Source organism: Carcharhinus amblyrhynchos, chromosome 16 (genome assembly GCF_965287045.1).
Source record: "Carcharhinus amblyrhynchos chromosome 16, sCarAmb.v2.hapA, whole genome shotgun sequence".
NCBI lineage: Eukaryota > Metazoa > Chordata > Chondrichthyes > Carcharhiniformes > Carcharhinidae > Carcharhinus > Carcharhinus amblyrhynchos.
Genome location: NC_137339.1, coordinates 35,074,996 through 35,133,034, shown reverse-complemented (window position 1 = coordinate 35,133,034; position 58,039 = coordinate 35,074,996). Strand labels below are relative to the sequence as shown.

Below are 58,039 nucleotides of genomic sequence, written 5' to 3'. Positions count from 1 at the left end.
CTTTCATTAGGGTAGTTTTAGTGTTATGAGCATTTTGGAAAATGAATTGAAAGAATTTGAAACCATATTGATAGAATTGGTAACAAACCATTTATGGATTGGAAAGGAGGAAGATTATTGTACTGAAAGGAATTGTTCGGTTTTTTTGAGTGGAGGGTAATGATGGGAGATGGAATGATTGGAGGAACTGAGCCATAGATCCATTGATGAACCTACCAGGGAGTGAGCTATCTTAGATCTGGTGTTGTGTAACAAGGCAGGAAGAATTAGGGATCTTATTGTGAGGGATCCTCTTGGGGTGAGTGATCATTGTATGGTTGAGTTTTTGATGCAGATGGAGGATGAGAATGTAGGGTCCCGAACCTGTGTCCTCTGTTTGAACAGAGGGGAGTACGATAGGATGAGAGAGGAATTGGTAAATGTAGGTTGGGGGCGCAGATTGTTTGGTAGACGACTGAGGAACAGTGGAGGATTTTTAAGGAGATCTTTTTCGGTACTCAGCAAAAATATATTCCGATGGTAAAGAAGTAATGTAGGAGAAGGGATAGCCAGCCGTGGTTATTGAAGGAAATGAAGGAGAGTATTAAAAGCTGATGCATTCAGAGTGGCTAAAAGTAGTGGGCGATTAGAAGATTGGGAAAGGTTTAAAAATCAACAAAGAATGACTAAGAAGTTGATAAAGGAAGGAAGGATAGACTATGAAGTGAAACTAGCACTAAATATAAAAAAGGACAGTAAGACTTTTTACAAATATATAAAGAAGAGGAGGCTGGCTAGAATGAATGTTGGACCCTTAGAGGATGAGAGGGGGGATTTAGTGTTGGGAGATGAGGAAATGGCTGAGGCCTTAAATAAGTTTTTTGCCTCGGTCTTCATGGAGGAGGACACGAATAATTTGCCAGATATTAAAGATAGAAGGATGGTAGAGTTGAGGGCCTGAATGCGATTACTGTCACTAGAGAGGTAGTGCTTGATGGACTCATGGGACTGAAGGTGGACAAGTCCCCAGGATCGGATGGAATGCATCCCAGGGTTCTGAAGGAAATGGCAGAGGTGATAGTGGATGCCTTAGTAATTATTTACCAAAATTCGCTGGATTCCGGGGAAGTGCCGGAAGATTGGAAAACGGCTAATGTTACGCCGCTGTTTAAAAAAGGCAGGGAATTATAGGCCGGTTAGTTTAACATCTGTAGTTGGAAAAATGCTTGAATCCATCATCAAAGAAGAAATAACGAGGCACCTGGAAAGGAATGGTTTGATAGAGCAGACGCAGCATGGATTTGTTAAGGGGAAGTCGTGTTTGACAAATTTATTGGATTTCTATGAGGATGTGACTAGTGCGGTAGACAGAGGGGAACCGGTGGATGTGGTGTTTCTAGATTTTCAAAAGGCGTTTGATAAGGTGCCTCATAAAATGTTGCTACAGAAGGTTAGGGTGCACAGAGTTGGGGGTAAGATGTTAGCGTGGATAGAGGATTGGTTGTCTAATAGGAAGCACAGAGTTGGTATCAATGGCTGCTATTCTGATTGGCGGTTGGTGGCTAGTGGGATCCCTGTGAATAAATAATAATAGGTACATGACAATTTTGGTAATTTAAAAGATCAAGCAGAATATGCAAAATATAAAAAAAATTTCATCATCTTTACCATCCTTCAAAATCTTGGGAGTAATTGAAGAATTGGATGATGAGTGGTAGGCATGGTATTACTTCTGCTAACAAGAACCTGAGTTGTTGATGTACGGTGAGGTAAGTTATGTGGATCATTGCTGGACCAAGATCCTTGAGTTAAGTATCTTATCACACTCGAAATATCTTGACTCTGCAGGCTATAGCAGCTCAATTCCAGGCAGATATTTGTAGGTCAGATATACCAGTAAACCTCCCAGAGAAAACAACCATCTTCTCATGGGAAACTGGGGATGGACATGGCAGGTTTGACATCACCCATATCATGAAATTTTTTTAAAATTTTGCATATTCTGCTTGATCTTTTAAATTACCAAAATTGTCATGTACCTATTATTATTTATTCACAGGATGTTGGCAGTGTTGGCTAGTCCAGTGCTCACTGATCATTCCTAGTTTTCCTTGAGAAAGTGATAGTGAGCTATCTTCTTGAACTGCTGCAGTCCATGCAGCGTAAATGCACCTACAGTGCTGTTGGAGAGTTCAAGGATTTTGACCCAGCGACATTAAGGGAACAACAATATAGTTCCAACACAAGATGTTGTGTGACTTGAAGGGGAACTTGTCGGTGGTGGTGTTCCTATGCCTCTGTTGTCTTCCTAGACTGTAGAAGTTGCAGATTTGGTAGGTTCTGTTGAAAGAGCCTGCAGTGTATCTTTAAGGGTTATGGGGACCATGCAGGAAGATGGAGATGAGGCTGGGATGAGATCAATTACGCTCATATTGACTTGCCAAGCAGGTTTGAAGGGTTGAATTGCTGACCCCTGTTCCTAATTCTCATATGTTCTTGTCAATGCTACACATAGCTGCCACTGTGCACCAGTAGTGGAGGGACTGAATGTTTAAAGGGGTGGATTTTGATTTGATTTCTTATTGTCATATGTATTGGTATACAGTGAAAAGTTGTATTTCTTGTGTGCTATACAAAGCATACCATTCATAGCGTTCATAAGGAAGAAGGAAAGGAGCATATGCAGAATGTAGTGTCATAGCTAGGGTGTAGAGAAAGATCAACTTAAAATGACGTGGCTCCATTCAACAGGGAAGAAGTGATGACAAAAATCTCTCCCTCAATGTCAACAAAACAAAGGAGATTGTCATCAGAAGTGTACTGTTGAACATACCCTGTCTGTATCAACAGGGACAAAGTAGAAATAGCCAAAAGCTTCAAGCTTTTAGGTGTCCAGATCATCAAAAGCTGTCCTGGTCCCCTCATGCTGACACTATAGTTAAGAAAGCCCACCAATGCCTCTACTTTCTCAGAAGACTAAGGAAACATGGCATGTCAGCTATGACTCTCACTGATTTTTACAGATGCACAATAGAAAGCATTCTTTCTGGTTATATCACAGCTTGGTATGACTCTTGCTCTGCCCAAGACCACAAGAAACTGCAAAAGGTCATGAATGTAGCCCAATCCATCATGCAAACTAACCTCCCAACAATTGACTCTGTCTACACTTCCTGTTGCCTCGGCAAAGCAGCCAACATAATTAAGGACCTCACGCATCCCAGACATTCTCTCTTCCACCTTCTTCCGTTGGGAAAAAGGTACACAAGCCTGAGGTCACATATCAACTGACTCGAGAACAGCTTCTTCCCTGCTGCCATCAGACTTTTCAATGGACTTACCTTGCATTAAGTTGATCTTTCTCCACAACCTACCTATGATTGTAACATTACATTCTGCACTCTCGTTTCCTTCTCTGTGAATGGTGCGCTTTGCATAGCATGCAAGAAACAATACTTTTCACTGTATACTAATATATGTAACAACAATAAATCAAATCAAAAGAAGCTGTCCTTGAGTTTGTTGGTACGTGGTCTCAGACTATTATTTTTTCCTGACAGAAGAAGCTGAGAGTATGTCCGGGGTGCATGGGGTCCTTGAGAACACTGGCTGTTTTGCTGAGGCAGCAGGAAATCTAAACCCAACCGTAACCTCTCTGGTCTATTTGCTAAGAATGAATGAATTGCACTGAAGGAATTGATTTGATTTATTATTGTCATAAGTAGTAGTATACAGTGAAAAGTATTGTTTCTTGTGCACTTTAAGAACATAAGAACATAAGAACATAAGAAATAGGAGCAGGAGTAGGCCATCTGGCCCTTCGAGCCTGCCCCGCCATTCAATAAGATCATGGCTGATCTGTCGTGGCTCAGTTCCACTTTCCCGCCCTCTCCCCATAACCCTTAATCCCCTCTCTTATCAAAAACCCATCAACCCGCTTCTTAAAAATATTTAGCGAGGCAGCCTCCACCACTTCAACGGGCAGAGAATTCCAGAGATTCACCACCCTTTGAGTGAAGAAGTTCCTCCTCAACTCCGTTCTGAACTGCCCCCCCTTTATCTTGAGGCTGTGCCCCCTAGTCCTACTGTCTTTTTTGAGCGGGAAGAGTCTTTCCACCTCTATCCTATCCATCCCATTCATCATCTTATACGTCTCAATGAGATCTCCCCTCATTCTTCTAAACTCTAACGAGTACAAGCCTAGTTTATTCAGCCTCTCCTCATAGCTCAACCCCCTCAACTCCGGTATCAGCCTAGTAAACCTCCTCTGCACTCCCTCCAAGGCCAAAATATCCTTGCGCAGGTGCGGCGCCCAAAACTGCACACAGTACTCCAGCTGCGGCCTCACCAATGCCCTATACAGCTGCAGCAAGACCTCCCTACTTTTATATTCAATCCCCCTCGCTATGAAGGCCAGCATCCCATTCGCCTTCCTGACCACCTGCTGCACCTGCAGGCTGGGTTTTTGCGACTCATGCACAAGGACCCCGAGGTCCCTCTGCACCGTCGCCTGCTGCAGTTTTTCGCCACGTAAGTAATAGTTCTATGAGGATGTGTCTAGGGCGGTGGATAGAGGAGAGCCGGTAGATGTGGTCTTTCTGGATTTTCAGAAGGCGTTTGATAAGGTACCTCACAAGAGGTTACTGCAGAAGGTCAGAGGACATGGAGTTGGGGGTAGGGTGTTAGCGTGGATAGAGGATTGGTTGTCAAATAGGAGGCAGAGAGTGGGGGTCAATGGGTGCTATTCGGATTGGCGGTTGGTGACTAGTGGAGTGCCCCAGGGGTCGGTGCTGGGGCCTCAGCTATTTACCATTTATATAGATGATCTGGAGGAGGGAACCGAGTGTAGGGTGTCGAAATTTGCTGATGACACCAAGATTGGGGGAAAGGCAAATTGTGCGGAGGGTGTGGAGAGTCTGCAGAAGGATCTAGATAGGCTGGGCGAATGGGCCAGGAAATGGCAAATGGAATTTAATGTTGGCAAGTGTGAGGTGGTCCACTTTGGTAGGAAGAATGGTAGGAAGGACTATTACTTTACAGACAATGCATACCATTCATAGAGAAGGAAAGGAGAGGGTGCTATGAGGAGAGGCTGAATAGATTAGGCTTGTACTCGTTAAGAGTTTAGAAGAATGAGGGGAGATCTCATTGAGACGTATAAGATGATGAATGGGATGGATAGGATAGAGGTGGAGAGACTCTTCCCGCTCAGAAAGATAGTAGGACTAGGGGGCATAGCCTCAGGATAAAGGGGGGGCGGTTTAGAACGGAGTTGAGGAGGAACTTCTTCACTCAAAGGGTGGTGAATCTCTGGAATTCTCTGCCCATTGAAGTGGTGGAGGCTGCCTCGCTAAATATTTTTAAGATGCGAGTTGATGGGTTTTTGATGAGAGAGGGGATTAAGGGTTATGGGGAGAGGGCGGGAATGTGGAACTGAGCCAAGACAGATCAGCCATGATCTTATTGAATGGCGGGGCAGGCTCGAAGGGCTAGTTGGCCTACTCCTGCTCCTATTTCTTATGATCTTAGAACAGTCGTAGCTAGGGTGTAGAGGAAGATAAACTTAATATAAGGAAGTTCCATTCAAAAGTCTGACGGCAGCAGGGAAGAAACTGTGCTTGAGTTGAGTGGCATGCAATATCAGATTTTAGTGTTTTTTTCCCAGATGGAAGAAGGTGGAAGAGAAAACGCCCCTGGTGCCTGGGATCCTTGATTATGCTGGCTGCTTTGTTAGAGAACAGGAAGTGTAGACAGAGTCAACGGATGGGAGGCTGGTTTGTGTGATGAACTGGACTTCGTTCACAATCATTTGTCGCTTCTTGTCTTGGTCTGAGCAAGCTGTGATACAACCATAATTCCCGGCATTTTCCATAATTACTAAAACAAACTGTCCTTGCAAGGTGAGACAAAAATTAAGCTTTAAGCGAGGGGAAGCAGCTTTGGGTAGCTAGATACCGATGAATCTGGCAGATGGATATGGGAGTGGTTGCAATCCATTTCAATGGAAGGAGCTGAGTGTGATCTGTGAGTGAAGACTCAGTGACTGAGATCAGCGAAGCCGGAATTCCGTCCCCCGCTCCAGCGTGTGCAGGGGAAAGCGCAGCGCAGCGCCGCGCACGCCCATGGACGTCACTGCCCCCGCCCGCCGCGCGCAGCGCAGCGCTGTGCCCGCGGAGGGAGAGGGCGCGTGCGCGCACGTCCGTCGCTGCCCCCTCCCCCGGCCGCCGTGCGCGCTCCCCGCCGGCAGTTCCCGCGTTTAGTGACGTCACAGCCGGAGGAGGTCAGCAGCGACCGGTAGCGACACAAGATGGCGACCACCGGGAGTAAGAGTGAGTGAGAGAGGGAAAGAAGGGAGCGAGGGGCTTGGGGGTAGCGGCTCTCTCCTTCCTCCCCCTTCCCCAGCTTTAGGGAGTCTCCGCTGGAGTGGAGGGGGACCCGCCTGGCTCCCGAATGCGGTGCCTTGCTGGGAGTTGGTTGGGAGGAGGAGGAAGGGCCGGGCCTAGGGGAGGGGGTGCTGCTGCTGGATTGTGGTGCGGGCGAGTTGGGAAACAGCGGGCGGGGTAATCCTCGCTGTTTTTTTCAGATGGGAGAGGGGTCAGCCGTCAGTGCTTTCGTTTTCATTGAGGGAGCCGCCTCCCCCCCCCCACTCGGCGGCCTAGCGGATTAGTCATCGGGAGGAGGAGAGAAAGAGGAAGCGCCTTTTAATCGGAAATAAAACCTTTTGTTTTTATTAGATATCCAGTGCCATCCTGGTTGATCCGCTCCGCTGAGCAGTGTTGGTAGTGTTCCTGCCGCTCTGGTTTGCCTGCCCTGTGCCTTAGCTGGGTGAGGCTGCGCCGCTTTCTCTTTCTCTCTCGTTTCGTGGGGTTTTGTCTGCACATAACGCAGGCCAACCTCCTCCTACCTTGTGTGTTTGGGTAGCTGGGGGAGTTCCCTCCCTGAAACTTGCTTTTTATGACTTTAAAACATCTGTTTAGGTATTTCAAATTTAATTCTGACGAGTGTTGGCAATCGTCATTTCATCTAACGCAGAGACAACCCGATTTTCTTTTACTTTCAGCTATTGTGAAAGGACTAGGTGGTCGCTTGTTCCACATTTGTTAGAACTGTTTTGAAGAATCTTGAATGTCAAATTTCTATTTTATGTTTTGAATTTGAATCCACCATTTGAAATTTATCTTAAATATCAGCTTGATTTGGGACTGCTTGAAGGTCTTGGTTTTAAAGCTCAATCGTGTATTTGTAAAGTTTTATTCATTCACATATGACACGCACACACCCCCCACTGGCAAGTATTCTAGTGGACTTGTCAAATTTGCAATCTCCCTCCAGAATTTTATCCGAATTTTAATGTTGAATTTGTAATTGTCTTCTGGGTTTATCAATTCTGGAGGAGAGGGTATGAGAGCAGGACACAAAAACTTAAAGGGTTTTAACATTTTATCATAAATTAAGTTGGTTAATAATGGGAGAACGTTTTCGCTGGTAAAATGAAGCAGTGGATGAGATGCAAATATTTATCTTCATTTTCACAGAAGTGGTAATGGGATTGTAATAGTGGAAATGAGAAGGTATGAGAGAAGAAAATGAAACAATTAGATAAGGAATTGATGGTGCAATTCAGAGTTGGGTCCTAATGACATGCATCCAGGAATTTGGGGAAATAGAAACTTTAGCCTCAATATTTCATACATTTTGTGCAGTCACTAACATAACATGCTCAAGAAGCAAGGAAAGATGAAAGAATGTAACTAATTATTAACCAATTAACATCGGGGTGAGTGAATTTCTAGATATTAGGATCTGAGATATAATACAATGAATTGCTCATTTTAAAAAACTGTTCCGGTCTCCTTATTTAAGGAAGCAAGGATGTAAGTGGCAGTCAAAAGTTTACTAGGTTGATAATCTGGAGTGAATGGGCTGTCTTAGGAGGATAGGTTGGGCTTGAATTTAGAAGAGTGAGCAGCGACTTGATTGTAGTTTAGAATGGTGTAGGGTCTAGAAAAGGTGGACTTGGAAAGGCTGTTTCCTCTTCTGGACAAGTCCAGAATTAGGGAGCACTGTTTTAAAATTAGGATTCCTCTTTTTGGACTGAGATGAGATTTTCTGTTGAGGTTGTGTGACTTTGGAACTGTGTCAAAAGTTACTGCTATGCAAGGGAATGAACGTTACTGGGGAATATGAGAATGTGGAACTCAAACCACAAACAGATCAGCCATGGCTGGCATGGTAGCACAGTGGTTAGCACTGCTGCTTCACAGCTTCAGGGACCTGGGTTCAAATCCCTGCTCAGATGACTGTTTGTGCGGAGTTTGCACATTCTCCGTGTCTGTGTGGGTTTTCTCCAGGTGCTCCGGTTTCCTCCCACAGTCCAAAGATGTGCAGGCTAGTTTGGCCATGCTAAATTGCTCCTTGGTGTCCTGGGATGCATAGATTAGAGAGGGATTAGTGGGTAAATATGTGGGGTAGGGCCTGGGTGGGATTGTGGTTTGTGCTGGCTCGATGGGCTGAATGGCCTCTTTCTGCACTGTAGGATTCTATGATCTTATTGAATGGCAGAGCAGGTTTGAAGAATCAAATAGGCAACTTCTCCCCCTACTTGGTATGTTTTATATGTATGTCCTTAAATTGGAAGTGAATCATATTAAAGGGAAGCATAGATAGTAAGCTAATCAGGATAAAAGTATTGACAAATAAAATGTTTGGATGATTAGATTTAACAGGTGGTATCTTTTTGTGGTCAATATTAAGACCATAAGGAGTTACCATATTAACATTGACACAAGTAAGGAAGCTGGTTATCCAGAGAGGACATAGCTCTGGAAGAAAGAAGGTAGGGCAAAGAGATGCCAGTTGAAATTCAATGTTGGACCAAAGAACAGGAGTAGTAGTATTTGAGCATTAACTTAAAACTTTTGAAAGAGCGAGCAGACACTTGATTTCAACATTCGGATTTTTAAACTGGGAGAAAAAGTTTAAAATGGGGTTTAAAAAAAATTTGCAGTTTTAGATATTGCTATAGAGATTGTCTGCCCGTCTACGGCGGCTATATTTGCGGCCAGGTGTCCCTGGAGAGGGAGCGTGCGGTGTCCACGGGCACAGTTGACACCTTCTGTGCCAGCTGGGCACCTCGGGCTGGGGTGTATTATAGACCCCGACAAGTACATTTTGATTTAATGTTTTAAGTTTTCTTTCGACTTTTTTTTGTTCGGGCCATCACCCCCTTCCTTTTTGGGGGGCTGCTCCTTTTAATTTGTCCTTAAGTTAATTTGAATTTGTTTACTTGTTTGGCATGCAAAAGAGCATCAAAGTAAAATGTCAAGATAAACCTGTGGAAAAGATTACTTAGGCAGCAGTTAAAATATTGCATCCAGTTTAGAATGCTGTACTTCAGAAAGGATACCAAGACCATGGAGAGGGTAAAGAGACGTACTCAGATGAATATCAGAGATGAGTCACTTAGCAAAGCCTGCTTTAATGATGATAATGTATAGGGGATCTGTTAGTTGTGCTCAGAATTATCAACGACTTTCAACAGGTAGATTTGATCAAGCTGTTTCTACTGTGTCATGTACATCTTGTTACCAATCATACAGAAGAAAAGATTAGGAAAAAAATCTTTCTGCCTATAACTTGGGACAAAGAGTGTCTTATTGAAATCAGAGATGGGAGCAAATTCTGTAACCATTTTGAAGAGGAGTGGTTAAGTATTTGGGGGGCAAAAATGTAAAAGAATTAGGAGAAGAGAGAAAGGATCAGAGTAATGGATTTTTTTAAGCTGGTGTGGGTGTAGTAAACTGCATGGCCACTTCCTGTGCTTTAAAATTGTATAGCATACACTTCTATATCTTTGTAGTTGTCCCTCAGTTTCTTCCTTTCAAATGAGCCGTCCCACATTTTTCAAGTCTTAAACCTCGAAAGCAAGATTTGTTTTGTATCTATTCTGGGGTGCAGTAATTCTCGTGCTGTGGAATTCGGGAGATATGAAAAGAAAACAATGCAAATACTGAATAACGAAATGTGCTACAAAGCAGGGTCTGCTATTATCTGTTATGAGGGCTGATGTTTCTACTGTGAAATCTCTATCTAGTTTTCTTTGTGACTGCCAATTGGTCTGCCATACATTCTAGCAACTTCTGTTTTTATTATGTTAAATTGAAGGTGTGGTGTGGCCTAACCAGATTAGAATTTCCTGCTTAAACTTCACAGTGGATTGAATAATTCAGCACTATTTATTTTGTCGGTTGTTAGTTGCTGAGTCAGCCAAAAAACTCCAGATCTCTTTCAGCTTCACATTTTGAGGTTTTACTCCCAATCAAGCAATTGTGTTAACTATACTATATACACAATACCGTGCAGGTGTAATTTTTGTTCTGTCCCCTACCCTATTTGTATATTTTACATACTTCATTTGTAAGATCCTGGCTGTCTGTTTGGATTCACTTGCATGCTCTCCCAATTTTCATGTCTGCAAATTTGATTAGTTTGTTTTGAAACCAAGTTAATGTAAATTTAAAGACAGTAGGGACCCAAGTCAGGTGGGGAGAAAAAGTGAGTGGACCTGTTTCCTTCAGTAATTTTTAAAAAAGCCCTGGGCTGTTTTATCTTTTGCAAGCCCCACTTTGTTGAATGGGCCTCAAATTCAAAGAAAATAATGTTCCCACCTAATCCATGCTGACTTTCATGTTCCACTTGAACATCTTTCTTCATCTAACTCTTCACCATTTTCTTCTATTCCTTCCTCTTAATTAAATAGCCTTCCCTTCAATGTTGAAATATTCATCTCGATCACTCCATGTTGTAGTGAGCTTTATGTTCTCACCACATAAAGAAACTTCTGAATTCTTTTGATTTCTTGCAAGTATCTAACTTTGATGGCCCCTGCTTTTGCACTTCCCCACAAGTGAAAACTTTATCAAAACATTTTATAATTATGCAGACTCCTGATAGGTCACCTCTCCAACATCTAAGAGGAGGAACTCAGCTTGCTTAACTTCTGATGCATATAATGGGTTTACATCTTCTCCCGTACTTATGTATCATATGTGGCCAGAATTGTAAATTGTGATCTCACCAGAGTTCAAAGCAAGTTGAGCATAACTTAACTTTTTGTTTCTAGTCTAGAAATAAACACTAATACATAGTTTATCTTTTTAATGGCCTTATTAACTTGTCATTGCTTTGTGATTTATGGATTTGCACTCTGAAATCCTTTGTTGCTATACTTTGCTCATGTTCTTATTTTCCAAGTAATATGTAGTTTCCTTATTTTTATTGGCAGAATGTTTTATACTTTAAAATTCATTTAATCCATTTGTCAATTAATGTGCCAATTCTGCAAGTTTATTGTCATTTTGTAATGTTACCCTTCTCAGTACTGACTATTACTGCCACGCCCCACCCTCACATTTGGAACTTGTTTCTGATTTCAAAGTCAAAATCATTAAATTGTGAATGACCATGGTCCCAACATAAATCCTTCCTTGTAGGACTCCACCTCTTGCCACTCTGAATAGCTATCCTTCACCTAAATTCTGCAGCAGGCGACGGTGCAGAGGGACCCCGGGGTCCTTGTGCATGAGTCGCAAAAACCCAGCTTGCAGGTGCAGCAGGTGGTCAGGAAGGCGAATGGGATGCTGGCCTTCATAGCGAGGGGGATTGAATATAAAAGTAGGGAGGTCTTGCTGCAGCTGTATAGGGCATTGGTGAGGCCGCAGCTGGAGTACTGTGTGCAGTTTTGGGCGCCGCACCTGCGCAAAGATATTTTGGCCTTGGAGGGAGTGCAGAGGAGGTTTACTAGGCTGATACCGGAGTTGAGGGGGTTGAGCTATGAGGAGAGGCTGAATAAACTAGGCTTGTACTCGTTAGAGTTTAGAAGAATGAGGGGAGATCTCATTGAGACATATAAGATGATGAATGGGATGGATAGGATAGAGGTGGAGAGACTCTTCCCGCTCAAAAAAGACAGTAGGACTAGGGGGCACAGCCTCAAGATAAAAGGGGGGTGGTTTAGAACGGAGTTGAGGAGGAACTTCTTCACTCAAAGGGTGGTGAATCTCTGGAATTCTCTGCCCGTTGAAGTGGTGGAGGCTGCCTCGCTAAATATTTTTAAGACGCGGGTTGATGGGTTTTTGATAAGAGAGGGGATTAAGGGTTATGGGGAGAGGACGGGAAAGTGGAACTGAGCAGCGACAGATCAGCCATGATCTTATTGAATGGTGGGGCAGGCTCGAAGGGCTAGATGGCCTACTCCTGCTCCTATTTCTTATGTTCTTATGTTCTTATTCTTTCTTGATAGCTACCTATCAATTCTGCTAATGTTGCCTGATTCCACATGCTGGCTGACTTCATCTATTATTTGGCACCTTATAAGAAAGTCTCATGAAAGTCTAGATAAATTACATCTTTTGCATTACTACCTCAAAGACTAGTCCTTAATTTTTGGTTTCTAGATGTTTTATTTTCTTCCTGCTTAGGAATTCCATTATTTTTCCTAACGCCATTATTCAGCCAATTGGTCTGTAATTCCCTGGGCATGTTCTAAGTCCTTTCTTGAATATAGATATTAGCTATCTGCACCTTTCTGTAATGAATTATTGAATATGTGTACAAATGCCTCTGTCTCTTTATATTCTTTTAAAATGTGTGGATGAGATCAGGGTTTTATACTGTTTAATTTTATTTAATTATTTCTCTTTTAAATGCAACTATATTATTTAAATATCATATCATCTAATAGCATGCCCACCTAATGTGTTCCTGTTTAAAACTGAAGCAAAGTAATTAATGTTTCTACCATCTTGCTTTTGCTAACTGATTTCTGTTCTATCCATTTCTTAAGGATTCTCATCAAGATTTTCCTATTCTCATCAAGATTTTCCTTTTTAAATTTATGTACTAGTAAAATATTTTACTGTTTTATATACCTTTTATATTTTTTGGTTCCTTTGACTTCCAAACTTTTTTGCCCTCCTAATAACCCCTGCCATGCTCTCCACTGCATGTAGTTAATGCACACCTCCGTTTTCCCTTCAGTTTTTAATCGATTGTCTCAAGAGTTTAGTTTGTTTTTTGTTCTTTATTTAGTTGAATATATTTTTTCTTTGATTCTGTTGAACACTTCAAAAAAAATTCCCATTGCTGCTCTGTCATTATTGCTCAGATTGTTGCTCATTTTATTTCTAAGTTCGATTGTTCTCCCCCCAGCAATGCTTTAAATTGGGATTTTCAAGTCTGTTACGCCAGTCCTAGCTATATGTGTCCTTTTCAATAATTATCTTAAACTGCGTTATGTTATGGTCATTGTTACAAAGGTGTTCCCCTTTTACTTCTCTTATCCAACAGTGCATATTCGAGTAGCGAATTTTCCTTTTATCAGGCTTTTTAAATAATAAGTTAGAAAGGAGTCCTGTGTACATTATAGGAATTAAATTCCATTATTCTTTTTATCTATTTCAGGTTAAATAATTTTGAGATTGTTAAAATCTCCCACCGTTATTCTATATTTTATCACTCATTTCCTTAAGTTATTTGCATATTTCTTCCTCCATCTGTAGATTTGTCCTTATTAGTGTGATTAATCATTTTTTAAATCTGTATCTACATTGATTCTATTTCTGTTCTAATAGTTGTGCCATTTTTTTCAACTACCGAAAAAGGGTAAAAAAGGTCAGGAAGTCAAAAAGGAATGAAAAATTATAAAGGTATATAAAACAAAATAGTAAAATATTTTATTGGTACATAAATTTAAAAAGGAAAGTCTTGATGAGAGTAGGGCCATTAAGAGATGGATAGAACAGAAATCAGTTAGCAAAAGCAAGAGGGCAGAAATACTAATTAGTTTGCTTCAGTTTTAAACAGGAACACAGATTAGATGGGAATGCCATCAGAAGATGAGATTTAAATTATATAATTGCATTTAAAATAGAGAAATATTAAATAAATCCAACTAGTTCACTTGCCTGTTTTCTCCATCTTTTTCTAAGTATGTTATCCTCTGCAATGTTTAATTACCATTCTGTAGTCGTGTCTCAGTTATATTTACAACGTCTGGTTACTCACAATGTGTTATTGCCTTCAGTTCTTCTGCTGCAGGCACTGTAATGTGGAGATGCTGGTGTGGAACTGGGATAAGCAAATCTCAGTTAGTGAGACAGTTGCAAAATCTCACTAACTGTCCTGGCTGGAGACAATACACACCTCTGTAACCTGTGTTTGGTCCTCCCTCCACTCACATTGTCTGTGCCTTTAAGACTTCATTACCTGTAAAGACTTGCATTCCAACCATTATCTTGCAAATTGAGTTGTCTGTATATGATCTTTTGTGAACACAAGCCCTCACTCACCTGATGCTGGAGCCGGAGAGACACAAAGCTAGTGACAAATAAACCTGTTGGACTTTAACCTGGTGTAGTGAGACTTCTTACTGTGCAGGCACTGTACGCATTGACATACAGACAATTTAACCAATTTTTGATGGTTTCTCTCCCTCTATTTTTACATCTGTTTACACCTCTGTTCTATAACTCTTTACTCCCTGGTCACTTAGTTCTCCTTTACTTGATCCTGTGCTGTCCTGTACTCCGTTTATATTTAGGCTTGTTTTATTTCTTGTAGACTCCACCTCCCTCTTAGGCTAAAACCTATGCCACTTCCCTGTTTACTTTTTATTTCAGGACACTGATTTAATTCTCAAAAATCAAGTCTGATGGTCCAATGCAGTACTGTGGTAGTGCTGCACTGCCAGACTTTCAGATATGACATTGAGATCCTCTTTGTCCCCAGATGAACGCAAGAGATTCTGTGGTGTTATTTCGAAGCAGAGCAGGGGAGTTGAGATATTCTGGCCAATATTTATCTCTCAATTAAAGGCTGTTTGTTTTGTGATCTTGTAATTGTTATATTGCTATTTGTGGGAGATTGCTGAGTGCAAGTTGGCTGCTGCTGCATTTCTAACAGTGCTTGGTGACTACACCTCAAAATCGTTCATTCACTGTAAAGCACTTTGAAACATCCAGATTTTGGATAAATGTAAGTCTTTCTAGTTCAGCTGGAGCCCATCCCAACTATAGCCCATTCCAACTATACAGCTCCTTTCCGTCCCAGTGTTAGTGCCCTGTGAAAAGGAAACCCTTTAACTATGTTAATCTTCCTGACTTGCCTGTCTCTATGCTGTTTGGCATGTGGTTCATACAATTCAAAAATTGTTACCTACTTAATTTAGGTCCCAACTCTCACTCGAGCGTTCCCTGTTGCTACTCATGTAGTCCATGTTGGAATGATCATCTTCGACAACTGGATTTTTTCCCCCCTCATTTCAAATTTCTCCCCGGCGATCTTGAGATATCCCTTACTGTGGTGGCAACATACCCTTTGGCACATATGCATCTAACCCCCTAATTATAGAATCCCCTATCATTTCTATTTTGCTTCTTCTCCACCTCCCCTGTACCGGGAGGTTTTCTGAGCCACTGTGCCTTGGCCTGCATTGTGGCTGTCCTCTCTTTTGGCCTGCATTGTGGCTGTCCTCTCTTTTGGCCTGCATTGTGGCTGTCCTCTCTTTTGGCCTGCATTGTGGCTGTCCTCTCTTTTGGCCTGCATTGTGGCTGTCCTCTCTTTTGGCCTGCATTGTGGCTGTCCTCTCTTTTGGCCTGCATTGTGGCTGTCCTCTCTTTTGGCCTGCATTGTGGCTGTCCTCTCTTTTGGCCTGCATTGTGGCTGTCCTCTCTTTTGGCCTGCATTGTGGCTGTCCTCTCTTTTGGCCTGCATTGTGGCTGTCCTCTCTTTTGGCCTGCATTGTGGCTGTCCTCTCTTTTGGCCTGCATTGTGGCTGTCCTCTCTTTTGGCCTGCATTGTGGCTGTCCTCTCTTTTGGCCTGCATTGTGGCTGTCCTCTCTTTTGGCCTGCATTGTGGCTGTCCTCTCTTTTGGCCTGCATTGTGGCTGTCCTCTCTTTTGGCCTGCATTGTGGCTGTCCTCTCTTTTGGCCTGCATTGTGGCTGTCCTCTCTTTTGGCCTGCATTGTGGCTGTCCTCTCTTTTGGCCTGCATTGTGGCTGTCCTCTCTTTTGGCCTGCATTGTGGCTGTCCTCTCTTTTGGCCTGCATTGTGGCTGTCCTCTCTTTTGGCCTGCATTGTGGCTGTCCTCTCTTTTGGCCTGCATTGTGGCTGTCCTCTCTTTTGGCCTGCATTGTGGCTGTCCTCTCTTTTGGCCTGCATTGTGGCTGTCCTCTCTTTTGGCCTGCATTGTGGCTGTCCTCTCTGTAGCCTTTCTGCAAGTCCACAGAGATGACAGGCACTTGTTGGATTAGACTAATATCTGTGGGGCTTCTTTTTCAACCTCTCCCAAGTCGATACTGCCTGGCTGCCTGACGTATTCTGTATAAAACCATGATCTCTCAAGAATGATAAACTAGAGTGACCTTAGGCAGACACCTTTCTGACAGGTGTGGGACTGTCCTGCTGTCCTGATACGTGGGCTGAGGTTGCCTTGCCATTTCTAGCCTGCCTTGTATGTTTACTGGTGACCTTCTCAAAATTTAGGAGACTACTTTGTTTTTTTAAAAAAAATGAAAAATTAAACATGGGCTCCTGTACGCATTGGCTGAACTTTTACAGATTTTCCACCTTGTTTTCCCCTCTGCTGCTGCTCTGCCTCTGTTTAAAGTGTATTGTAAATATGTTCCCCTTTGTTTTGTGTTTGGTATAATATCTACAGTGTTCTGATTAAACTGGCAGGCTAGAAAAGAAGAAATAAAATGAAATGGCAAAGAGTTTATATACTTTAAGAAAAATACTTAAATTGTTAGATTTTAAAATTTGTAGGTTACCGAACTAGAAGATGCAGATCAGCCATGATCTGATGAAAGGTGAAGCAAACTTGAGGTTGAATGGCCTACTGTTGTTCCTGAATTTTGGTAAAGGGAGAAATGGTTTGTGTAGGGCTATGAGATGGATGATATCAGCTGAACTGCTTGATTGTTTTGTCTTAGTTTTGTAATAGGCTCCCTGTTAGTTGTTCTGCCTGGTGAGTTAAAATTAGCTCCTCGAGGTCCTGAACTAGAAGTTTTGGCAACAGTAAAGAAAGCATTAGAAATGTTTGCAAAGCGCATGCTGGATATGCATTACAGTATGTATTCCTGTTCCATGCTGCAGAGTAGCTAAATTTATATGGCCAGCTGACAGATGGGTCCAGCTTTTAATTCGAAAACTCAGTCAAGTTGTTACATATTCATGTTTTAGATCCCAACATAGCTCCATGTTCCTACACCGTAAATAGGTAGATTTTATGGTACAATATGCAATTTTGCTGTTGGCATTTAAAATAGTCATTATTTATAGTGTGTAATATTGAGCTGAGACTTTCTTACAATTGTTTGTTTTTCCTCACATTTGCGCTAACCACCCAGCTGCTGTCCTCCCAGGCCAAATGAGAGGGCGTGCTGCTCCCGCCCTGGAGAAACACCCTGCCTTTCCTGGGCAGCCTGGAGGATATTCTCTGTGGAGGCATCACTGAACTGTGGGGCCAAACGTTCCTTTCTTCTTCTGGATATCTTGGATTCAACGCAAACATGAGCTTCTCCCCTGCAGTGTCTATCCCACACAAGACACCCCCTCACCCTCACCCCCATAGTGTGAGACATGGCTCATTGGTGACGCATTGGCCTTTGAGTTAAAAGGCCTTGGTTTCAAACTCCCCTCTACAGACAATCAAGAAACTTCAGTGCAGGAGTGAGGGAGTGCTGCAGTATTGGGGTATGGTTTTTTGACTGGGGCTCTGCCTGCACCACTGAATGGGAAATGAAAGGTCACAGCTAATGTTCGTTTCTCAAACAACATCAAAAAAGGCACATCCTCTGTTCATTTGCCTCATTGCTGTTTGTGGATCATTTTGCTGCGCAAATATTGTTTACCACATTCTCTATGTGATTACCACATTACAACAGTGGCAACACTTCATTAGGTAGTAAGTACTTTGGGCCATTCAAATTGTTTTAAAATGATTCTACAAAGACAGTTAGTAGATTTCCCAGTGGTTGAGTGATGAGGAGACCTGGAGCAAGTTGTGCCCCCCCTCCAGCCCACTGGCAAATAGGGTGAATAGACACTCCAGAGCAAAGGCAAACTCAACATGAAAATTTAAAACCTGAAAAGGCGTTTTGAGATTTGTCCGGATGTCTGCAGAAAATGTGTGAAATTTTTTTTGGTGTTTAATGACGAAAGAATTCTACAATGTATAACGAAAGAAAAATGTTCTTGTAGCATTTTAATTTGGAATAATTGTTTTAACGACAGCAGGAAAGTGTACAACTGAATGATAAAGTCCTAACTAGGATTGATTTCCTGTATGACAAGACTCTTGCATTTCATTGATGCACACCTGTCACTGAATTCTTTTCCGTTGTGAAATGACGGTTGATAATGAGACCTAAACTAAATGTTAAAAAAACGGGCAGTCTATTTTAAAATAATAACATGATAACATGGTTTTATATTGTGGTGCAATTTTTTTACATTATTAGGTAGTGCAAAATATATCCTTACCGTGTCTACATACTATTTGCCAGCTACTGTAATCAACTTTATAATTTTCAACCTTGCTGTTTTAAGGGTTGATCAGCCCAAGATTTGAAATTCAATTTTATTTGCCCAAGTGCCTAAGATACACGAAAGGAAAGCTTGCTTTGTTAATCTGTATCAAATTGTATCATTTAAAAATATTGCTAACTAGGTAATGTGGTTAACATTCTTGATACGTTAATCATGTAACCATAATAAATGCACAAATGTTTAATAACTACAAAATGAATCATTGACAGTGATTTATTAAATGTTGAAACAAGCTAAAGTTGGATTTTTGAAAGTGGTGGCTGAGACTAAAATGTAAATAAATGTAAAGGTTAGTTCACATAACCTTTCGTTTCCGTTCAGATAAACTGCTGCTCAAAAATAAGCTCTGGATTCAAGGAGCATCATGGTCTCAACAGAAGAGTAGCTGAATCCCCCAGCCCCATCCCATTGCCTGTAACCATTTTTTTTCAGATGAATGGTGAATACCACTATAATGGAGCCTAATCCTGCTCTTATTTGACATGTCCATACATGCCCACTTTAGTACTAACCAATGGACAGTTGTCAGGAATGGAAGCTGCTGGATTTTCTACATCAGCCAACCCACCCTGAAAATACAGGTACAAGACTAGAGTGCACATCAAATATAGTAACACCTTGGCTAAAGTCAGCTATCCCACTATTAAAGCTTCAGCTATGTTTTACCTGCCAGGTCATTGCTGAGTTGGTTGATTGGTTTCTAATCTGCTAGTGCTGTTTTATAACTCTGCATCATTCTTGCCCTGAACCATGTAATTGGTGTAACTCAAAGTTGTTACATGAGCAAAATAACTTTATAACAAGATTCCTGAGCTTTCTCTGTGTTTCACTTGTGCTGAGAAGATCAAATCTGGTATTGCAGAATGGTGTAATTAACCCAGTAAGGAAAAAAATCGATGCCCATCATACTGGAGCTAGTGCTGCCATGAGAGGGAGTAACCGTAGCTCTTGAAATGATGTAACACTGACCTGAATTTATACAACACCTTTCACAGAATATGCCAAGAACTTTCACAGAACTATCAAACGAAAGTTTGGCAACAAATCACACCAGGAGATATCAAGGCAGGTGATCAATAGCTTGGCTAAAAATGTAGGCTTGTGGGGATTCCAGAGGAGGTAGGATTTTGGCAGCTGAAATCATATCCACCAATGGGTGGAGTGATTGAAATGGGATGTGTTTTAAAGGCCATGGGGAGCGCCGATGTTTAGGAGAGTTTACAGGCTGGAGGAAATTGGAGATGTGGAGGTGGTGGAGCCGGGAAAAGATTTAAAAACATGGATGAAGATCTTAAACAATTGTAGAAGAGAAAAAAGCTATTTGGCCTGTCATGGCCATGCTGGCTCTTTGAAGGGAGAAGTAAACAACGTTGAACAATATTTTATCAAACCTGTTCATTCTACATACAGTTGTTCGCATTGTTGCTTCACAGCACCAGGTTCAATTCCACCTCGAATAACTGCCTTTGTGGAGTTTGCACATCCTCTCCATGTTTGCGTGAGTATCCTCCAGGTGCTCTGGTTTCCTTCCATAGTGCTTCACATTTCTCTGCATTAAATCTCATCTGCCACGTGCCTGTCTAATCCACCAGCCTGTCTAAGGCTTCTTGAAGTCTAACTCTATCCTCCAAACAGTTCATAATACTTTCAAGCTTTGTGGCACCTGCAAAGTATGTAATTTCCTTGCACACCCAAGTACAGGGCATTAATATAGATCAAGGAAAAACAGTAGACCTAATACCCAACCCCTGAGAAACTCCACTGTAAAACTTCCTCCATTTCAAAAACAGCTGTTCATCCAATATTCTATTTCCTGTTGCTCAGCCAACTTTGTATCCATGCTGTCATTTTTCCTTTTAACTTATGGGCTTTAATTTTGCTGACAAAACTATTATGTGGTACCTTATCAAATGCCTTTTTGGAATCCAATCTTATCACATCAGCTGCATTACTCTCATCAAACCTCTGTTACTAAAAACTTAAATTAGTTAAACACAATTAGCCTTCTACTTAACTATTTCACACTTGTCCGAGTAACTGCTAATTTGGTACCGTATTATAATTTCTAAAAGCTTTCACACCACTGAGGTTGACATGACTGGCCTGCAGTTGCTGGTTTTATCCTTTGGTGATTGAACCAGGTTTTGTTTTTGCAATTTCCCAGTCCTCTGGCACCCCTCTATCGTTGGGCGGATTATGGCCATTATCTCTGCAATTATCACCGTTCCTTTCCTCATCAAGCTTGGATGCATCTGATCAACTTTAGTACAGCCAGACTTTCTAATACCGCCTGTTTGTTAATTTGAAATGAAAGGTGATCTCATTGAAACTTGTATAATTCTGCAGAGTTTGACAGTGTAGATGCTGAGGTTTTCCCTGAGTGAAAAGTCTAGAAGTAGGGAGCATAGCCTCAAAATAAGAGATTGTCATTTAAGATTATCAAGGAGGAGTTTCTTTACTCAAAATTGTGATTCTGTAAAATTCTTATCTCTGTGGATGTTCAGGTGTAAAGAATATTCAAGTCTGAGGTGCCCTCCCAGAATCGGGTGTGGAGAGCTGACAAGAAAATACAATTGTAGTCAAAGATGAGCTATGATCGTATTGAAAGGTCAGGCTACTCACTTCTGATATTCTAATGGTATGAGTTAGCAGTAGAGGTTTGGATGTCTTCTAAGTTTTTGGTAGGTAGGTGCGTGTTGGGTTAGTCATGTCTTGATGTAGCAAGGGCCCGGATATATATTTGAGAAGCAGGGGTGGAGTCAGGCATGTTATGGAAATTGAGGCGGATGTCCTCGTGATGGTGCAGTTATGTGGTTGGTAGTTCATCTTGGGATTAAATGTTACACCATTGTACTAGGAGAGAAGTAGTCAGTGGCTAAGGGATGGTGTTTGTTGTGATGGCTTCGGTTTCTCATTTAATTGGAAGGACTTTCTACACGCAGTTATGGATGTCAGACGAGTAGTGTGGCAATTTGGAGGTAGTGAAGGGGTTGAAAGAGATGCTGGTAAGGTAGAGTTGGATGTCATCAACCAATGTTTTGTTTTCGGATGATGTTGTTGGAGGACATCATCTCAAAAAATGGGAAGGGTCAAGGACCAGATGCTCGGGGGGCACCAGTAGGAAGTGTTGGAAGAGAAGCCATTGTAGGCAATTATGTTTATGATTTGATAGCTAAGAACAGTATCAGATTAATGAAGTCCTGATCAGTTGAATGATGGTGGTGTGGCTTTGGAGGGAATCATTTTCCTTTGGGATTGTCATGTGGAATGTCATTTGTGACTTCAATAAGGACTGTTGTGTCACAGGACAGAAACCTTATTGGTAAGATTAAAAAGTCAAGTTGAGGGAAGATGGGCATGGATTTACCAGGTGCAAACACAGTTAAGGATTTAGGAGTGGAAAGAGAGATTGGCGATGCAGGTTCATTTGCAAGGATTGAGGATCATGCGTTTTCTTTAAGGAGAGCGTATTTGAAAGAGAACCACAAACAATATCAGTTCACTCTCCTGGAGGGGAAGTTGTTAGTCAGTGGTTTTGAGGGAATAGAGTCAAGAGACCAGGAGGTAGGAATCATAGATAATAGGTGCTCAATGAGGAAACAAGTAGCGCATAGAGCATAAACTAAAGAGCAAAGTAATTTTGGGGCAGGGGAACCTTAAAGGAAGTTTTGTGCAGTGCGCTGGGGGAAAGGAGTTAATTTGGGAAAGCAGCTGATTGGATCGTCTTACTAAAGTGACTAAAGTTCATGAGTAGCTTGGAGTTGTAGACAGAGGAGATGGGGAGAGTGGATTTTAAGAAGATGCTTTGTAGTTGAGAAAGTAAATAGGAAGTTATCTTTGCATTCCAACATGATCCTGCAATAATAAGCACTTTGTGCAGGACCCAATAATGCTTTATGTGGTCCAGCCAGATTTGGCAATGAGTGGCTAAATCATATCTACCACATCCATCAAGCATGTTTTTTTTTCAGACAAGGGACTAGAGCTGAGGGCTGTATGGGCAGGTTGAGAGAGAATAATGAATTTTAAGTATAGAGGATTTTTTTGGATCAGCTCTTCAGGTATTTTAATAAAGTTTTCAAAAAGGCAAAAATATATTTTCAAAAAAGTAAGCTATTTGTAATGTGATTTTGACTTTGCCTTTGGCTGTTATACGAGGGATGTGGTCAAAAGCAAATCTCAAAAGTTACTGTAAGGCCATAATAGTAGCAGTAGTTGTTAACTTGCTGCAAAAAGGTATAATTGATGCCTTTGGCAAATGCGTATTTAAATAATTTTAATGCAAATGTTCAAACATTAAAGAATGCAGTGCCAAATATAATCCAATTGCATAATTCCTCTGATGTAATAAAGGAGGTTCTGATATTTTGGTATAGAAGTGGAAAATTAGTGTTCTTATTAGTGTCTTGATTGTGAAGATTCCCAAGTTACATGCAGACATTCATGAATTCCAGTGGAGTTGATGCGGGATTGAAGGAAAGAACAAACTTTAATTCGTTTCACCTTCTGGGTCGGAACAGAAAGCGATATGATAAATCACATGAAATTGTTTCTGAAGTTGTGGTGGCCATCTTGTTGCAGCAGCATATTACAAAGAACAATGAGATGGATGACCAGTTAATCTATTTTTAATGCTCTCGGTTGGATAAAAATGTTGACAAAAATACCGAACGCTCTATTTGAATACCATCAAAATCCATTGAATACAGTCAGTTAAGTAATTTGTTTAATATCTCATCCAAAAGTTAGCATTATCTAAATAAGTTTGTGTCAGCCTAGATCAATGCTTTTGAACAAGTCTGGATTTGTGTAGCACAACTGTAGACTAGCTTAAATTATTTGGGGGAGGGGGGAGAAGGGGTGCGTTTTGGCAGAATAATGATTAAAACAATTACTTTAACATAAAACTGGACAAACGATTGTTCATGCTTTTAATTATCTAATTTAAAGGGACAATCTGGATATTGTATTTACATCTATTAACCAACCTTTTGTTACAAGATTCTCTGTTCTTCAACATGAGATTGAGCTCACTTTCAATTCTCTAATCTTTCATTCTTGTTGCCAGTTTTGTTGTGGATGAATGAAGGATGTGATGCAGATGTAAGTTCAGTGAGTCTTGAGCAAATCAAGCACATTGGTGTAGGCTCAATGCGCTGAATGGCCTCCTGCACTATAGGGATTCTATGGCAATTTCATTTGCTAAAATAGTCTCTCACTCAGAGCCAAATATTAACAGCACACTCTAGGCATAGCTACTTACTGAATACTCATGCACAAATCATATCAATTCTGCTCTTTAGCTTTGGTGTCAGGTTCATCTAAATCACTGAGACACTCTAGGTTGACAACAAGAGTTTTCCAACCACTCCAATCTTTTACAGAAGTCTTGGAAACAGACCATGCATCCCAGCCTCCTTCATGAAAGTGTTGTAGCTATGGCTAGAACTCCTTTTCTGTAACATAATGAGGAAAGTGTGACAACTTACCTTGAAGCATCTGGCTTGTGAAACATCAGAACTTTGGAAGTCTGGGACCAAATTAAAAGTTTCTTGGACAAGTTTGGATTAATTAAAGTAAATCACGAATGGAATAAAAAGTGGGAGCCTGAAGTCAGTTGAGTGACAGGAAACAAAACTTTGTGGTAAATGGTTGTTTTTGATCTAGGGAATGGTGCACAGTGATGTTCCCCAGGGGCCAGAAGGAAGATCTATATTAATAACATAGTCTTGGGTGCACAGGGTACAATTTCAAATGTTGGAGATGAGACTTGGACGTGTTGTTTTTCTTACTCTTTTATGGGATGTTAGCATTGTTGGCAAGGCTAGCATTTGTTACTCATCCCTAATGGTCCTCTCAAATTGAGCATAATGGTTGCCTTTCAGGGCATAGATAAATTGATGGAATGGGCAAACTCTAAGCAGATTGAAGCTAATCCAAGGAAGTGTAAAGTGATTAATTCTGTTAGTGGACACGGAGAGGCAATATAAACTAAAATACACAATTCACAGGGAGTGCAGGAACAGAGACACAAATCATGGAAAGTGGCAAGGTTGAAAAACTGGTTAGAAAGGCACGTAAGTACCTGGGCTTTAATGAACATGTACAAAATATGAGGTTGGCCTTTACTGATGTAATGTTCAATTCTAACACCACATTTTAGGAAAGAAGTGAAGGCTTTAGAGACAATTCAGGAAAGATTTGCAAGAATGCTTCCAGGGATGAGGGACTTCAATTATGCTGATAGAAGCTGGTTCTTCTCCTTGGAGAAAAGAAAGTTAAGAGGAGATTTAATAGAAGTGATCACAGTGGTACAGCAATTAGCACCGCTGTCTCTCAACTCCAGGGACCCAGGTTCAGTTCCACCTTTGGGTGACTGTGTGGAGTTTGGCACATTCTTCCCATATCTGTATAGGTTTCCTTCAGGTGTGTCGGTTTCCTCCCACAGTCCAAAGATGTGCAGGTTAGGTGCATTGGCCATGCAAAATTGCCTCTTAGTGGCCTGAACTGTGTAGTTGATATAGGTTAGCCATGGTAAATGGGATAGGTTGGGGAAGAGGACCTGGGTAAAATACTCTTGTTAGAGAGTTGGTGAAGACTTTGGCTCGGATAGTCTCTTCTGCACTGTAGAGATTCTATGAAAGCTATAGTTCTAGACAGAGAAGCTGTCCCTTTTGGCAGAGGGGTCAAGAACCAGAGGGGACAGATTCAAAGTGATTAACAAAGAACCAAAGATGACATAAGAAAGCACTTTTATTATGCAGTGAGTAGTTCGAATCTGAAATGCGCTGCCTGGGAGTGTGATGAAGTCTGATTCAATTGTGATTTTCAAAAGGAAATTGGATCAGCCCTATTAGAGACACAATTAGTGTTACAGGGGAAGGGCAAAGGTTTGAGACTAGCTGAGTTGCTTTTACAGTGAGCTGGTTGGCCGCTGGACAGTTGGAACTGAAAATTGTATTTCAGTCTTTGTGTTTAGAAACTAGTATTCGTCAGCTATTTCAGATCCCCAAACCCCGAAGCGTTCCTCTGCTCCAAAGTAGGCTTTATATCAGGGAGTTGTCAAAGTCATGCAAATTAATCTGATCCCAGAAGTTCTCACAATGAGAGGGGGCCTAGTCAGGCCTTGCAAAGAGCATTGCGCTAACTTCAAGGTGAGGTTTAGAAGGGATTTAGGGGAAATGGTTTTCAACTAGCAGGTGCTGAGTGTCTGGAACTTACTACTTGGAAGAATGGTAGAGGCAGAAGCCCTCATAATCTTCATTTGAAATTGTCCTCCTGATGCTCCTGATAGCAACACTGGGTGTGAGTTACATGGTTGCATTCCTGACCAAAAAACACTACACAGGTTATAATTCCGTTACCATGATTCAGTAAATATGTCCATTCACATTTGAATGGGTGCGCTCAGATGTGTTGTCAGCATTGATGCAAACCATTTAGGTTGGAGTGTAAAACAGGGAATGGTCGACCAGTAATGCTAACATTGGTACTGGGGAAGTTGTTAGTCCATCATCAAGGATTTCATAACTCAACATTTGGAAGGCAGTTGTGTAATCAGACAAAGTGAGCATTGATTTACAGAGGGGAAATCATGCTTGACAAATCTATTGGAATTCTTTGAGGATGTAACTAGTAGAGTTGACCAAGGAGAACCAGTGGATGTGGTTTATTCAGACTTTCAGAAGGCTTTCGACAAGGTCTCATAACAGATTACTGTGTAAAGTTAAAGCACATGGGATTGCAGTTAATGTTTTGAGATCGGTAGAAAGCTGGTTAGCAGATAGGAAGCAAAGAGTTGGCATAAATGGGTCTTTTTCTAATTGGCAGTCCACAAGGATCTGTGCTAGGGCTCCAACTGTTCGCATTATATATTAATGATCTGGAAGAAGGAACTAAATGTACTATTTCCAAATTTGCGGATGATACAAAGTTGGATGGGAAGATGTGCTGTGAAGAGGATGCAGAGATGTTTCAGCATGATTTGGACGGGCTGAGTTTGTGGGCATATGCATAGCAGATGCAGTGTTATGTGGATAAATGTGAGGTTATCCACTTTGGTAGCAATAAAAGGAAGGCAAATTGTTTCTTGAATGGGTGTAAATTGAAAAAGGTGAATACTCAGTGAGACCTTGCTGTCCTTGTGCATCGGTCACTGAAAGTAAGCATGTAGGTATAGCAAGCAGTAAAGAAAGCAAATGGTATGTTGACTTTCATAGGGAAAGGATTTGAGTTTGGGATAGGGATGTTTTACCGCAGTTGTATAAATGTGTTGGTGAGGCCACACCTCAAAAGTATTGTGTGCAGTTTTGATATCCTTATCTGAGGAAGGATGCCCTTGCTATAGAGAGTACAGCAAAGGTTTACCAGGCTGATTACTGGGATGGCAGATCTGTCATGTGACAGAGACTAAGTCGTTTAGAATTATATTCACTGGGGTTTAGAAGAATGAGAGGGAATCGCATAGAAACTTGTAAAATTCTAACAGGGTTAGACAGGGTAAATTCAAAAAGAATGTTTCCAATGGTGGGGGAATCTAGAACTAGGGGTCATAGTTTGAGGATAAGGGGTGTAAACCTTTTAGAACTGAGGTGAGGAGGAATTTCTTCACCCAGAGGGTGGTGAATGTGTGGAATTCATTACCACAAAAAGTACTTGAGGCCCAAAACATTGTCTGATTTTAAGAAGAAATTAGATATAGCTCTTGGGGCTAAAGGGACATGGGGGAAAGGGGGTTTCAGGATATTGAATTCAATGATCAGCCATGTTCAAAATGAATGGCACAGCAGGCTCAAAAGGCCGAATGACCACCACCTGCATCTAGTTTCTATTTCCCATTTGTGTTAAAGGACATGTACCTGAAGTGCTGTAACCTACAAGGTTATGTACAGTACGAGGGCGGGCGAATGGAATTAGACTGGATGGCTCCTTTGCTAAGCCAGGTGGCCTCCTGTGATTCTCTCACTCAGTTTGCCAAAGCATGATTTCAGCACATCAATGGTTAGACCAGTAGACATGCCAATGATCTGTCTTTTCCAAATGCAAGAATGCAGATTCTGTTAAAGCAAGTCAAGTAAAAATGTAAAAGCAAAATACTGCAGAAGTTGGAATTCTGTGATAAAGACAGACTGAAAATACTCAGGCAGCATCTCTGGAGAGAGAGAAACCAGGTTAATGAAAAATATAATGGTCTGTTTTTGAACATGGAAATTATAAATAGGTAGAATTTATGTTCATTGTTACCTGTTTGTTTTTCTCAATGTTATCCAAAGCAACTTGTCTTTAGTACTGAAGAAGCTATTGACTCCTAAGATGAACAGTTGTACAATGTTCACATTACCATTCTGCCCTTAGTGAGACTCTACAACATAAAATGATGGACCTTATCAACCAGTTGCACTACTGTCTTTTAATATTACTTTCAGCCTTCGTGCATGTGTTGTACGATAATCTGTTGTTGACAGGCATGTCTCTCCCATGAACAGATAATCATGCTATGGCTTATACTCAAAACTTTACAATAGCGCCATCTAAGAGAGGCTTTATAATCAAAACTAGCCTGGCATATGTCTTACAATACCCTTTTCTGCATGGTGAGAATGTCATTCCAGTAATTTGCCATTTTTATTCACTGATCTCACTGCAAAAGATGATATGACTCAAAACTTAATGCTTGTTTTTCCTGCAAGTTCAGTTTTAAGGTTTGAAGGTGTTGACAATCTGTTTCCTAGTTCCCCTTTGACATTGTGTTTGAAAGTTTTGCACCATCATGCACAAAAACGCAAACCTCTGCAAAATTTGACTATTTGTGTTCTTCACCACAAGGTCTGGTCTGATGTTCTACCAACAGTTATATTTTGACAAATGGCCTATCTCCACAGTCTGCTGTCCTAGTAGTCATACTGCTCTCTGCCTCTGCTGAGTTTTCCTCCAGGTTTGCTGTTTTTGTCACCTGTGGCCTCCTGTATTATTTCTCCATTAGTGTGACTGCTGTGAAGTTTAAATGCTGAGTAACCTCAACTTTGGTTCTTTTAAACTTATCTGGCTTGGAGGACTGTAAAGACCTATTGACCTATCCCCTTTTTTAATGTTTTCTTTCTCTCCTGGTGCTTTTTCCATTTCGCATTGTATCTTCCCAGTGCCGTGTCTCTTATTTTCAGTTAATTCAACTTGTCTGTATTTAATTTACTTTCTTTGCTTTCTCTTGGCACTATCTTATTTGCCCTATTGAGTTTTCTCAGTTGCTGCCAAAGTTTGCATGCCATTCTCTACATTCTTCCATTCTCTACCTTCACATCTTGTCAGCCGAAGAATTACTCCTTTAAAAGTTTTGAAGGAGCAGAATTAAAGAAAGCAAAGTCGCGATTCAAAGACTCCTCCACTCTGCAGTGCGCTTACAAATATTAATAATTCTCTGTTCTGCAAACATTTGATCATTGCATTCATATTGCAGCAAGTAGTGTTACAGTTCAGATAAAATAGTTTTAAATTGCAGAATCTGAGTGAAGCATCACATTTGATTCCCAAATTTGATTTTGCTTTCTTTTTAGACAAAAGTTGACAAGCTGAAATGTAGCAGCGCTGCTTACTATCATATAATTTGCAGAAAACTTTTTTTAAGTTTAGCGCAATGTAAAAGAAAAACACGTTTTAATTTTCAGACAGTAAAGCATTTTGCAGTTGTGAGATCTCTTTTTTAACAATAGCCTGTATTTTGCAGTAAAAGTATGTGAGGTCTGAGGACTCACTAGTGTTATAGAGTAAATAGAACAGCAACATCTAGCATCTGCATAACTACTCATGGAAATTTGGAAGTTGTAATCCAGTTTGACCTGATCCTCTTCAAGTTGCGCTGTACTGGTACCTCCTCGAGGCTGGATATTAAAATACATGAAAGACATGAAATTGAGGATGTGAGATTCAATGGGTCAGAAAATGTTAGGCTTGTCCATTCTGGCGTATGTGAATTTTGATAGCAGATTAGGTCTTGATTATTATCAATCTCTCTCGCATTGAAAGCGATGTGGAATCTCATTTCTTCTAATTACCTTTTTAATTTTAATTACTGTAGGGAATATTGAAAAAAATGACATTTTCTTCCTATCTCTTGTATAATCCACCTTTCTTTCCCCTCTATTTTAAATTCTATAGTTTGACATTGAATTAAATATTCCAACTTGCATTTCCTGGTCTAGGCTCTGCATGTCTAAGTAAGAATTCTTAAATGTGGTTGAAGATTCACACGTGCTTGCTGTGTATACTCAGGTCTTATATCCCTTTTAGATAGTACTATGCTGAAATGGCTCCCTAATTGTTAGAAATTGCTTTGCAAAGCAGACTTGAAGTCTGTGAGCAACAGTAGGCATATTGAATGGGGAGTATTGTTTGTTCTCCACTGGTTGCAAAAATCTGTCTTTTTAAGCAGCATTGCAATGCACACCTTGCTGTTGTTGCCCAGGTGCAACCACGTTTGTATGAAAAATGTGTTTGATACCTACCTGCATTTTTTTTTATTCGTCACTGGCTGGCCAGCATTTATTGCCCGTTCCTAGTTGCCTGAGGGTAGTTGAGAGCCAACCACATTACTGTGACTCTGGAGTCAGAGGCCAGACCAGGTAAGGAGGGCAGATTTCCTTCTCTAACAGACACTAGTGAGCCAGTTGGGTGGTTCTGACAATCAACAATGGTTTTGTGGTCATCAGTGATTCTTGATTCCAGATTTTTTAAATTGAATTCAAATTCCACCATCTGCCATGGCAGGATTTGAACCTGGGTCCCCAGAACATTAGGTGAGTTTTCTGGATTAATAGTTTAGCAATAATGCCAGTAGCCATTCCCTCCCCTACCTGATCCTTGCACTTGCAAATTTTTCTTAGATTTTTAAAAATTTGCCGTTACTCTTAAAGGACAGCTTTGGAACACTATCGCAAGTGAGCAGGTATTAAAAGTGCAGAAACAATTTATAGAAATTGTTTCTGCCTTGTGTAAATACAAACTGGTAATTTGACACTTTTTTGCAAATGTTTTTATTCTAAAGTCACTAAATTTTAACATTCCCTACAGAGTTAATCAGCAAGTATTTCCACTGTTGAGATGCTATTGCATATGATAAAAGTATGTAATAGCATATGAAGGTTTGATCATTGATTTAGACAAACAACTTAGACTAATAAATTAAATTTAGAACATTGTGACAATGTATCTGATTAACTTGATCTCTGGCTATTGGAAGTGCAGATCAGTTTAAGTGCTACTATAACTGTTTTCTTCTTTGCAATTTGTACCCCATAAATCAAGATTTCAATGGATTTGATGGAATGTAGTCTCACATTTTATGTTTAGGGGAATTTGTGGTTAGGATGTCAGTGCTAATTAATTAATATATTAATTCTCCACAAGGCTCGAAGTAAATTGGTCTAAGTTTACTTTAGCTAATGGTGTCCTCATTCAGGTAACAAATTCCAAACCCAGTAATCCTTTTGCTTTTAAAGTTTATTTGTGTCACAAGTAGGCTTACATTAACACTGCAATGAAGCTACTATGAAAATCCCTTTATCGCCACACTCCGGCACCTTTTCAGATACACTTAGCATGGCCAATGCACCTAACCAGCCCGTCTTTCAGATTGTGGGAGGAAACCAGAACACCCGAAGGAAGCCCGCACAGACGGGGAGAATTGCAGAATCCACAAGCCAGGAATCAAAGCCAGGTTCCTGATGTTGTGAAGCAGCAGTGCTAACCGCTGTGCCGCCCACATGATATTGACATGATACCAGTATCATGTGGGTGGCGAACTGGTGGCAATAACTCAATGTTTTAAATAAAAAGACTGATTAAACATGACAAATGTAGTTCAAGTCTAAAAATCAATAAATCCTGGTGTTAAATAGTTTTTAGATATTATATTGATCCAATGTGTCTCTTGTCACGAGCTTTAGCATTGCTGTATTTTTTCTATAGTGTTCAGTCTCCTTTCCTTTCCCTTGCAGTGCATTGTCTGAATGTATGTGTTTATAATAAAGATGTCAACATTTCTACAACTAAGGTATATTCTATAAACTGAACATCCCTGCAAATAATTTGAACATAGGTCGTTTCTCTAGCTCCTCTAAAGACCCATTGAATTCATCCAGTGAATAACTTAGGTTCCAGTTTTGACCCTTGTTCTGTGCCAAAGTAATTAATCTCAACCAAGGTGAAGAAGTAGCACTCTGAAAGCTCTTGTTACCAAATAAACCTGATGAACTTTAATCTGGTGTTGTGAGACTACTTACTGTGCCTACCCTAGTCCAACGCTGGCAACTTCACAACAGTCTCAACCAACACAGCAGCTGAGTGAAGCTCCTTTGAACATCATTAAGTTAGAGAGCAGTGAATTGGTCAAGTTCCCATTCTTAATCACTATGCTGTTGGAAAAGTATCCAACCCAGGCTGTCCCCTCCATCCTATCCCCATAACTTTGTGCATTTACCATGGCTTATTCTCCTAACTGATACATTTTTGGACACTAAAGTGCAATTTAACATGGCCAATCCATTTAACCTGCACACCTTTGGACAGATTAGGGAGGAAACTAGAGCATGGGAAAAACATGCAAACTCCACACAGTTACCCAAAGCTAGAATTGAATCTGGATCCCTGGTGCTGTGAGGCAGCAGTGCCACCATGCTGCCCTGATTTAGTGAATTAAATGACTGACTGAAAGAGAGAACAACTATATTTGATAAATTGGATCAAATTTTACACTGCACTCATTAAAATAAAAAGTTTTAAATTACATGCTTTAATCTTAATGATTTGAATATTTCTACAACTTTTTGGTTTCAGCTGTAGATTTAGCAACCATACTAATTTTCTATTAACCTAAAAATAGTTGTTAATTCCTGTGTTCAGGTATTGCTCTTTATTATTAAAAACTGGAATCATAGACTCCCTACAGTGCAGGAGGAGGCCATTCAGCCTCACTGACAACAACCCCACCCAGACCCTATCCCCATAACCCCATGTATTTACCTTGCTAATCCCCCTGACACGAAGGGGTAATTTGGTGTAGCCAATTAACCTAACCTGCATGTCTTTGGACTGTGGGAGGAAACTGGAGCACCCGTAGGAAACCCACACACACATGGGGAGAACGTGCAAACGCCATACAGACAGTGACCTAAAGCCTGGAATTGAATCTGTTTCCCTGGCACTGTGAAGCAGTGCTTAACCATTGTCGTCTTCAAAACATCCATCCTTGGTCTCATGTGTCCATGCAAGTTGCTACCCCTTCCAAACTTTCTTTCCTTTCCAAAGTCCTGGAACGTGTTATCATTCTTGAAACCAGAGCTGCTTTTCTGCAATTGCGCCCCTCAGGAGGAACAACTTCACTCAAAGGGTGGTGAATCTCTGGAATTCTCTGCCCGTTGAGGTGGTGGAGGCTGCCTCGCTAAATATTTTTAAGACGCGGGTTGATGGGTTTTTGATAAGCGAGGGGATTAAGGGTTATGGGGAGAGGGCGGGAATGTGGAACTGAGCCACGACAGATCAGCCATGATCTTATTGAATGGCGGGGCAGGCTCGAAGGGCTAGATGGCCTACTCCTGCTCCTATTATGTTCTTATGTGTCAGCTCTCCCACAACAGCCATGATCGTAAATTATATTCTCTGAGACTCTGGCAAGGCACATTAATCAGAAACTGATTAATATTTTGTCCTTTTTAAAATAGAACGAACCGCTTTTTTAAAACTCAAATGGGTAAGGTGGATTAAACAGTTGTACCATTGGTGTGGTGTTAATAGTATGCGTGCGTACAAGTTTTACAGCAGAAGAAATGTGTATATTTGTGCTTCACAGTTCTGTTGTAATTTTAAGCTGAAAAGTAGACTCTTAACTATTTATGCAATTGTGTTAATTTCAGTGAAAATATTATACTTTGCCTAAAGTAAGTTTCTTCCTGTCGATTGAGTGTGATAAGTTAAATACAGGAAATGAGCTACTTCTATTTTTAGAATATACCAACCTGTGCTGCGTTTTCATCTAGTTTTGAGTTGTGTGATTTTCCATTGATGAGTTGCATAGTGCTACAGCATGGAAATCTCACATCAATAAAAGTTCTGCATCTTCAGATTCTTGCTGCTCTTGTTGTAGAATGAGTTAAGTACTGGAATTGTATGTTCCAGTGTGTATTTGTGCAGTTTCTGGTCTGATTACAGTTTAACCAAAGTCAATTTTGTGAATATGGTATTGTTTGGTGTTCAATACTAAATTGACACACTTTTAATTATATTTGTGAAATTTTTTTCACCAAAATTCAAATGAGATTTAGACTAAGATTTGAACAGATTGGAGCATGTATCAACGCTGTCCTTTTTAGCCTTTGGTGACAGTAAATTTGACAGAATAACCATTATGGTGTAAATAGCCAATATTTATAACTCAACATCACAAAAACCAGATTATCTGGCCAATATCACATTACTGTTTGTGGAAGTTTGCTGCTGCATTTCCTACATTACAACAGTGACTTCACTTTAAAAAGTACTTAATTAGTAAAGCGTTTTGAGGTATCTGGTGTTCTGAAGGGGGCTATATAAATGTAGGTCTTTTTGAATACAAGCAGTGCATTTAAAGAAGGAAAGCTGTAGAGTGCCCTATTCCATTCAGCTTTTAATATTTCACATTCCAAGCGAGTAAGATTTAGACAGGCCGAAGATGGCAACATGTGGCTGAAAAAGCAGATATCGAAATGTCAGACTTTTCCTCTAGTCCTTTTGATTTTGTTATGAAGTTATCAGCTGCTGTAATTCACCAATACTTCATTATGCATTAATAAGTAGAAAGCATTTACAGGTAATTCTATGGTGACAGCCTTCTAAACTACAAGAGAAAAACTTGAGCAATTTTTAATAAATGCAGGGTTTGTCTTGCTGACTTGAATTGCTTTTCTCAGCCAGAGTTGTCCCTGATCGACAGAGCATGTCATCGTATGTATGTAACACTTCCACTGGTTAGTAACAGACTGCTATAAATTTCTCTTGTATGGAGATGCAACTGACTCACTCTTTTTAAAGTATTCTAATTCAGTAGGAATTAATTTGATATATCTGCAGTTGAAGTGTTTAAGTTCAACAAATGAAGAAATGTAAAAGTATCGTAGTTTAAGTTTACCTTATTTGTTGCAGCTGTAACAGTTCCACGCAATTTTCGTCTTTTGGAAGAACTAGAAGATGGCCAAAAAGGAGCAAGTGATGGAACAGTAAGTTGGGGACTTGAAGATGATGAAGATATGACACTTACAAGGTGGACAGGGATGATAATTGGACCTGCAAGAGTAAGTGTGATTTTTTTTTAAAAAAGTTAAATCATAGTCACAGTGATACTAATCTAGTGTTTACTTACCCTGGATTTAAGTGGTTTTCCATGTTATATTTTCACAATTTTAGATGAAAGTTGTGGAAATGCAGAATGTGTGTTGCGAAAAAGCATAGTATTGATTATTGCCAGATCCGATTGGAACGAGTAGGCCTTTTTCAGCCCCTCGAGCCTGCTTTGCTATTCAATTAGATCATGGCTGATCTGTATTTCAACTCCATGGTTTTACGTTCATGGGATGTGGGCATCAATGACAAGACCAGTATTTGTCGCTCATCCTTTGTTTCGCAGTCTGCATGGGAGCATTGCTCCAAACAGTGTAAATCCCCACCCCCAACAATTCCCATTGATTTCAAATTTGGCTCCTTGATACCATATTCTTTCAAATGCTGCCTTGGTGTCATGGGTAATCACTCTTACCACACCTCTGAAATTCAGCTCTTGTAATGAAGTCTGCTGCTGTGGGGTCCTTGTGGAACTTGAGGTGAGCATTGGTAGTAGGCTGTTGGTGAGTATGTGATACTTGATGACACTGTTAATGATACCTTCTATTACTTAGCGGATTGAGAATAAGCTGTCAGAGCATAATTGATCAGATTGTATTTGCCCTGCTTTTTGTGAAGACAGAACACACACAAGCAATTGTCCACATTGTCAGAAAGATGGTAATGTGCTAGAAGAGCTTGGCTAGAAACATGGTTAGTTTTGGAACCCAAGTCTTCACAGCCAGAATATTGTTAGACTCATAAGCTTTGCAGTGTTCAGTGCACTCAGTTGTTTCTTGAAAATCACTTGGAGTTCATCCAAATGGCTGAAGATTGGTTCTGATGATGGTGGGGTGCTTAGTAAAGGGTAAAAATGGATAATCAAATTGGCACTTCTGACTGTAGAAAGATTATAAATGTTTAAGCCTTGTTTTGTGCACTGCTTTCGAATGAAAATGTTCATCAAGTCTTCTCCTATGAGTTCATCCACCAACATTCACAGCTGAACCTTACAGGATTACAGAGCTTTAATCTGATTAATTGGTTGTTGGATCGCTTAGTCCTCTTAGAAGTTTGCTGCTTCCATTGTTTGGCATGCATGCAGTTCCACGTTGCTTCACCTGGCCTACTTGTTCCAATCGGATCTGGCAATCTCATTTTTAAATATGGTTGTTGCAGCTTCTGGCATGTTCTACAATTAATTTAACCAGGATTGATTCCCTGGGCTGATGGTAATGGTAGACTAAGGGATATGGTAACATGAATAGGAATAGAATAGGCAATTTAGTCCCTGAAGCCTACTCTTGCCGTTCAGTATAATCATGGTTAATCTTCTATCTCAATTCTACTTTCCTGTATTCTCCCCATATCCCATGATTCCCTAACAGATCAAAAATTGTCAATCTGAGTCTTGAATATATCCATCAATGGACAATCCTTAACCCCATGTGGTGGACAATTCAAAAAGATTCACAACTGAGTGAAGAAATTTCTCTTTATTTCAGTCTTAAATGACCCCAGTCCTGAGACTGTGCTCCCATGTTCTTGATTGCCCAGCCAGGAGAGAGAATCTGTGTCTATCCTGCCAAACCTCTTTAGAATCTGAATATTCAATGCTATTGCCTCTCATTCTTATAAAATAAGAACATAAGAAATAGGAGCAGGAGTAGGCCATCTGGCCCTTCGAGCCTGCCCCGCCATTCAATAAGATCATGGCTGATCTGTCGTGGCTCAGTTCCACTTTCCCGCCCTCTCCCCATAACCCTTAATCCCCTCTCTTATCAAAAACCCATCAACCCGCTTCTTAAAAATATTTAGCGAGGCAGCCTCCACCACTTCAACGGGCAGAGAATTCCAGATATTCACCACCCTTTGAGTGAAGAAGTTCCTCCTCAACTCCGTTCTAAACCGCCCCCCCTTTATCTTGAGGCTGTGTCCCCTAGTCCTACTGTCTTTTTTGAGCGGGAAGAGTCTCTCCACCTCTATCCTATCCATCCCAATATTGGCCCAATTTACTCAGCTTTTCATCGTAGGGTGACCCTCTCATTGCAACAATCAATCCAGTGGATCTGGTTTATCAATTAATTGTATACTTTCTTTGATATAGAGAGCAAAACTACATACACAACTCCAAGTGAAGTCTCATTAAAGTCATATACAATTGTAGAAAGGTTCCAATCCTCTTGCACCAAAGACCAACATGCAATTTGTCTTCCTAATTGCTCCCTGTACCTGCTGTGTTCCTTGTATAAGTACACATCAAAATTTCAAAGTTTGACATCTTTTAAATATTCCAGTTCTTTTATTACTACCAAAATGAATAACTTCAGACTTGCCCACACCTTGTTATCCCCTCACTTAACCTCGCTTATATTACTTCAAGTTTTTCTGCATCCTCATAGATCACATCACCATCTAACCATATCATCAGCAAACTTAGATATGTTGCTCTTAGTCTCTTCATCTAAGTTATTAAACATATATTGCAAATAGTTGAGACCTCAGCACTGATCGGTGAGGCTCTCCACTACTTACAGCCTGCTAACTTGAAAGTGCACTGTTTATCTCTGCTTTCTATCTGTTAACCAACCCTCCATCCCTCCTAATACATTACCTCCAACTCCATGAGTGCTTATCTTGCATATTAATTTTTTGTATTTCATCTTATGGAATGATTGCCTTTTATAAATCCATGTTTGGATGTGAAGGTTAACATTCTCCTAGTTTGGGGGCGTTTAAGAGATCCGTGGATAGGTTTATGGATGGAAAGGGTTTGGTTTAGGTTAGAGGGTCATTGCTTTTTAATTGGTTGGCGCAACATCGTGGGCCGAAGGGCCTGTTCTGCGCTGTTATGTTCTATGTATACTACATCCTTTTGTTCCCCTTTATCTTACTAGTTATATCTTCAAAAAAAAATACATTTATCAAACACAATTTCCCTTTGAAATCATCATGACAATGTCTGATTATATTATAATTTTCTAAGCCTTTAAAGCTTCCGTGATAGATTCTGGCATTTTCCTGACAATTGATGCCAGGCTAACTGGTCTGAAAGTTCCATGTTTGCCTTCTCTCTCCCTTTTTGAAAAAGTTACATTTATAACTTCCAGTCGTTTTTGAACAGTTCTAGAATCCAAGAAATTTTGGAAAATCATAACCAGTGCATCTGCTATCTCCGCAGCTATCTTTTTTCAAACCCTATTAGGCCCTGAGGATTTTGTCGGCTTTTACCTCTTAAATTATGCAAATACTTTTTCTCTGCTGATATTAATTGCCTTAGGTTCCTCAATCTTATTAGCCCTTGGTTACCTGCTATTTCTGAGATATCTTTTTCTCTATAATTCTCTGTAATTTCTTCTGTCTGTGCCTCTAAGGGTCCAGTGTTTACTTTCACTACTTCCTTTTAAATATTCTTGTAAAAGTTCTTATTTGTTTGGCTGTTTCTGACCAGTTTGTCTCTTTTTTCCCTTTTATCAACTTTTTGGTTGCACTTTGTTGATTTCTAAATCACTCTAATCCTTAGGCTTGCTACGATTCGTTGCAAGATTATAAGCCTCTTCTTTTAGTCTAATGCTATCTCTAATTTGTGTAGTACCTTAGGTGGCATTGTATTTGACCCCAGAGGTCAAATACAATTGTTATATTTGTCATAAGTTAGCCTGCCTTTTCATCCATGGTGTGCTATACTTAGATTTGTAGTTCATAAGAAATAGGAGCAGGAGTAGGCCATCTAGCCCTTCGAGCCTGCCCCGCCATTCAATAAGATCATGGCTGATCTGTCGTGGCTCAGTTCCACATTCCTGCCCTCTCCCCACAACCCTTAATCCCCTCTCTTATCAAAAACCCATCAACCCGCGTCTTAAAAATATTTAGCGAGGCAGCCTCCACCACTTCAATGGGCAGAGAATTCCAGAGATTCACCACCCTTTGAGTGAAGAAGTTCCTCCTCAACTCCGTTCTAAACCCCCCCCCCCCCCCCCCCTTTATCTTGAGGCTGTGCCCCCTAGTCCTACTATCCTTTCTGAGCAGGAAGAGTCTCTCCACCTCTATCCTATCCATCCCATTCATCATCTTATACGTCTCAGTGAGATCTCCCCTCATTCTTCTAAACTCTAACGAGTACAAGCCTAGTTTATTCAGCCTGTCCTCGTAGCTCAACCCCCTCAACTCTGGTATCAGCCTAGTAAACCTCCTCTGCGCTCCCTCCAAGGCCAAAATATCCTTGCGTAAGTACGGCGCCCAAAACTGCACACAGTACTCCAGCTGCGGCCTCACCAATGCCCTATACAGCCGCAGCAAGCCTTCCCTACTTTTATATTCAATCCCCTTCGCTATGAAGGCCAGCATCCCATTCGCCTTCCTGACCACCTGCTGCACCTGCAAGCTGGGTTTTTGCAACTCATGCACAAGGACCCCAAGGTCCCTCTGCACCGTCGCCTGCTGCAGTTTTTCGCCACGTAAGTAATAATCCTTCCTACCATTATTCCTACCAAAGTGGACCACCTCGCACTTGCCAACATTAAATTCCATTTGCCATTTCCTGGCCCATTCGCCCAGCCTATCTAGATCCTTCTGTAGACTCTCCACACCCTCCGCACAATTTGCCGTTCCACCAATCCTGGTGTCATCAGCAAATTTCGACACCCTACACTCGGTTCCCTCCTCCAGATCATCTATATAAATGGTAAATAGCTGAGGCCCCAGCACCGACCCCTGGGGCACTCCACTAGTCACCATCCGCCAATCCGAATAGCACCCATTGACCCCCACTCTCTGCCTCCTATTTGACAACCAGTCCTCTATCCATGCTAACACCCTACCCCCAACTCCATGTCCTCTGACCTTCTGCAATAACCTCTTGTGAGGTACTTTGTCAAACGCCTTCTGAAAATCAAGAAATACCACATCCACCGGCTCTCCTCCATCCACCGCCCTAGACACATCCTCATAGAACTCCAGTAAATTTGTCAGACACGACTTCCCTTTAATGAAACCGTGCTGTGTCTGCTCTATCAAGCAGTTCCCCTCAAGATGCCTCGCTATTTCCTCCTTGATGACGGATTCTAACATTTTACCTACAACAGACGTTAAACTAAGCGGCCTATAATTCCTTGCCTTTTGCCTGGCACCCTTCTTAAACAACGGCGTAACATTAGCCGTTTTCCAATCTTCCGGCACTTCCCCGGAATCCAGCGACATCTGGAAAATAACCACCAAGGCATCCACTATCACCTCCGCCATTTCTTTCAGAACCCTCGGATGCATTCCATCCGGTCCTGGCGACTTGTCCACAATCAGCCCCTCCAGTCTGTCGAGCACCGCCTCTCTTGTAACAGTAATGTCATTAAGACCCTCCAGTCCTACCACCTTTCCATCTCTAACACCCGGCAAATTATTCACGTCCTCCTCCGTGAAGACAGAAACAAAAAAGTTATTCAGGACCTCAGCCATATCCCCATCCCCTACCACTAAGTCCTCCTTCTCATCCTCTAAGGGACCAACGTTCACCCTAGCCAGCGTCTTCCTTTTTATATATTTATAAAAACTCTTGCTATCCTTTTTTATATTAAGCGCTAGCCCAGCTTCATAGTTTCTCCTACCCTTCTTTATCAACTTCTTTGTCAATCTTTGTTGACATTTAAACCTCTCCCAATCCTCTTCTCGCCCACTACTCTTAGCTACTCTAAACGCCTCCGCTTTTAATTTAACACTTTCCTTCACCTCCTTCGTTATCCACGGCTTATTACCTCTCCTCCTACTGTCCTTTTTGACCGTCGGAATAATTTTTCACCCCACAAACGGGTGTTTTACTTACCAGTACCTCTTTAACTGGTGCAAGGGATCAAGCAAGCAATACAAAATGTGTAGCAAAGATGTGGGGCAGTTTGAGCTGCTGACACAGAGCAGACCCCACATGATGAACTTCAAAGATGGTTACCATGTATATATAGCCCGCTGCTGATGGTTCACTTTTATGCTCAGCCCCTATTTTTGGGGGGATTTCTTGATGCTTCAAAGGTCAACTTTAAGCTTTACAGTTATTTATTAGTGTCACAAGTAGGCTTATATTAACACTGCAGTGAAGTTGCTGTGACAATCCCCTAATCGCCATACATTGGTGCCTGCTCGGGTACACTGAAGGAGAATTTAGTGTGCCCAATGCATCAAACAAGCATATTTTTAATTGTGGGAGGAAACCCACACTGATACCAGGAGAACATGCAGACTCCACACAGACAGTGACCCAAGCTGGGGATCATACCTGGGTCCCCGGCACTGAGGCGGCAGAGCTACCCACTGTGCCAATGTGCCTCCTTACTTCTACACCAACATCTACAGTAAGCCATGGCTGAAACATTCATGCTGAATTTTTGTTTTACAATGGAATATATTCTTGAACATTTTAAATTGTTTCTGAAAAATGTTTTGCACTGTTTTATGTGGACCATGTGGTTACAGTTTGTGGTGATATACAGTTCTGATGGCCTTGGTGCCTCATGGAGGTTTTAAATGGTTAAATCTGTTTGAAATCTATTCTATTTTCACAGTGACATTGTCACACAACACAATGGGGAGTATCCTTAGTGTTAATACATCAATGTTTCTGAGACAGATAGTGAAGAAGAGGTCAAGTAGACATTTGCTTGTATTTGTTGTTTCACCACCTGATAGCTACGTCCTTCAAGATTCTACTGTTTGAGCTTTTGCATTTGGGTTTAATGCTTAGCGTTCCTCGCCTCACATGAACTTTCTGTTACGTGTGTCCTGTTTGTTACAGTTTGCAGGACATTCCAAATAGCTGCGTGGCCATGCACGTGCACTCCCAAGAGAGAACATAGGAGAGGACCTATGATTGGAGGAGCTGGAGCAGGAACATGCTTATGGTACTACCAAGCCAATCCTGTTGATGGACATTGAAGCCCTCCATCCAGAGTATATTCTGTGCGCTTGCCACTCTCAACATGGAAGAATACCAATTCATTGCTGGCAGGAGGAGGATTGGTGATAATCAGCGGGATGTTTCCCAATCAGTGCTTGTCCTGCTGCCGTTTGACTTTATGGAACCAGGGTTGATATTACTATGCCTTCTGATCATGGTTCAAAATACATGGAGGCAGCGAGCAAATTTGTCCTGCAAATCTCACCAGTAGTTCCCAAAAATAAATGACAGGTGAAAAAAAAATCAAGAAATGTTACATCCGTGAATTTTGATTGGAGGAGCAGCAAGCGCATTAGACAGAATCTAATCCTCCAATCTCAAATTCTGTCTCACGCATATTCCTGCTGCAGCTCCTCCATCCACAGGTCCTCTCCTATGTTCTCTCTCAGGAGCACCCGTGCATGGCTGCGCAGCTATTTGGAATGTCCTGCACATTATAAAAATGAGACGCACGCAACAAGAAGCTCAGGTGAGGAGAGTGGTGCTAAGCATTAAACCCAAATGTAAAAGCTCAAGCAGTTAGAGAGAACACAAGAAAAATGCAGCTGTGATTGGAGGAGTTTCGAGTGTGGAAAAAGAATCTAATTGGAGGATAAGCAAGAGTGTGGAAGAAGTGTAGCTTTGATTGGAGAAGCAGCAAGGTGAAAGCAGACGGAGGAGCAGATGTGTGCTTAAATTAAAAGGCTGGAAATGACCAGACAAGGTCTCCAAACTCCACAATAGTCTAAACTTCAGAAGGTGAGAATGCTTCAACCAGATTTACACCTCATGGGTTGTTAGACTGGGGAAGAGATTCAAGAGAAAATACCCCAGTAGTTGGTCAACCTTTGAGAGTCTGGGGGGCGGGTGGTGGGTGCGGGGTGAAAATGATGGAACCTGTGATTTCAGAGTGCTCAAGATTAGTCTTGTCCTGTTTCCACAGCAATCCCAGCTGGGGGCTTTGGTTGACTCCACTATATACCTATAAATGTATCCAGCTGCAGCGGCTGAGGTAGATAACTTGGCCCAGAGTGGTGACAGCATTCGGTCTCTGATGATCTGCTTTCGTTGTGCAACCTTTTTACAGTTGACCAGTTTTTAGGGAGCTCAGCTGAAATTCTTTTTTGCAAAAACAAATGGCTTTATCCAAAAAGCACAACAACTTCAAGCTCTGAGTAATGAACCCAACAGAAATAAATTCCAGAATATGCCTGTTATTTTCTACATTGTTCTAGCTCTCTCAGACATTGTATAACAGAACCAAATGATTGTCAGAAAACAATCTTTGTTCCCTTGTTATTAGTTATTCATGACAGCCAAAGATGGTAAGCTTTATCAAGTAAGAATTGTTAAGTTGAATGAGACCTCTGATTATGCTTCTATTTTGCATTCCTTTATGGAGGTTCAGTTGGTAGGAGTGAGTCATTGTCTACTGCAGATTCGACTGTAGGCATTGGGAGAGGATGCAGAAACAATTCAAGTTCTTGGCATGAGGAACTTCATTTATTTGGACAGGTTGGAGAAGCAGTGGACTGTCTCAAGATTAAAGGTGCCCAAAATGAAGGGGTGGCTGGACAGAGCAGATAGAACAAAACAGTTCCCATTGGTGGAAAGGGTGAGAACCAAAGGGCTCAGATTTAAGCTCTTTGGCAATAGACATAAGGAAAACGTTTTATGCAGTGAGTGGTTAGGATTTGGAATACGCATTGTGGTGAAGGTAGATCCAGTTGTGGTTTTCCAAAGGGAATGGTGTTATTATTGGAAGACTTGGTGTGTGGGGGGTGGGGGGGGGGGGGGGTGGAATTATGTTGATGCCTGCTCCTGTAGATAGATCTGTAATAGATGATCTTCTCTAAATAAAGGGTGGGTTTTTACAAAATTCATTTAACTAAATTTAACTTTGCTATGGTGAGATTTGACCTTGTTTCCCCATATTTTATTTATTCAGATTTCGGAATTACCAATCTAGTGTCACAGCAAATATGCTATAGAACCTTATTTCTGTAGGTAAATCATGATTATAAGTCAACAGAAAAATTATAGCAAAGTGGAAAAATCTATTTTGCCATAAAATTATAGCTTAATAAAATTAGGCAGTAATTAACACAGTCTAGCAAATTATGCTTCCCATTTTGACTATGGGCAAGGGAGCATGCAAAAAATCAGACTGAATTTGTCTTGAGGTTTTCAAACTGCTAAAATCTCTTTGGATCTCTGTAATCTGTTAAGGCTTTCTGTAGTTCTCAAATCCCTTTGGATCTTTTTTTCTCTGCTTCAACAAACATGGTTTCAGTATTCTTTCTTAGATCCTAAACAGTTTAATTAGACCTCTCCTTTACAAACTATGTGAGCCAATTGACCAATTACTAGGGCACGCAATTGATCTTAATCTACAAAATTCCTAACTAAGAGAATATGTATGGATTCAGATTCCTTATCAGCATTGTACTGGTTTTGACTAGTTCAGTAGTACAGTTTCATGCAGTTACAGGCAAATAAGCTAAAGTAAAAGCCTGCTTAGAATCTAAACTTATAATATTTGAGGGTATAAGGCAAGAATTTAAGTATGTTGCTTGATTTGTTCATAAAATGTGATTTTAAAATGAGGTTACACTCTGGCTGTAAATTGGGAGATGGTAGTGTGCAGTGGGGTCTGGGTGTCCTTGTGCATCAGTCGCTGAAGGTAAGCATGCAGATGCAGCAGGCAGTAAAGGAGGCAAATGGCATGTTGGCCTTCATTGCAAGAGGATTCGAGTACAGGAGCAGGGATGTGTTGCAATTATACAAGGCCTTGGTGAGACCACATCTAGAATATTGTGTGCAATTTTGGTCCCTTTTCTGAGGAAGGATGTTCTTGCTCTTGAGGGAGTGCAGCAAAGGTTTACAGTCTGATTCCAGGGTTGGCAGGACTGATGTACAAAGAAAGATTGACTAGGTGAGGATTGTTTTCGCTAGAATTCAGATGAATATGGTGGGATCACATAGAGACTTACAAAATTCTAACAGGGCTAGACAGGATGGATGCAGAGAGAATGTTCCCGATGGTGGGGGAGTCCAAAACCAGGGGTCACAGTCTGAGGATTCGGTGTAAACTATTTGGGACGGAGGTGAGGAGACATTTCTTCACCCAAAGAGTGGTGAGCCTCTGAACTTCGTTACCACAGGAGATAGTTGATGCCAAAATATTGACTGTATTCAAGATATTGCAGTTGGGATGAATGGGATCAAAGGTTATGGGGAGAAAGCAGGATTAAGCTATTAAGTTGGCTGATCTTAACAAATGACGGAGCAGGCTTGAGGGGCCAAACGGCCTCCACCCGCTCCTAAGTTTTATGTTTCCATGATTGTGGAGGACAAGGACATGGATGGAATAGATAAGATAGAAGCAGAGAGATTGTTTCCACTGGAGGATGAAATTAGAGCTAGGGAGCATATCCTCAAAATAAGGGGGAACAGATTTAGGGTTGAGTTAAGGAGGAATCTGTGAAATGCCCAATAAAGCAGTTGAGGCTACCTTGTGCCATGTTTTAGGGCAAAGATAGATTTTTGAACAGCAAAAGATTTAAGGGTTATGATGAGGGAGTGGGTAAGTGGATCTGAATCCACGAAAAGATCAAACATGATTTATTGAATGGCGGAGCAGGCTCGAGGGGCCAAATAGCCTGCTTCTCTCCTTGTTCTTGTGTTATGTTCTTAGGTTATGTTTTTCTCGCGTGTAGTTGCTTATTTTTGTTCCATATTCCTTGATGCTCTTACCTAACACAAATTTATCAGTCACTGTCGAGGAGTTTTCAATTGATGCAGCACATGCTACCTTTGGGGAGCAAGTTCCAACTTTTTACTTTGCTTTTTGTAAAAAAAACCGTAGACTGCTTTTAAGTGGCTTACCACTAATTTTTAGATTGTGTCCGCACTAAATAGGTTGAATACAGAGCAACTGTCATACATCTTAATCATTTTAAAGCGCTCAGTTAGATCACCCTTCAAATGTCTAAACTCAAGTGACTACTAGGCAAATTTATGTTGCCTTAATTTGCTGCATAAATCCTGATATTTGGTGAACCTAATGTCCCTTTATTTCTTGAGATTTGGTATTCAAACCTGAATTCAGTTCTCCATAACAAGGCTGTATGCAACAGAAGCATTGCTTCCTCGCTTTTGAATTACAATTCTTTTGAAGTAAAGGATAGCAATTATATTCATCTTTTTGATTAACCTGTATATCTGTACATAAAATTTCAGTGGTTTTTGTACATGGATGCGTTATTCACATGCTGCTTGAAATATAAAGAGTAAATGCTGGCAATATTTAGCTGATCAGGGAGCATCTATGAAGAGAGGAACAGTTAATATTTTAGTTGATGACTTTTCATCAGAACAACAGGATGAGAGATCATTGACATCAAACTCTAACCCTGTTTCTCTTTCTACAGATGCTGCATCATGATTTAAGTATTCTCAGCATTTTCCACTGAGAAATTTACTAGAATTCTCCTGCTTGATCTACAAGCATGATCCCAAGTTTCTGGTTGCCTGTCATTTTAATTCACTATCATGCTCTCTCGCTCACAATTCTATCCTCGACCTGCTGCAGTGTTCCAATGAAGTTCAGCACAAGCTTGAGGAACAGCATCTCATCTTCCAATTAGGCACTTTGCACCCTTTTGACTTCAAACTGAGTTCAACAATTTCAGTCTAGGAACTCCTTCCCCATTTTGATTCTTCTTTGTTTGCCAATCTTGTTTACATAAACTCTGCCTAAAGGCAAAAAATTCATTATTCTGGCATTTACACACAATCTGGACAAATACTTTATCTCTTCATTACAACCATTTCCACTTCCTTGGCTTTTTGTCCCAGGACGCCTTTGTCATTTAATCGCTCCTGCCCTCTACCCAATCTCAGACCTTCCCTTTTGTTCTTCCTGTCCCACCTGACTTTTCAATGAATTATGCTGATCAGAAACATTTCTACCCAAGGATAAAAGCAAATTACTGTGGATGCTGTATTCTGAAACAAAAACAGAAAATGCTGGAAAATATCAAGTCTGACAGCTTTTGTGAGGAGAGAACAGGGTTAATGTTTAGAGTTTGGATGATCTGGCTGCTGTCAGACCTGAGATTTTCCAGCATTTTCTGTCTTTGCTAGACTTCTACCCTACTCTAGTTCTAAGGAAGTCATATTTGACTCAAGACTTTAACCTCTGTTTCTCTCTACAGATACTGCCAAATGTGCTAAGTGTTCCAATGATTTCTGGTTTTATTTCAGACTTCCTTCATCTGCAGTATTTAGCTTTTAAATATTTGAATGCATTTGGTTTATTAAACAGTAATGCTAAACCATGCAACTTTTTATTTTACAGACAATTTATGAAAACCGAATATACAGCCTTAAAATAGACTGTGGTCCTAGATATCCAGAGGTAGCTCCACATGTTAGATTTGTAACAAAAATAAATATGAATGGAGTAAATAGTTCCAATGGAACGGTAAGTTTATATTTGCCATCATGGATAGCTGTGTTTGTTTTTCAATGACTACATTACTTTAACTACTGTTTTTGATTTGGCGTCCAAAACTGAATTCATTGCCACAAAGTAGTGGGGTGAATGCTGGTTGGTAGGTTTCTTTGAAATGGTTGGAGGATTTGACTCTTCATGTGGCTTAATTTTCATTAAGACATTATCATTAATTTTTTCAGTATGAAGCAGACCATCATAAAATTGAGTACTGTATTCATCCTCCGGCTCAGCAAGTTGCAGAACCAGAGCTTGTATGTTTTATCCTTGATCTCCACCCCTTGAGCTTTTCTCCACTGGGGCCAGTACACTAGGATAGTATGGCAGAGGTCAACAGTATGGGTTAGGAAGAGGAAAATTAAACTAAGTTTTGAATTTGGTTTACCAGTAGGCAATCCTTCACTCGTAGATGAAGCTTGGCTATGTAGCAGTTGGACGATCCACAAGAACATTTGGCTTATCGTGTCGATTATCATGTCAGTCTGCTGATGCACACAAAAGAATAGCAATAGGCCATTCAACCCCTTGGGCCTGTTCCGACAGTCAGTGGAGTCCTGGCTGATCTCCACCCTTAACTCTGTTTATTAATTTTTCATCCATGTTGCTTGATGCCCTTACCTAACAAAAAAATTTATCACTCCTGGAACAAGACCCTTTTAGAGGAGAGAATTCCAGATTGCTGCTGCTCTTGAATGATTTTACACTTGAATAGAAACTGAAAGTGCCCAGATGCCAATACAATTGTTTGCCAAATTGGAATTGGTCCTTTGAGAAGAAGTGAGAAACCTTGGGTAGCAAATTTTTTTGACGAGTATGTGGAAAGTGTATTTAGCTTTTAACATATTGTCAGTAAAAGCTATGTTTTATCTTGTTTTACATTTTAGTGATTGGCCATTTAATTATTGTCTGTTTAATGCTGTTATACTACAAGCCTGGTTGACTGGATACAAGATAAGTCAAATGACAACTGTATGGAGTTCTGCTTTGGAATGGTTATAGATTTGGCTCTGGAGCTGACCATTTTTGAAATTCATTTACCAGTCCAGTTTGGACTATACCACAAGATGGAGCAATTCTAAATAATGGATCACTATAACTGAAAGGATACAGATGCCGCCCTCTTTCAGACTACAAATATGCCTTATTGCATACAGAAAGTTTTAATTCATCATTGTGCTCCAAGAATTTTATTTTTTTGTCTTTTTTTATTTTGTTAGTTTTACATATAACTTCCACCAATAGTGTGACGTTATACATCTGTTGTACCTGAATAAATGGAAATACTTCAAGCTCATATATTTTTGTATAGTACCTTTTACAATAATTATTTCCTTTTGCATACCATGAATGTCAGTGTCAAATATTGGTTCTCTGAGCCTTGCTCATAATAAAAGAGATTGAGTGTATGTATAATATATATTTATAGTATACGTAGAATAAGTACATGGAAATATAATTGTTTGATGTGGGAAAGCCTTGCCTGATCCACTTCTAAAACTATTTGCGTTTAAATCAAAAGTGACCAAAAATCCTCCAGCAAATGTTTGTGTAATTCCTGTTTGCATCTTCTCCAGGTGGATCCAAAAAGCATACCAGTCCTAGCTAAATGGCAGAATTCATATAGTATCAAAGCCGTTCTGACGGAACTTCGGCGTCAAATGATGTGTAAAGAAAACGGAAAACTCGCTCAACCCCCAGAAGGACAAAGTTACAGCAATTAATCTGGAATTGTACCTCCCTCTACTCAAGCTTACTTCATTTTCCACTGTAGTATTTTTTTTCTAGGCGCATCTTGTAGATCTCAAAGTACTGGAAAAAAAATAATTCCCATTAAAAAGCAATTAATCTTAATACTGTAAATGTAAGCCAATACTAATTGTTTTTGTTGGACAAAAGTTGTATGATAACACAAATAATCTTGCGCGTAACCACTGTCTACACAGTAGAATCTTTGTTGTCAGGAATTATCTATTGAAATTAGTACTGTTGAGACCAGTGTGGCACATTTAGCTAAAGCTGTGAATATGCACATCACACAGACACTTGCTGCAGGTTTGGCCTTTAAATTATTGTCCCTTCGCAATAGTATTAAAGCTCAGGGCTATTTATTAGAGTCTAAACACAAAGGTTGGAACGATCAGTGCAGTATTGTTTTCTGGTCTTCATCTGCCAATGGGATTTATCTTGCTTTCAGAGCCAGTCTTTCCTTTGTGCTGTCTCTAGTAAATGCTGAACACGGCTGATGTATTTTGGACCACTAACCTTAGTTTGCTGTAATGTGGATGCAAGCTACATGTATAACTATTTGGTGTGTCCAGGACCTTTTTGACATTCATGTTTGTACAAAGCCACATTTTAAAGCAGCGGGTATCACCACAACTCTTAAATCAACCATTGTTTCCATTAAAAGCCTATTTTGTTGAAAAATGTTTAAGATATTAGATGTATGGATATAACAGTCTCGGAAATTAAAGAATTTAACATAACTTAATGGTATTCTATTAATAGCCTTTTATTGTGTCAGCCTGATTATGAAATATTAAAATTGTGCATTATGGGTAATACATGGATTATATTTAAGCTAAATTGTAAGTACAATAGCTTTGACCTGATCTAAAGTACAAGAACATATAAAATGCAAGCCAGAAAAAAATTCTCTTGATAAATTTGTCACAAACCTTTGCATGTACTTTTACTTTAGAGAACTGAATGCTAATAACTTGTACTGCACTTGAGACAATTGTAGTAGAAATAAGGCATTTAAAATTTTTTTGGACATTGTCCGGGCTGTTTTTTATCTGTTGAAAGTTTATCTACGTCAGCTATGGAATTGTTTAAATTAGGATATTCCTGTGCATCAAAAGAATACAGTGAGCTAGAATGATATTTTGTCTCTGGGGCTTCAGCAATCCAACTGATAGGCTAAACCTCTGCTACAATGGTTCAACATAAAATATTGATGTAAAATCACAGTCTGTTTCTCATTGGGCATGAATCCACAGCCTGAGCTGCTTTTGATCAGATACTAATTGGTAATCTCACTTTTTAAAAAAAATGTTCACAGGAAAGATTGCAAATGTTGCAATAGTTTTTCAGAAAGTTTACTCCTGAAATTGGATTGGAGCTTTTTTTTAAGTTTTCTTGGATTCAGCATGCTTGTATTTCCTACGATACCAATTGAATTTTCTGCTGCGCATCATCTCAGCAAATGATGATTAAACCCAAAGATTGTAACTGAATACTTGGTAATACTGAAATGTATTGTGCTACCAAAACTTTATAAATAGAACTGGTGTTTGCTCCTATCAGGTGGAGACTGTCTTTGGGCAAGCTACTAATTTTATTTTGCATGAGGCAGATGAATGAATAATAAAAAGTGACAGTTAAATCTGAATTTACCTATCCCAGTAATAGATGCAACTCTTTTTCTGATCATGGACGCAGATATCAAAATGTAGACCTGATAGCCTGCAGAATATTTATTTTTGCCTGTTACTGCTTATCAGCTGACTGAAACAAGATGTGGACTGTCTTCCAGATGAAACAGGCTTCCCGCAAAAACAAAATATACTGTTTGAAGTATGTGGAAAACAAGATAATAAATGATTATATATTTCATGCTTACAAAGATCAAAAAACAATTCATCATTGTTGAATTGAATGGCAATCAAACATTTGAAGGTGACAAATATGTAATTGCGCCTTGGTTGATGTGGGCTACAGCAATTTGTACCAGCCAACTTGTGTACCTGGGTATTATGTCCTTGCAGTTCAAACAGGCTGTATTTGCTGCTAGCATTGGATGGTAAATAGTGGAAACATGTTCTAATAAAGAACAGACAAAAGTTACTTAAAATGTTTTCTGAAATGGGAATATTTCTCCAGCCAGTACTAATTTAAAATGCCATTTAGAGTTAAGAGTCAGCTATTCATTTTCTCAAACTTGTCCTACCATTCAGTTAGATTGTGGCTGGTCTGTACCCTCTATATTCTGTCAAACACTGTTTTGAAATTTTTAATTGACATAACCTCAATTTTTTTAGCGGCATAGTGGGGGTAGGGAAATGCGCCTGGCTTAGTTCTTCTGTTAATCTTTATTTGATCAGTCGTGTTTTAGATCAGTCTTATATCTGATTTAAACAAATGAAAGTATATCATAGGTTTGAGATTGTTTATTGGTGTTATTGTTTCTTGATTCCATACTCTAAATTTTCACAATCTGTTCTGCTCTCCATGTTTCTTACCCTGCCTGAATGCTGAGAGATCTGACCGAGTCTACTTATGCTTTAGCGTGGGAGGTATATTCTCCTTTAACTGCATTTTTGGTTCATTTTAATTTGAAAACCTGTAAATAAATTCTATTTATCGTAATCTTGTCATAAAATACGAAATACAAAAAACTAAAATCAAAATTTTTTAATTCAAGTAAGTTGAAGTTTTTTAAAAACATCAAATAATTTTTTGCAATGAATCCCAGTATTGCTGGTGAATGAAGCTTCCCTGTCCTTAAAATTAGGATGGAATGTATGAAGGCAGGGAGAGGAATGGGAGTTGATTAAATACGTTTAAAAGCCAACACGGACACCCATAACTCTGGTTTAATCCTAGTCCAATATTTGGCAGATTTTAGTTAGCATAACAGTAGGATTGCTACAATTGTCTAGGGCTCTGGAATAATTTTCTTCTTAGTCGCATAGTTCTGATTTCTTGCTGTTTTATGAATATATAATTTCACCTAATCAGTCAAAGTGTGATGCTGGAATTTTCATAATACAGGCATAATGCCAAAGTTTTAGCAGAGTTTAATGCATCAGGCATGTTGAACAGAAAGTGTATGCATTATGAACTATTTTAATACATCAACTTGCAGGTATCTTGTGGTAAGTTGGAGCCTACGCTACTTTACAGCAAGGGTGTTTTACCATGTAACTCGGGTTGTACTTTTATTGGAACCGTTGTTTTGGTGACAGAAGTCATTGTATTATTACATATTCTGGAGTTTTGACGTTTTTGAGATTGTATTTTGTGATTCCATTTTTCTGTAATAGCACTCAGGCAAGAAACATTGAGAGTAAAGGTGCCCTGTCATTTAGCAGCACTGGAAAGCATAAAGTAAGAGTAGCAAGCAAAAAGATTCTCTTATACCTACAACTCCTTTTATTTCTACCACTATCTCAACAATACCACATGACTGCTTTAAAAAAACAAGATAAATTTTAAAAATGTTCATACATTGTCTTAAAAATTACCAACCAACATAAGTAGCAATTGTTTTTTTCCTCAGTAAAGACTCATGTCAGGTAACTAATAACAATAAGTTTCTCTATGATTTTCAAACAGCAATGTCCCTTTGCATATCGCATATCTATTTTATTTAGTCAACATGAGTAATGATATCATTTTTCTGATTAGCTGGAGCTCAACAAATGACTAATTATGAAGTTAATTACTGGCGAGAAGTGTGATTGGAATTTTATTTCCTAATTTAAAGTTTTTATTCTGCTTTACACAAAGTATCTACATTATCTTTGGCGCATTACTTGCTGCTAAGTGCTGTTAAATCTCCTTTTGCAGATACACTTGCACTTGCGGGTTCAGCATGGGAATTTCTTTGGACATTATAGTTGCAATAATGGATTTGGAGGTGGGGGGGTGGGAGTGGAGATAAATCAGTATATGGTGTAATTGCAACTCTGGTACATAATACCCACATCTCTCAAGTTAAATCTTGGCAATGTACGGTTACATGAGAATGTCAGGAGAGACATGTCTACTTTCTACACTAAACTGGAATCTATTATGGAGTTACTTCATTTCCTTAAATCTGACATCCAGATAAGATCTGGCAATGGCATAATTCTATTTACATTTGACAAGGTTATCACAATAACTTCTCTACCACAATCTTACAGGCCACTGCAAGTAACATTTAGTCGGAATTCACTTTTAGAAACATGGAAAATAGAAGCAGGAGTAGGTCATTGAGCCCTTCGTCATTATGATCAGGGCTGATCATCAAATTCAATACCCCAGTCCCACCACCCCTTCATATCCCTTGATCCCTGTAGCTCCAAGAAGTGCATAGACTTCCTCCTAGAAATTGCACAAGGTTTTGACAACTACAAATCTGTGGCAGTAAATGCCACACATTCATCGCTCTTTGGGCAAAGAAATGTCTCCTCAACCCAGTCCTAGAAGTTTACCCCTTCTCAAACTATGACCCATAGTTTTGGATGCCCCAGCTGCCGCCTCCCCATCGCCCCCCCCCCCCCCCCCCCCCCCCCCCCCAAACGATTGGGAACATTCTTTCTGAATCTACCCTGTTTAGTCCTGTTAGAATTTTATAAGTTTCTATAAAATGCTCTCTCACTCTTCTGAATTCCAATGAATACAATCCCACCTGATTTAGTTTGTCCTCATGACAGTCCTGCCATCCGATGAAACAGCCTGGTAAACCTTTGTTGCACTCTTCCTAGAGCGAGGTCATCCTTCTTCTGATAAGGACACCAAAACTGCACACAATACTCCAAGTGTGGCCTCACCAACATCCTATACATTTACAGTAAAATATATCTATTCCTATATTCAAATCTCATGGTATGAAGGCAAACATACAATTTGCAGCCTTTACTACTTGCTGTACACAGCCAGGTGTTGCTGAGTATCAACCTCACAATTTACACCCATTCAAATAATCTGTGTTCCTATTTTTGCCACCAAAGTGGATGACTTCACATTTATCCACATTATACTGTTTGCCCACTCACTCAGCTTGATAAATCATGCTGAAGCATCTCTGCATTCTCACAGCTTACCTTCCCACCCAGCTTTGTATCATCTGCAAATTTGGCAAAAATAAATTTAGTTCCCTTGTCCAAATCAGTGATATGTAATGTGAACAGTTGGAGCCCTAGCAAAGATCCCTAGTAATTGCTTGCCTATCGGAAAAAGGCCCATTTATGCCAACTCTTTGCTTCTTGTCTGCTAATCATATTGCTGTCCATCTCAAGATACTACTTGTAATCCCATCTGCTTTACATAGTAATCTGCTATGTGAGACCTTGTCAAAAGTCTTCTGAAAGTCTAGATAAACTGCATCCACTGGTTCTTCCTGGTCAACTCTACTAGTTATATACACAATTCCAATAATTTGTCAAGCATGTTTTCCCTTTTGTAAATCAATGCTGACTTGGTCTGATTATACCACTTCTTTCCAAATGCTGTGCTATGAAATCCTTGATCATGGATTCAAGCAACTTCCCTACTACTGACATTAGGCTCACTTGTCCTGTTTTTTCCATGTTTTCACTCAACCTCCCTTTTTGAATAATGGGCTTACATTAGCTACCCCCCAATCGGTAGGAACCATTTCAGAGTCCAGAGAATTTCAGAAAATGACCACCAATGGATTTACTATTTCTAGGGCCACTTCCCTAAGTACCCTGGGATGAGAGTTATCAAGCCCTGGAGATTTATCTGCTTTTAACCTATTAATTTCTCCAAAACCATTTCTCAGCTCTTCAATTAAATTTGTATTTCTCAGAATTTCCAGTACATTATTCACTTCCTTGTGAAGACAGAAGCGAAGTATGAATTTCAATCCTCAACATTTTTTCCGCTATGAATTCTGTTTCTGACTGTAAGGTGCCCACATTTGTTTTTGTCAATCTTCTTCTCTACATACCTATAAAAATTTTTAAAGTTGGTTTTTACGTTCTCTGCTTGTTTATTTTCTTATTCTATTTTCCCCTTCTTAATCCCTTGCTCCATCTTTGAATTTTAAACTGCTCCCAATCCTTGGGTCTATTGCTTTTTTCTTGCCAATTTGTATGCTTCTTTTTGAATCTAAAGTTATCTCTAATTTCCATTGTAAACTGTGGTATAGCCATAGCTCCCTGTCCACTCTTATGCCAAATAGGGATAAAAAAAACTTTTGGAATCCACATATTTGTTCCCTGAATGGATTCGGATTGGCGGTTGGTGACTAGTGGGGTGCCCCAGGGGTCGGTGCTGGGGCCTCAGCTATTTACCATTTATATAGATGATCTGGAGGAGGGAACCGAGTGCAGGGTGTTGAAATTTGCTGATGACACCAAGATTGGGGGAAAGGCAAATTGTGCGGAGGGTGTGGAGAGTCTGCAGAAGGATCTAGATAGGCTGGGCGAATGGGCCGGGAAATGGCAAATGGAGTTTAATGTTGGCAAGTGTGAGGTGGTCCACTTTGGTAGGAAGAATGGTAGGAAGGACTATTACTTACGGGGCGAAAAACTGCAGCAGGCGACGGTGCAGAGGGACCTCGGGGTCCTTGTGCATGAGTCGCAAAAACCCAGCTTGCAGGTGCAGCAGGTGGTCAGGAAGGCGAATGGGATGCTGGCCTTCATAGCGAGGGGGATTGAATATAAAAGTAGGGAGGTCTTGCTGCAGCTGTATAGGGCATTGGTGAGGCCGCAGCTGGAGTACTGTGTGCAGTTTTGGGCGCCGCACCTGCGCAAGGATATTTTGGCCCTGGAGGGAGTGCAGAGGAGGTTTACTAGGCTGATACCGGAGTTGAGGGGATTGAGCTATGAGGAGAGGCTGAATAAACTAAGCTTGTACTCGTTAGAGTTTAGAAGAATGAGGGGAGATCTCATTGAGACGTATAAGATGATGAATGGGATGGATAGGATAGAGGTGGAGAGACTCTTCCCGCTCAAAAAAGACAGTAGGACTAGGGGGCACAGCCTCAAGATAAAGGGGAGGCGGTTTAGAACGGAGTTGAGGAGGAACTTCTTCACTCAAAGGGTGATGAATCTCTGGAATTCTCTGCCCGTTGAAGTGGTGGAGGCTGCCTCGCTAAAGATTTTTAAGAAGCGGGTTGATGGGTTCTTGATAAGAGAGGGGATTAAGGGTTATGGGGAGAGGGCGGGAAGGTGGAACTGAGCCACAACAGATCAGCCATGATCTTATTGAATGGCGGGGCAGGCTCGAAGGGCTAGATGGCCTACTCCTGCTCCTATTTCTTATGTTCTTATGAATGCCTGCCATTGGTGTCTACTGCCCTTCCATAAAGAAGTCAGTAGAAATGAGAGGATATATTGGATAAATACGTGGCTGAAGAGATGGTGTCAGGGGGAGGTGGGACCTGTACAAATTGGATGGGTTACACCTGGGCAGGACTGGGACTAATGTCCTAGGGGGAGTGGTTGCCAGAGCAGTTGGGGAGGGTTTAAACTAATGTGCCATGGGGATGGGAACCCATTAAGGCGTCTAAGAAGGAGGGAGCAAGGACAAAACGTGGGGAGAGGGTTCTAACTACATCAAAAATCAGGAAAAAAGTTAAAAGAACTCAGGAGATGTTATTAATGGAAGTGTTAGAATTCAAAAAAAAGTACAAAAACTAGCATAAGGGTGCTTTATCGGCATGCTCGTATTTGAAACAAGGTAAATGAGTTGACAGCACAAATCATTGCAAATGAGTATGATTTGATGGTCATTACAGAGACAGTTGCAGGACAATCATGACTGGGAGTTGAATATCCAGGAGTATCAGATTGTTCGGAGGGGCCGACAGGAAGGTAAGTGAGGTGGTGTAGCTCTTGATACTTAAGGATTAAGTCAGCGGTAGTAAGAGATGATGTAGGTTCTGCGGGGGCGGGGGGGGGGGCGGAAAAAAGGTTGAATCCATTTGGGTGGAAATTAGAAATAGTAAGGAGACAAAGTCATTAATAGGCCACCAAATAATGACAACATGGTGGGGCGAGAAATAAAGAAATAACTGAATGTAAAAATTGCTTCAGTAGTTTTGGAGGATTTTAATCTACATATCAATTGGTGAAACCAGATTGGTCAAGGCAGCCTTGAGGAGGAGTTCATAGAAAGTATCTATGATAGCATCCTTGAACAGTATGTAATGGAACCAACAAGGGAGCAAGCTATCCTAGATTTGGTCCTGTGTAATGAGATGGGAATAATTGATCTTGCAATTAGGGATCCTCTTGGAAGAAGTGATGTGATGTTATGTAACGAGGCAGGTAGAATTAGGGACCTTGTGGTGAAGAATCCTCTTGGGGAGAGTCTGGTGCAGATGGAGGAGGAGAAAGTGGGTTCCCGGACATGCGTCCTTTGTTTGAACAGAGGGGAGTACAGATGGATGAGAGAAGAATTGGTGAATGTTGACTGGGGGAGCGCGTTGGAAGGTAGGTCTGCTGAGGAGCAGTGGAGGATCTTTAAGGAGATCTTTCTTGGTGCTCAGCAGAAATTTATTCCAATGGTTAAAAAGGACCATAGGAGGAGAGGTAATAAGCTGTGGATAACGAAGGAGATGAAGGGAAGTGTTAAATTAAAAGCGGAGGCGTTTAGAGTAGCTAAGAGTAGTGGGCGAGAAGAGGATTGGGAGAGGTTTAAAAATCAACAAAGATTGACAAAGAAGTTGATAAAGAAGGGTAGGATAAAATATGAAGCTGGGCTAGCACTTAATATAAAAAAGGATAGCAAGAGTTTTTATAAATATATAAAAAGGAAGAGGCTGGCTAGGGTGAATGTTGGACCCTTAAAGGATGAGAGGGGGGACTTAGTGGTAGGGGATGGGGAAATGGCTGAGGCCTTGAATAACTTTTTTGTTTTGGTCTTCACGGAGGAGGACGTGAATAATTTGCCGGGTGTTAGCGATGGAGAGATGGTAGGACAGGAGGGT

The 58,039-nt window shown here is 40.5% G+C and overlaps 1 protein-coding gene across 3 annotated transcripts; it reads left to right on the top strand.

Annotated features, from left to right (window-relative positions):
- Positions 1 to 6,215: 6,215 nt before the first annotated feature.
- Positions 6,216 to 49,858, top strand: LOC145353952 (ubiquitin-conjugating enzyme E2 variant 1-like). Of its 3 annotated transcripts, none has more exons than XM_080204975.1 (4): positions 6,216 to 6,308; positions 34,757 to 34,905; positions 47,212 to 47,337; positions 48,942 to 49,858. In XM_080204975.1, the coding sequence occupies exons 1-4, from the start codon at positions 6,287 to 6,289 to the stop codon at positions 49,086 to 49,088; spliced, it is 444 nt and encodes a 147-aa protein (XP_080061101.1). In that variant the 5' UTR covers positions 6,216 to 6,286; the 3' UTR covers positions 49,089 to 49,858. The 3 variants fall into 3 exon arrangements, with proteins under 3 accessions (XP_080061101.1, XP_080061102.1, XP_080061100.1); XM_080204976.1 differs by lacking the exon at positions 6,216 to 6,308 and adding an exon at positions 6,714 to 6,804; XM_080204974.1 differs by lacking the exon at positions 6,216 to 6,308 and adding an exon at positions 19,075 to 19,170.
- Positions 49,859 to 58,039: the final 8,181 nt, after the last annotated feature.

Coding starts and splice junctions, on each gene's coding strand:
- LOC145353952 (XM_080204974.1), top strand. CDS start 19,104: ATGGACAGTTGTCAGGAATGGAAGCTGCTGGATTTTCTACATCAGCCA. Junction 34,906..47,211: donor TGATAATTGGACCTGCAAGA/GTAAGTGTGATT, acceptor TTTATTTTACAG/ACAATTTATGAAAACCGAAT. Junction 47,338..48,941: donor TAAATAGTTCCAATGGAACG/GTAAGTTTATAT, acceptor CATCTTCTCCAG/GTGGATCCAAAAAGCATACC.